Source organism: Triturus cristatus, chromosome 7 (genome assembly GCF_964204655.1).
Source record: "Triturus cristatus chromosome 7, aTriCri1.1, whole genome shotgun sequence".
NCBI lineage: Eukaryota > Metazoa > Chordata > Amphibia > Caudata > Salamandridae > Triturus > Triturus cristatus.
In genome coordinates, this window is record NC_140590.1 from 1,797,474,370 (window position 1) to 1,797,546,458 (window position 72,089).

Here is a 72,089-nt window from a genome sequence, read left to right on the forward strand (position 1 = left end):
GTTGAGGACTGTAGACTGCTGCTGAGTGTTTGAGACATGAACATAGAGCATAGTAAATTAAGGATGCAGTGACTCACTAATAGAGATGAAAGACATATAGAAACATTCAAAAGAATATAAGAGACTAAGGCAAATTGTGATTCTGAAGTATAATGTTAAATGAGAAAATTATTGACGGTGAAAGAGAATTAATACTAGACGTTATAATGGACTTTAGGTACACCAGTAGATGCATAACTCAATCAAGAAAGCAAGGAGGATGAGTTATGTAGTACTCGCAATAAAAGTACAGAGGCCATAGAAAGTAGTAGGATTGAATGTTCAATTACAGCAAGGAAATGGATGGGTATGATGAAGGTAAGACAATAAAAATGAGCTTGGGCAGTAAACGGATGATGTGTGCACGGTACTGGCCAGCATGTTGATAGCAATTCTGCAACTCATAACGGGAGAGAAAAAGTACATTGAAACAGTAGATACACTGTGAATATTCTATGTGTATTATATGTAAGAATCTTTCTCTTATGTATGGCTTTGTTTTAAAAATGTCTATGATGGGATAACACAGTGGAATAACAACAATGTACGCCACAGATATCTTTCTCTCTTTAATTGAATAAATAGATATTGTTTGTATGCAAATTGAGCAAAGTTTCCCAAATAATAAAATAACTTCAGTGATGTGGGAAGAAGGCTTTCTGCCTCCCAAATGATGATATTATTTTCAGGATAAAAAATGCTATGGAACATGACAAGAGCTAAAGCTCCTTTGTGAAGGTTGTCTGCTTATTGGCTTCAGACAATCATGATACTGACACATAATACTGTCTATCATTATACCCCATTCATAGATATTCCTGTATTGAACGGTAGATTGAATTACATGATATAAGAGCTATTTTGGTCCTAAAAAGAACCCCTTAAGAAGTGGGTTCGAAACGCGTCGACCTTGCGTTTTTTTGTGCCAAACAAACTTGTGTTTAATTTTGTTGCGTTCGTGCACTGTAAATTGGATGTAAATTCTAAAGGGTTGTTTTTTCAGTATAGTAATGCACTTGAAAGACTACTGTGTAAACTTTTTTGTAGTGTTTGGTTGTTACCCCTGGCTTTTCAAATTGATTTAATAGATGTATTTAGCCAGGTTGAGGTTGTGGTGTATGTCTGGTGTTCAGTGTGGGTTATATATGTTTTCGGATGGGGTTTGCCAGTAGTATGAAGTAATGTTGAAGAGAGTGTGGTCAGTTTGTATTTAATAATGGTCTCATTGGTTGTATTGAAAATGTCTTTCATTGTCACTTTTCTATAAAGTTTTGATGTATATTCAAAAAGTAATCGCTTTGAATTAAAAAGATAAAAGAATTTTGAAATAAATTTGAAATAAGTCAATCAAGGTTGTCATAGACTTCATTTCTATGTGCCAGTGAGTTAATGTTTGATGCAATATCAGTATTGGCAATTCTTTGTTGTCTTGTATTATTTTCAGGATGGCAGCCAAGATGATGATGGAAGATGTGATAATCAGAAGAAATTGCATTATTATTGATGTCGACCCAGGAAGTAGTTTAGTTTCTCAATCCCACTAGTACTGCTGCAAGAAAGAGAAATGTCTCACAGAAAGAAGTTGGCAATATCTGAGTACAAATGACTAAGGAGGAAAGGCAAGTTTATTAAGAAAAAAATATTTGTAGTGGTTAGATATGAATTAAAATAACCATTGCAGGAATTCTGCTCAGGAGTAGAACTATACTTGGAACCATAGAACATCAGTTTGTAGGGAAGGAGTCAGCATACCCCCTCAATATCGATGAGTGCTAGTCTGACTAGCTATCATGCCTCACTTGCCCTCCTAACCTTTCCAGAGAGACACGTGATTTGACACCTCGGAACACAACACTCCCAACCTCTCAGGCATTGCGGTCACAGGACACACCCTTTCACTCTTTCACTCGTACTTGTCGACAATAAGTTAAGAAAGAGACACAAAGGAAGTTTACAATGTTTATTTAAAAAATGTGGGGCTCTAAGATGCAATATTTGGGCCACTATTGGAAAACAAATACATAATATCATCAGCCTAGTTAATAAGCCGTATACCATGAAAAGCCCTGTTATGCTATCTGACAGATCTGCCTAACCCTTCCCGTACTACTGAAGCCAATTTGTTATATAGTATAGTAGTTTAGATCTCTGGGTTTAGTGGTGGACCCCATAACCTGACATAAATAGGTGGGTGTTCTACATTCCAGCCGATTCTGCACCCTTGTCTTAGGACTTTTTCATTGGTTTTGTGTTTTCAGAATTCCTGTCCTCATTTATATGACAAGATATGTGTATTCAAAAACAGCAGCTGCATTCCTTTATAATGTCTTGGTGCCAGTGTCTGACAAGGGAAAATTACAAGAGGCAATGCTGTTTTACTTTGCCTAGGCTGTTCAGACTAAATCCCAGGGAAAGAATAAAATACAAAAACATGTGCTGGTTCCTTATGAACTTATAATGTGGCATAAAGGCATGCATGGTATTTAGTAACATGCAAAACCAAAGTGGCCTACAATGTGCATAATTAGGCTCACATAGGGAAAACTACAATGGGCCATATGAGAAACACACTACATAACTGGCTGCCATAACCATAACATTCCCAGCAAAGTTAGCAAGTAAATCGGTAAAATTGCGACACAAGAAGTGAAAAGTCCACAAAAAGAAATCCTGATTTAAACTCTGATATTCAGAAATTTAGTCAATCATACATTTGAACAATCCGAAATTCTTCAAAAGTGAATATAGTTATAATAGTTTTTTCACTTCTGGATTTACATTTGGAACATGATTTTTGTCAAAAAGGTGAACCTGCCTCTGAAAAGTAAGCCATTTAATTCAAACCCATGTGCACAGTTAAAAAACAGCTGGCATGGGATTTATTGCTGGTATTACTAGAGTATGATTGTGAATCTAAAACAACAATAATCATTTCTTTGGAGAAGCCATTGCTCAGGGTTGATGCATCAACATAATGCCTGTGTTAAATAGTTAACATGGTTTTCTTCCAATTCGATAAGCATGAAAGACCAGCAGCCTGTCACGAGTAACATTGCACCAGTTAATACTTCTCGCCAGGGATCCACCATATGACTACTTTACAAAAGAATACAAAATAAAAAGAACTTTGATAAATGTATTGTGGCTCCACCAAAGAAAAGATTTTAGAAATAGTGCACCAGTTATAAAAATAATTCCAGCAATTACAAATATCATATGGTAACCATACAACTGAGACTACCACTCCTGCTTTCAATCAATGAAAAGCAGATTGATTCAAGAATTATAAATCTACTATTAAATCTGCAGTTTATCACAAATATTTTCATCCTAATACGTATCTGTTAAACCAAAATACATTTATCGTAGTTTTGTTTTATTGTTTTGTAATGTAGTCGTATGATTAAAAGATTCAAAGAGCCTGGGTACATCAAAAGAAAGGAGTGAAAGACAATTGGTTTGGACAGTCATTTGGGCAGAGACAGCTGGGTGTAAAGTCATTCAGGATTCAAATGCTTGGAAATAGAGGTGTGTCTTCAGTTGTTTTAAACATGTCTGCTTGCAGTACCATTGCACAGTTTCAGTGGTAGATGTGGTAAAAGGGAGGAGTCTTGATGGTGCAGAGACCTCCCCCATACCATTTTAATCTTGATGGAATAGTGAGAAAAGTTTCTGGGGCTGAACATATCATTTTTTCAGGTGATAGATTAATAAATTGAAAAGATAGCTTAGAGTGGGTAGTGCAAAGCTTCTGAGCAAGGGAGAGAATTTCAAAATCTCTTCTTTGTGTGATGGGCAGCAGTTATAGAGCTAGCATGAAATGGTCTGAGACTTTCAATCCATAAATGAATGAGGTCACAATGGTTTATGTCCTTCGCATCTTCCTCAAGATTTTGGGTGTGAACCCTCCACAGACTTCATTGCAGTAGTCAATGGGAGAAAGGGCTACTGTCATAGTGTGAGTCCCAGAAGGAGGTGGTCACAGGGTTACATCTGAGAGGAGATAGCTCAGGGTAGAATAGGACTCAAGTTTTCTAATGCCTTTGGAATGCCTGAGAGGATTCCCCAGAGAGAGAGAGGCTAGATCAGACAATAGTGTTAAAATTGCTCAGGGACAATGAGTAACATCTCAATTTTTGTTTAATTCATGCAGAGCCATCCATCTATGCCCTTGCTGCATGCAGAGTTGCACTTTAAGTCTGCAGTGAAGATTATTAGGAATCCATAAATCTTTACTTATGTTAGACAATATTGTGGAAATTAAGCAATAATATGGTTTGGGTCATGAAAGAGATAAAGAGAGCTAGTTATTGGGATGATTCTTGGAGCACCCCACAGGTCGCAGGAGTGATTTTAGATGTAAAGAAAAGCCCAAGATGTACTTGGTGTGTGCAGTGTGAAAGACTTTATTTAAGTCAATGGAGTACAACAATCCCTACTCTTAATGGGATCTGTAGTCAGCACAGAAGCGCATTGTAGTTGACCGTTTTCAATGTGGATTCCATGTCAAGAAATGAGGACTTAGCATTAATCCTTGTACCTGGCAGAGAAGAGTTTTTCCCTGATGTTCTTCAGGGTTGTTTGTTGTCTGAACTCTGATTGAGGGTTATTGAGGAGTTTGGTTCTTTCTTGTCAGGAAGTTGAGCAGTGCCGGGGGGCGTGGCTTGGCCTGCCAACATGGTGGACACTCTCTCCTACAGCTCTGCATTGATGGTCCCTGTAACCCTCAGATATTCTCCCCTGGGGCCCCCCATCATCCTTCACCTGGCGGCTCACTCGTAAGGGAAGACCGGGGAAACAACTGAAGCCCCGGGAGATCTGACCTGACAGAGAAGGTAGTGATAGTCATGGCTGAGGTGCAGCAGCCGTCCTCCGGCAAGTTGGTGCCTGCGGATCACAAGAGGTGGCCCGGTCCGGTGGCCATCGGGGGCAGGGATGGGAGAGACCATCGGTAGATGCCGACTGCCCTGAGCGATTCTTGCCTGCGGAGCTCCCGGCGGGGAGTCCTCATGAGCCCCACTTGGAGGAAGGCACAGAGTCTGCACATCAAAAAGGGGCCAGGGACATGTTGGCAGGCATCGAAGGGGGCCTGTATGGCCCCCTCCCCTATTACACTTGCATCATTGGTGCAGGGAGCCTCCACCGTAGATATCGGCTTGCCTACTCGGGCTACATCACAGCCGTGCGCAATCTTCACAGTATCCCCCAAAGAAGTAGCAGGCGAGCTTTGCATCAGCATCATCTTCATTCTGGAGGGCTACAGAGACTACACTGGTTAGAGAAGTCCCCGACTAGGCATATATACAGGTCAGCTGGTGGAGCATCTCCTGGCCCCCCTCCCTCTTTGGGAAAATTGGACTTTGTCAGCTCCTCTCAAGCCCTCGGGCAACAACAGTGACTCAATGCGATCAGTGAGCAGTAGCCATGGAGGAGGCCCTCTAATACTGCTGGAAAGAGGGAAGACAGCGTGCCTCTCAGGAGTCCTGTGTTAGGGGCCCCCACTCCCTACCCCTACTTTGCTCCCTTCCCTATTAACAACCCCCCCCCCGAACGAATACGTGCTAAAAAATGTAAGCATTCTTTAGAGAGGTGCGTAATGTGTATAGATTCTGTATGCCAAATACGATCCCTGATGGTTAGATTACTTTGCACATTATAAACTGAAACTTAGGGCATTATGGAAAATCAAGTGTTTTTTGGCCACCCCCCTCCCCCACCCCCCCCCCACAATAAGTGTAGTTCTCGAGTTCAAAATATTTTATTGAAATTTTATAATGAACAGCAACAACATAAACATACAAAAAAGAGTAATAATAAACTAAAATATCTAATACAATGCGTATAAAAACATTGTCGAATTCATTTCAATAGAAAAGAAAATAGTCATATTCATATAAACTTAAAAGGAGGGGGGGAAGGGAAACATCTAATACCAAATTATTGTGTAAGCAATAAATAGAGCTACTATGACATAGAAAATAATATAAAAATCGTAAACAGCATTACAATACATAAATATACCCCTAAGATGCAAAATAGATATCAACAGGAATCCAAAAAGAATGATATGAAATAGGATTATGATTAACCCCAGACAAAGATAATTGAGCACCTCTTCTTGTAAAGATAACCCAAGACCACCAAGCATGAACTGATAACTTAGAAACATCTTTCCAACAAAAGGTAATAGATTTTAACGCAGCAGAAATCAGAAAATCAAAAAGCCTACATTCAAGATTACTTAGAGATTGTGATAATGTAACTGATTTGCAAATTAACATTTTATAAGATAAGTCTTCCTGGATATTTAACAACTTCTTAATAACATCCCAAACTTCTTTCCAGAATTTTGCAATTAAAGGACAATCAAAATGCATATGTCGTAACGAACCAGGATGTAATTTACAATGCCAACAAGTGTCATCCTGAAGGAGTTTAGCCTGAAATAAACGTAATGGAGTCCATAAAGAATTAAATAAAATATAGGAATTGGTTTGATAAAGTGAGACAGGTAGCCAACCAGAAATATTTCTAATCCATATAATTTCCCATGAATCATTAGACAGTGTAAGTGAAAGTTCATTATTCCAGAAGGTTGCAATCATTGTTATGTTACTTCCTAGAGTGTTATATAATTTTTTATATAAAATGGAAACACCATTAGCTTTCAACAATATAGTTTGAATATACACGGATAGGTCAGCTGTAACACTAGTCGGAATAGCTTGCGGAAAGGAATCTAAAATTGAATTAATTAAATAACCATATTTAATAAGATCAGATTGAGTTAAACCAAACCTTGTTTGTAGATCCTCAAACGGTATAAAGGCATTATTGGAATAAATGTCTCCAAGATAAAAAATACCCGCTTTAATCCATGAAAACCAAAATCTAATGTTCCTATTTAATTTAATGATATTGCTATACCATAATGATAGTTCAACAGTGTTATACATGGGATATAGAAAAATGGAATCTAGATCATTAAAAACCATTTTAGTGGATTTGAGAATGATAGATTTATGAAAAAATGAGGCTTTGTTAGACATAGTTACCAAAGTTGGTAATGGGAAAGGCTTTACAATAGATTTTTCAATTTGGAGCCAAGAAGGTGGATTATGTAAAGGAGAATGAATAAACCAAATGGCACTTTGTTTTAAAATAAAAGCTTTGTGATAAAGAAAAAAATCTGGGATACCAAATCCAGCATTACATTTAGACGTTTTTAATTTTTTATAACTAATGCGAGGTGATTTGTTATTTCAAAGAAATTTGGAGAGAAGTTTATCAATATCTTTATAACATTTTAATGGGAACTGAGTAGGAATCATGGAAAGAGTATTTTGGAGCAATATTCATTTTAATAGATTCCAGTCTACCCCACCAGGAAAGATGTAGTGATGCCCATTTAGACGTTTTATCTTTAATATAATCTAAAACAAAATTACAGTTTAAAGTAATTGTAGATTTTATGGATGAGGAAAATAAAATACCAAGATATTTTAATTTCGTCTTTTGCCAAACAATTTCATTCATAGGTATCATATCAGGAGTACAATAAATGTTTAAAGGGAAAAATTCAGTTTTATTAGTGTTTAATTTGTAACAAGACACCATAGAATATTTTGATATAATCTCTAATAAAGAAGGAAATGAGGATAAGGGGTCATCAATAAACAAAAGTACATCATCAGCATACGCTAAAGTTTTAATAATAATCTCATTAATAATAATTCCTTTAATGGTATCACATTTTCTTATAGCTGTAAGGAAGGGTTCAATGCCAATTAAAAACAATAGCGGGGAAAGGGGACATCCTTGTCTAGTACCTCTAAACAGGGAAAATTGATTTGAAACTTGGCCATTAATAAAAAGACGAGCAGTCGGAGCACAATATAGAGCTGAAATCATACGAATAAAATTATCACCAAAGTTAAATGATGACAGAGCATGAAATAAAAACTGCCAATGCAATTTATCAAATGCTTTCTCAGCATCCAGAGCCATAATTCCTGCAGGAGTAGTTAACGTATGACCCTGTTCAATGACATGTAATAAAGTTCTTGTATTATTTACAGAGTGTCTATTTTTCATAAAACCAGATTGATCCGAATGTATAATAGAAACTAGTACAGGGGATAATCGTGTGGCTAATATTTTGGCATATAATTTACAATCCTGATTAATTAAAGAGATAGGGCGATAATTAGATACAAGGGTGGGGTCTTTATCAGGTTTGGGAAGAACGATAATTAAAGCTTCAGTAAAGGATCCTGAAGTAATTCCCGTAGAGCCAAATGTTGTAAAAAGTTGAAATAATAAGGGTAAAAGATGGGATTGAAACTCTTTATAAAACTCCGCCGGGATACCATCAGGACCCGGAGATTTGTTTATTTTAAGAGACTTTATAGCGACTAAAATTTCATCCTTAGTAATTGGAGAGTCAAGCCCCATTTTATCCGATGGAGAAATTTTAGGTAGACCACATGAAGATAAAAAAGAATCAACTAAAGAGTCATTGTGAAAATCAGGTTTATCATATAACTTGGAGTAAAAATCCCAAAATTCATTCACAATATCTTTATGAGATATAGCATTTTTACCATTGGATCCATGAATAGAAGTGATTTGAGTTTTATCTTTTTTGATACGCAAATAATTCGCTAACAATCTTCCAGATCTGTTTGCATTAAAACTAAATTTAGCTTTGGCCTTAGAAATCTGAACGCCAGCTCTTTTACTAAGAATTGTATTAAATTCATATCGAAGCTTTTGCAACTTACTTCTATATTGAGGGTCATTAGACGAAATAAAAAGACATTCATTTTCCGCTATTTGCTTTTCTAGCTTTTTAATACTGGCAGTAAAAATTTTATTTTCGTAAGCCATAATAGAAATAGTAACCCCTCTAATATAAGCTTTAAAAGCATCCCATCTATTAACCATTGAAGTAGTACCTTCAGGGTTAAATTGAAAAAAATCATGAATGGCAGAGAGGAGCTTTGGTTTATTAAGTTCATTGAGAGCTATACCAGAATTCATTCTCCATCTAGGCTGGTTAGTAAAGGTGGAATTTAAATTTAAAATACAAGAAACCATAGCATGGTCAGAGATGTCAATGTTGCCAATCTTAGGGTTACTAACACAGTTGATCAGCTGCTTCGAAACTAATATGTAATCGATCCTAGAATGAGAATTATGTGGGTTAGAAAAAAAAGTAAAACATTTTTCTGTAGGGAAGTGTAAACGCCAAATATCAACTCATTTTGTGGTTTGAAGAAATAATCTAAAAGCAAAATAAACCTTAGGGGGGTGGAATTTAGTACTAGATAATCTATCTAATAAAGGATCAGATATGACATTAAAATCACCTGCAACAATTAAAGGTACATTACCAATTTTTACAACCTCCGTTGAAAGAGTAGACCAAAAAACAGGGTCATCTGCAGTAGGGCCATAAACATTTAATAAAAATAAGATAGAATCATGAACTTTAACCTTAACAATTAAATATCTGCCATCCGTATCTGTAATTTTGCTCAAGACTTGGCAATGCGTTTTTTTCGCACATAATATAGCTACACCATTTTTCTTGCCATTAGCAGGAGAAGAAACAATATTGTCAACCCATTTTTTCTTCATATAGTTTAAAATTTTATCATGTATATGAGTTTCTTGTATAAAACAAAAATCAGCTTTGCAACTACCCAAATAATCCAAAATTTTTGTACGTTTCACAGGATGGCGTAAACCTTTAACATTCAATGACACTACTTTAATATTAGCCATGACAAAATAAAAAGGAGAGAAGGATTAGAAAGAAGAAGGTCAGAAAAAGACACAAATGTGAAGAAGAAAGTAGCTCCAGAACACACAAAAGGGAATGGAAGAAATAAAATATAGCAAAAAAGACAAACAAAATACATAAATATGAACATTGGGACGCACACACGCTTTACAAGCATGGCCAGAACCGCTGGAGCCCAAAATATTATGAGTTACATAACTCTGTCAAAGAAGATCATACATGAAAAAAAATCAAGTGGTAGGACCCTGAGTGTCCATAGTTTGCTGTATTTGTAGATCCAGAAATTGTCGCAGATCTTCAGGACGCTGAAAGGATTTTGAAAAATTATCTTTCCAAATGCGCATAGTTGAAGGGTCAAAAAGGCCGTATTGGTATCCAAGGCTTCTCAATCGTGGGCGAAGATCAGTAAATCCCTTACGTGTTGCAACAGTTTCCTTGGCAAAATCTTGATGAATAAAGATTTTGTGACCATTGACCAACAATGAAGGAATTTCTCTAGCTGCTTTTCTGATCATAACCAAATGATGATGACGGAGTACTTTAAATATCATTTGTCTAGGCTTGGTATGTTGAGGATTGCGACGTGAAGGAATTCTGTGAGCCTTATCAATTTCAAATTTTTCTGGAAATTTGACGTTTAAAAGACCAGGAATTAAGTTCTCTAAGTATAGTCGACAGTTAGAACCCTCAACCTCTTCTGGTAAATTAAAAATGCGAAGGTTGTATTGTCTATTGCGATTTTCCATGTCCAAAAGTTGTGAGCACAGAGGAGATATTTTCGCCACAAGTGGAGTAAAAGCGTCGACTTTAACTTTATTGTCCTGTATTTTAATTGAGTTGTCTGAGATTTTCATCGACATACTCGCCATTTCCTTTCGTACATTTTTTATTTCAGTCGCAATAGTTTCTGTATTCGCACGAAGAGCCTGAATTTCCTCCAAAATTAAAGAAAGCGAAGGTTCAGATGACTCCACCACTTTTGATTTTATTGGGGGCGGTGAAATCTGCTGTTTTCTTTTATTGTTGAGGGGATTTTTATTATCCATTTTTGAGAAAAATAATGAAATTTGAATAAAAATGAAGAAATTATGAGTAAAAAGAGCGAAAAGATGCAAAGCAATCCTCAAAAATACTGGTGCAGCAGCTAAACTGGACTAGGGGAGTGGCTAGGCCCAAGCCAGGCCCTTTCCTGAAGTATGCTCCGCCCCCCTGACAGACTAACCAGGCAGTACCTCAATGCAGAGCTCGGAGCAGGAACCAGGGAGCCAGAAACACGACTTCCCACGATCATAACGGCCCAAAAACTCTTCACAATGCTGGTAAGCCTATAGTTTTAGCAGCGACCTCCTTTTAAGCACAATTCTGACAGAGAATCGTCGTTTTAAATAAAAAAACGGGCGAAAACGCGGAGGAGCTCACCGGGTGGCGGCCATCTTGAATCGCGCGCTCGCGCGTCTCACAATAAGTGTAGTTCTGATAGGCAAAAATGGTCCCTGCTGCATAGCATATTTTATTACCATTGTAAATCGATTCAAAGGGTACTGGAATTGTAAAAAGGAGGATGTTCGAATATTAAAAGGGACAAAGAATTATGTTGTTTGTGCACAAGTTTAAAAATCGGTTGTGGAAAGGTTTTAATAAGCGCGCACCTGCACTTTATACATTAGGTTGAGTGTTTATATGGAGTCATGTCTGCTTTTAACCCTCATTTGCATAGTGAAACTATAATTGTTACCTCCCCTATTGTATTTTGTTCTGCTATTAAGATTACTATGATGTGATACATTCTAAAATAAAATCGTATTTTTTGTATATTTTCATGTGGATCTCATTGGAGCTCCGAATAATAAATAATAAATGAACTGAACTGAGATGTACTGCCATGCAGCATCAGGGCTCCAATATAAGGCCACAACCAAGCAGGTCGGACTGGCCGACAGGGCACTGAGGCAGCTCCCGATGGGCTTGCCTCACACATCAGTGTGTGGGCTGCTTTTTAGCAATTTGAGGGCTTGTTTCATGGCCTGGTGGGCTGGTGGTTTTTACTGTTGATTCCCTCATATTACCCCAAACAATGCCTTCAAACAAACACAAATGCATGCAGTCCCCCATACTGTACAATACACCTGCCATGGGTCTCTTTACAAGTTTAAAACAGCCCCGATTTGCAAAAGTGAGACACTTTTCTAGCTATCTCGTTTGCTAACTGGGCGGGGGCGGGGGGCTCTTTTGTTTGGGGGTCAGACATATTTCTTGTCCGAGTCCCACCCTGGCACCAGTGGGTTGCTTGTCTCCAGTTCTCCAGAGAGGGAGCCAGAGAGCTGAATTGTGTGCACACCAGAACGCCATTGCCTCGAGGCGAGTGCACTGCTGCCGCGGAGGGAAGCGGAAAGCCACCGCAGTGAGAAAGGGAAGGGAAAGCAGGCTGCCGGTCGGGCGGCCGGCCCTCGGCTTCACACCTGTCACTCGTCTCCATCTGCCGATTCAAACAGCTCACAGGCTGGTTGCTCCCTGCCCCCCCCTCCCCTGTGGTGCGCAGTGCAGACCAGAGCGCGGGAGCGCGACCGCAGGTGGCCGCCAGAACTCGCAGCCTTTACAGCAGCAGCCGCGGGCAAAATTCGGGAACGGCCCGGTCGCGGCGGGAGCCCTCGGCAGGCAGGCAGGCAGGCAGCCGGCCACGAGAGCTCTTGGTCAGCACAGGGGCCAGTCTGGAAAGCGGAGAGGATTGCAGCAAGGTCCCCAACAGCGGCAGGAGCATTCAAGAAGCCGCGGGAGCACTCAGCAGCAGGAACAGTAGTAGCGAGGGCTTCCCCTGAGGCGGTGGGAGTCGCAGGAGCCACTGAGACCAGCCTGTCCATCTGTGTATCTGCCGACGCGGGAGACAAGAGGTAAGAGGTGGAGGCAAGCGTGGCAGCCGTTAGAGGTCGCCGCTAAGTAAGAGCCAGAGGGTGCGGTCTGAGGGGTTGGTAGACTAGGTCTCCAGCTTGCAGCCCCCCTCGTGTGCACCGCTTGCTAACCCCCTCCATCCCCCTCCACCCCTCCGTGCCCTCAAAACAAAAAACACAGCTCAACCCAGGGGCCCACATCAGCACTAGTACTGGTATTCCCTCCCCCCCAGCACAATCAGGCACAAACAAGCCTAGCCCCAGCAAACGGCGCAAAAAGAGATGACGCTGAGGAAGACTAAATCCTGCACGGAGGATGAGGGGGAAGTGAACCCTGAGAGTCTAGCACAAAGAAGGGTAACCAGAAGCATAAGCACCCAAAAATCCCAGGATCTGGTCTCTGGCAATTCCCTCCCCCAAGGCCTTATCACTCAATTCTTTCAGGCCTCAAACTGCCCCTCACCTTTGGATGAAACGCCACAAGATCCCGTGACCAATGCCATACCGGGGATCCCAAAGATCCACCTGGACCTAAGGGACTCTCACTCCTGCGAGTCTGCTAACTTCGAATCACCTGGGAGCCTTGATGCTTGTTTTCAGCCTGAGGCCAGGACAAAGAGCCCGATTAGGGTCACTGCCGACATTCACGATAGGCCAAATCTGGGGGCAAACGTGGATTCAGATACTGGGAGGTCAAGCGAGGCTGTCGCATCCTCCTCCCCAAAGAGCACAGGCACAGGCAAGGGTCTGAATGCAATTGTGACACCTAGGGAAATACAGAGGCCAATCCCCCAAGGTACGGAGGTTCCAACAACTTCGTTCTTACTAAAATTGGAACAGACCATTGAACGAACACTTGAAACTACCCCTATTAATTTAGGAAGAGCTAAGGCCCCGAGAACTGCACAAACGGAGGGTTGGAGTCCGCTGAGTTTAACTCATCACCAAGACTCAACCGACCCAACTGATGAACCCACCTCTAAAGACCTTAACTTGTCAGCAATAAGAGAAGTCCAGGACACAATGGCCAGGGCTCTGCTATGGCAGTCCGCAAAGATGGAACTCCAAATCGAGCTTTTGCAGTCGATAGCCCAGCATTTGGTGTGCCAAGATGATAAGCTGGCAAAGCTGGAAGTCCAACTTAACGTCCAACAAGCTCATGCCGCCAGCACCAATTCCTGTGACGTCTTAATTGATAAATGGGCAAGTCTACCTGAAGTCTTAAAAGAGATGCTTGAATTAGCCAAGGGTCAGGGCGAGACAACCACGCAAGAACAAGCCGCACAAAAGCCACCACCACAGACGACAGAGCATGCCGAAACAGCAACCCTTAGCACAACGGGCAATAGCGCCTCAAAGGTTCCCCTAGTAGGGCCCCGCATTAACTTTACTTTGGCTAATAAAGGGAATGGTGACCCCGAGGTCTCGGATCTCGAGACCGTTAGTGATGACCTGTCTGTTACTACCTCTCAGGTGGAGAGGGTCGAAGGAGCATTAGCAAGTGCCAAAGCCCCGTTATCAAGGAGAGCCAAAAAAAGACTCAAAAAACAACTTAAGAAGTCCAAAGCTAGAAGCAGAAACACACCCTCGGTGGTATCAACCCTGGGCGACACTGAAACTAAACGTATCCCTAAACCACTCTTCCCCATTTTCATACCCAAGCAGGTGTCTAAAATGGGCAAGTCACGTGACGCACCTCTTGTTCGCGGTGAGGCCCAAAGTCAACAAATCCCTCTCATGGAGGGTCAAACCAATGAGCCTCTCCAACAAAGGCCTTCACAGGTGGCCGTCGCCGCTCCATTAAGTGCCCCCAGCCCTTCTGGTTGGGTTCTGAAACATGAGTCTGTAACAAATCCCAAACTACAACAGGGCGCACAGCCAGTACAGTCTAGAGTGGTAGGTCTACAAACTGAGGGGCAGGGGAATCAGCAACCAGGAGTCGCACTCAAAAATCACCTAAATTTAGCATCAGACCAGGGGGAGTGGCAAGGATGTCCGAGTGTGGAAGGCCAATCAAGCATGGGGCCCAATGGGCAGCAGCCAGAACCCACTCACAAAAACCCTTTAAATTTCAGTTACCAGAGGCTAAAGCTCCAGGGAGAAGGGGTGAGTTTGTGGTCCATCACACAAAAAAACAAACAATCCACCTTTGAGCTGCAGTTAACCCCAAGGTACACAGCAAAAGGCTCATTTGACATCTTGAACAGGTCCAACATTGTCCGCCTGTTTGGCCATATTGCCTCCCTGGCCCAAATCACCTCAGAAAATATTGAGTGGGTGATATTCAAGAGACTGGAGACAGACACTCATGACGATTCCACCATAATCGGACTTGTGAGTCAGCAAGTCCAACAGGCTGTCCTTAAGGAAGCAACATTGTTCGCTGAATGGGGCATTGATGTTGTTGCACCAAGTACACTGAAATATCCACACGTCCTTATGCCGCAACAGGAAACCTCAGAACCGTCATCCATTCTTAAAGGCATAAGGCACACCAGCCCAGAAATAGGGGCGAAATCAGGGCGGGCAAAAACCCCGCTAAAAATCAAAATCCAGCAAAATGACGGGCAACGGAGCGTGCAGCGGCATTTCCAGACATCGGATCACCTGGAGGCCACATGGAGACAGTGTCCCTAACCTAATAAACAGCCATGTAAACAACGCCTGCTCAAATCCACTCAGGGGCCTAGTCCGCGAGTTATCCATTATCTCATGGAATATTGCGGGGATGAGCAACATCTTTAGGGACATAACCACACCTGAATACCTCGCACAGGGGGACATACTGTGTATTCAGGAAACCTGGGCAAGGACAACGACCGCCATCGGTGGCTTTTACGAACATTTTAAACCAGCGACCAAAAGGACAATCTTTGGACGCCCGTCAGGGGGCCTCTCTATCTACGTAAGTCATGCGTGCAAAATTAACACAACTGAATTAAAGTTGGGGTCTCCTGATCTTCAAGCCATCCTAATCAGTGGGTTGTCATCGGGTCGAAAATCTCGCCCCTTTCTACTAATTAATTGCTATGTCAACCCAATTAAGTATCAATCTTCCCAGGCCATGGAATCACTTATTTCAATTTTGGAAGATCTTTTAATAAATTGGAAGGACCAAGACGTAATAATCGCGGGCGACTTCAATCACAGAGGCTTGGGTTTAATTTCGGAGACTCCATCAAGCAAGAAGTCAGTCCCACTGACTGAATTTCTCGCAAATTTTAAGCTGCACTCCACCCATAGAATACAAAAAAAGACCCAACCTGAATGGACCACCATTCCGACCTTTAGAAATGTCTCTACTATAGACTACATCTTTATCAATGAAGGGCTTGCCCACAATCTTTGCACCTTCACTGTGGACGACAGAGAGGAAAGCGATCATAGGCCCCTCCGCGCCACATTCAATCTGGCGCGGGTACAAGCAGAATTACATGCAGTTATTGGAACCACCACGGGGGAGGAACATCATAATGTGCTTAAAAGAATAAAATGGTCAACCAATCTCAGTCATAGCCTGCTAGAATATGTAGCTAGAAGGGAGGAAGAACCTAACCCAGTTCAAACTAAGAACATCATCCACCTCTGGGAAACTCTGACCTCCGACTTATTGGAATATCTGTATCCAAGAAGTCGCCAATCCCACTCTGATCCTCGCCGTGCAACATCGTGGTGCCTGTCACAGTGTAAGCGTGCTCTAAATAAGGCAATCAGGGCACAAAAGAAAGGCACTCATTTGTCAGGGAGATACTCCATTGCTGCTCTGCGAATAGACTATAAAAAGAAAGTCTGGGCCCACAAAAAACTGCAGACTGAACGGAATTGGTTGACTGTGTTCTCCTTAATTAAAGGTAATGACAATAGCAAGCTTTGGCGTTTCATTAACAGTCTGACCCCCAGAGGAGAGCAAAAGGAAAATAGTGTTGCAGGGAAAGCGTGGGAACAGTATGCCAAGGGGCTGTATACCTGCGAGTCAAATCAGGCCACTGCAGGAAGCCGTGCGTGGTCCAAGGTGGCGGCGGATATTATCGTACCCGAAAGAGCTACGTCAGAAGGCGTAAACTCGACCTGCACCGGATCATTCACAGAAATGGAGGTACTAAAGTGCATCAAGGCCATAAGAACTGACGGCGCTCCAGGCCCAAATGGGATTCCGGCCCAGGTTCTGAAAACCGCCTCAGCCTTTTTTGCATCCAGACTCACCCCTTTATTTAACCATTCTTTTGCCACGGCAATGTTGCCATCCTCTTGGAAAGGTTCTATTCTATTCCCCATCCATAAAAAGGGGGACCACACGAACCCGGCCAATTATAGGCTTATAGCTCTCCTCGACATAGAAGCAAAGATATACGCCCGCCTTCTTCTCAGGGATCTGGAGGATTGGGTGGACAAGAACGGCATTCTTCCGCCCACACAGACCGGCTTTAGGGCCCATAGCTCAACTCTTGACAACATCTTAGCCCTTTCCTACCTCGCGAAGAAGGCCAATACGAGGAACAAACCGCCCCTGTTCTGCTGTTTCATAGACTACTCCACAGCCTTTGACCGAGTGAACAGGGGCCGGCTCTGGGCAAAACTTGACTCGTGGGGGCTACCACAGGCTCTGCTAAAAGCTATAAAAGCGCTCTATGAGGGCACCTGGGTCAAGGTGAAGCTAAGCCCCACAATAACAACTGAAAGAATTGAAACCAACTCGGGCCTCAAGCAGGGGTGCGTCTTGGCCCCCATGCTTTTCAACTTGTATACTGCGGACATGGGGTCAGCTCTGAAAGATGCCAACTTAGCACCTCCAAAACTGGGGAGGCTCGTCTTGGGAACACTCCAGTATGCAGACGACACGGTGATCATGGACCACACTAGGGTGGGGCTCCAAAGAGCCTTAAGCAGTTTGGCCCTATACAATAAGTCAAATGACCTACGGATCAACGTGAGCAAGACCAAAATCGTCATTTTTGGCAAATACCCCCTCAAAAAAGAAGCTTCATGGTCTCTGGGGGAGCACCGTATCGTCACTGCCCCATCCTACAACTATCTGGGCACCTGGGTCTCCGAGAGTGCCTCTGCAGTCAAACATCTGAAGGAGCTTAAACCTAAAATTAACAAAACCATTCTGTCGCTAAGACGCTTATGCCACCGCTTGGACAGTCCCTCAGCAGAACCAATGTTGACAGTGCTCCGGGCAAAACTGATCCCTGCCATTGCATATGGGCATATAGCCTACCCTGGTGCATTTGACAAAGTGGTAAATGCGGCCCAAGCGAAAGCCTATAAGATGGTGCTACAGGCCCCTAGATACGCAAGGAACACCAGATTAAGGCTAGAAATAGGCCTTAAGCGACCTGAGCTGGAATTACTGGGGGACCTTTTAAAACTCTATATTAGAGTATTGAAAGCACCAGAACATTCGCTAAAGCACTCCCTAAAATCAATTTTTGATGAGGTGGGCTCCCCCTGGTACTCAAAGCTAGGACAAGCTATTGCAGCATTGAAAATCGAAAGAAGGAGTTTGCCCCTGCACGAAATTCCTTTCTCAGCCTGGGCCCAAGCAGTTAAGCGCCAAGTCCGGATCATCTCCTTTGGTCTTGACCTTGCATCTCTTCGGCAAAATCCACTAACTCAGGCCCTGGACAAATCATATATTCCAGGTAAACCCCAACCTTACCTGCAAGATCCAGTATCCACTTGCGCGAGAAAGAAAATCTTGTACTTTCGACTTTTGGCCCTCAGGATCATGGACTTCAACCCCAAATGGGCCCGTACGGATGGCACTCTGGCCTGTCGTCTATGCAATTACCGCAGAGAATACTGGCTACACTTGCTGTGCTGCTGCACAAAGCTGGCCAATGATCGCCATCGCTTGTTGCTTCCGATTTTACGGAATACGGACTATAGAACTTGCAGAGAGGCTTCGCACTGGTGCCTCTCAGTCTCCACGACCTGTTTGATAGCCAGAGTTGCGAAATTTATACACCAGGTAAAAATGGCACTCGACTCCCACTTAACGGCATTGTCTGCAAAGTAACTGGAAGCCCTCCGCCCCAGCTATCTAACCTGGGCTGGTTTAAAGACCCACGAAGAATCCATCTTTCGTCAACAGCCCTTGGTACATGTATCGACCCTACCGAACTTTCATGTGCCTCCCCTTATCAGTTGGGAAATACTGGTACAACCTATACATCACTCCTTTTAAAAGAACTCTGCTTTGGACAGCTAATCAGGACTAATATGCTCATATCTAACCCAAAGTGACTTTCACTTTTATGTGTGGATGGGACTTGTGAGGGGGTGAGTCGGGACGTTCATAAAGCTTCTTTTTTTTTTTTTTTTTTTATCTTATACTGTAAAGATTTTAAGTAATCATGCAGTTTATTATTAAAATTGTCAAATTGTCAGTGGGCCATAAGCTAGTGGGCACAGCCTGGTAATCCGGACAGGTAAGGTCGTGCTGGATCATGATAGAGGGGGGACGTTCTGCACCCCACTCCCTCGCTGCAGTATGCATGAGTAAATGATTGGTTCACAGCATTTCCTGTATTTGTTGGTTGATTAATGTAAATTGGTAAAAAAAAAACCGATGTTAGCAAAACCCGCAGGCACGTTTAATCCTGGTGTGCCCACCCAGCACTCGATACATGATCACCGCTCCCAGATGGGAATCGCCGGGCAGTGCCAGTCTAGGCACCGGGTCCTAACACAGCCAAAGGTCTGGATTTTCCACTTCAACAACTTTTTGTGCGGAGAGACAACGCCAGAGCTATTAGCGCACGGGGAACCTCGGGGCCCCGGGGCCAGCATCAGTTTGCATCCTTCTCACAGGAGATGGGGCCCCCAGGGTCTGTCCGCGCGCTGCCGTCTGCCTATATATTCACTCCCCTGCTCTGCCGCCAGCTCATGTTCACACACCCTGTGCCACTTCCAAGCTGTCTGGCGGGTGCCACCCCCCACCCCCCCACCCCCCTCTCACACCTTGTTTCCTGGCCTGATCTCAGCTCTGATGACCACTTTGACATCTACTCTTTCAGTAATAAACGTGCCCGAGTTTCTAGGCGCTGTGCGGTGCGCTTATAACCGAATCACATCTTTTCTTTTATTGACAGGTAAGTTGAGTCAGCGGGGGGAGCTGGGTCTGATTCTCAAACTCCTGTGTAATTTTCCATGAGAACGCCGAATGACAATACCTTTTTCGTTTCCCGACAGCTCTGTCTTCATATGCATCATTTCCATGTGTAACACAAACAGAAATACAACTCACATCAAGCAGAGTGAGGTGGCATTAGCGCCTAGAAAAAGCCGCTCTGCGCCCAGGCAGGGAGTGCGTTAATTGAGCCCCTGGATACCAGGCGTTTGACTGACTCTGGTGTGAATTATTTTACCAAGCGCGCACAAATAATGCTGCCTGAAGGGCATGAACATATTATATCTAAATAAAACGAGTTAAACACGTTACATGTCGATTCCACGCACTCAGATTTTCTGTAGATCAGCAGCTAGATTCGTGTCTACTTTTCAGTGGTGCATTAAGTGAGTTTAAACGAGTGGTTGAGAGAGTGAGCAAGTTAATGACTGAATGAGGAAATAAGTGGGTGAGTTAGTTGCTGAATGAGTAAGTGAATGTTTAAGTGAGTGAGGTTTTGAGTGCCCATTCGAGTGGGCATACCCCATTGAGGGCTGCCACACATCTGACCCACAATCACATCTTTCTATCTTCTTACTTATATTTAATGGCCTCTTGCGGCTTATTTGACATATCCCACATCACTCCATGTGTGCTCAGCAGGCAGGCTCTAGGGCGGTGTGACAGGTGCCACCGCACCGGGTGCTGACTGGGTGGGAGAGGGGTGGTTTCCTCAAATATATCATGGAATTAAACACACCTGCTGCAGCGTTCCTTGCCTCCAGTTTTTTTCTGGCTACAATAAAAATGTCAAGATTACTCTGGTGAATTATGGAGCTGCAGGAGAGAGATGCATTTTGTCCACTGGAAGTTCTGACTCATCACAAGGTAGCTCAGAAGGTTTATGCCGCAAAGCGCCTGTACTATGCAGATCACAATGTGCATAGAAGGTAAATAGTTCAGTGGGTGACTGTTTGTGTCAGAGAGATCCTTTTGTAACTTGCAGTTAAAAAGTTAGATCCTAATATAGAACAGTGACCTATGAACTGTCATCAGAGAGCTGCATGCAGAAATGCATGCGAGAGGGCGTGGTTATAGAGACTTGAGGGGCTCAGTTAAAGGGTGGTAGTGAGGGAATCCGTGGAGAAGGAGGTAACTGGGGGCGCCAACAAGCATTGGCGCACCGTGGTCACCAGCACTAAAGCCGGCCCTGGTGCTCATGTAGGGGGACTCACTCCCTGGTGGAATGCTTGAAAGGAAGCATCACTCACTGAAACGCAGGAAGACGTCTCCAAACCTGGCACTGACGAGAGGCTGGAGGAGAGATGGCACTGCTGTCAGAAGGACAGTCACGTGACATTATCTGCGCACCGATGGGGTGGGGGCAGTAAGGGAGGGGGACAGGCATGGTGGGGGATTCAGCATGGCTCCCCAAGATCATGACTTTATAGTAACAGTGTGACAATATCAAGCAGATGAGCTGTGCCTACATGTAATTCCACATTGCTTCTCCTGCGGGTCTGTGTCTCGAGTGTCCACGGCTGTCCTTCCAAGCCACAGGTGCCTTATAGGGAGGGCAGCATTTGTGGGCAGGAGTACAATGGTACTGACAGACTTCACAGACACAACTTCAACAAAGACACACGTTCTGCACAGATCTCCACCCTGCTCAAAACACAGTCCCAATCACAGACATTCATGAGCCCCGGAGGCGCTGCTGCTGTGGTACTGTCCTGGGTACTGGGACAGGCTCTTGCAAGCCCATCCCAAAACATCTAAAAGAGACAGGAATACGGCGGGCATGATAAGGGCATATCCATATACAACGAGCACCCGTTGAAGGACTCTGCCCTCTCTGCACTATCACTGAAAGGGGATCGGATGTTTTGGGCTGGATTGTAAAGAGCATCTTTCAGAGCAGCTCTCAGCAGGGTATGGGACAGAGTCTGGTGCTGTGAACCGACCCCACTGTGTTTATCTGACCAATCAAGTCTTCGGATTTTGTGGTGTGCTGTTTTGCCATCAAAAGAGTACTGAGAAGGACATTTGATGTTATGATGTATTTATGGCAACCCTATAATCCTGTGAAACGTGCTGAGCATTATAATGCAGAAGCCCTTAAAGAGTGGCCATATTACTCAAACACCAGCAAACATGCACAAGAGCAGGGGCTGCTGTAGGAACCACACGCGATGGGAGCAGTTACTGAATCAATCAGCGCAGAAGAACTCTCCACCTGCTCAGATTGAAAAGCAGCCACGCACCGGGGCTCAGAACCAGGGATTTGCTGCGGTTGAACTGCAGTGACCTTCATGGGCGGCCCCACAGGCACAGCAAATATCCATTCATCATAGTGTGTGCAAAGAGTCCAAGAACTGCTCTCAGAACCCTTTGCTGGGGTCCCACGAGGCGAACATGAACCCGAAATGCATCCATGGAATATAAGAAGATGGGATTCAAAAGCAGGTGACTGCCACCAGCCCCGCAGAGGTCAGAGACGAACCTGAAAGAGAACGCGGCAAACACTCCCTCATCCATTAGAGTGATGGTCAATGTAGGAGTCAGTCTGGAGCTCAGTCAGTGAGAAGAAATGCAAACACTGGTTACTAATGACTCTCGCCCGTCTCAGTGCCACCTCAGCAGAAAGGCGCCCCCAGTGGAGTGTGTGCGGCCGGGCACAGCTGCTCAGAGCGGCCTGCTGAGAACAAATACATTCGAACCGGCTGCCCCCCGAGAAGCTGATTCCAAAGGAATGTGTGGCCCCCGGATTCATGGTGACATCCCGTGGACCCTCAGAGCCCACGGTATGGTAACATAGGTCGTGGGGTATGACGTGGGGATGGGACTGTCCTTAGACTGATCAGACCTGCCAAGAATCCTAAAAGGATAAATGTTTTTTGGGGTCCCCACTTAGTTCCGAGAAGCCAAAGCGCACAAGGATACACTAACCTAGAATATACAATTTGTCAAGCATCTTTGTAGCAATAACTACCACATCAGCACAAGACCAGAAACCAGAAGAGGAGAAGCGCATGTAGCATCCTGCACTATAGTCTTTGCAGACCTGCAGGAATGGACACCCCTTTACTTCGCATGTTAATTGTGGATACACTTCGTCTTGTATTTAGCCAGGATGCCAGGACTACGCACACTCACAATCCGAGATTGCGGCTGAGGATCAGCGGACCCGTACACGGGCTGACAGCGGAAAGACATGTTATAAATACTGGAGGTCGTAGCCGGGCCCGGGAGAAGCTACATACAAGCCAAATGGTATCCACAATTGACATGTTACCCAACCGTATGCTTGAGAAATTTTTCAGAATTCAGCCCTGAGGAAGTCATAGGCTGACACACCCACTGACGAAACACGTGTTCACTTGCAGAGGAATTTGAATATAATTAAAAAAAAGTTGAAGAATATGCGAAAAATGGAATGACTCATAATTGTGTTTATATGATATTGCGTGTGCTAGGACACATGTCTTTGTTTTGTTTCTGTAATTGGGATGTAGGTGTGACTTTTAACACTGTACTAAAATATCCAGCTGCAGCAATTTTGTGTACTGTGTCTTGAAGCACCAAATTCCCTTAATCTCCCCTCAGCAGACAAAAACACGTATGCATCTGTTTCGTATCCTTGCAATGACACATGTAATGGAGTCCACTGATCAAGCCCAGAGTGAACAAATCCTAAAAGACCCACATTAATTTAGAACACATATAATGTTGCATGAATATGCTTTGCTAGTAGGGATACAGATTCCAACAAGACAAGTGTGCACTGCGCTCTACCCAGCTCCTTGGAGTCGCTGTCAGCCACTTACTAAGTTTTCAATTATTCAAAGGCACAATAGGTCCAGTATGAACTGTGCAAGAGTTTTGGCAATAAATGAAAACAATGTGATTTTGAGTGTTATAAAACAACTGCACGGCTTCTGGATAAGGACTAAGGGCCTTATTGTGACCTTGGTGGTCTTGGAGTAGGGCCGCCACACCGATGATCCGCTCCAAGACCGCCAAAGCCATGAGACACCTCCATCCAGATTATGAAATTTTTTATTTCCTTGCGGGCATTTCTTTGGCGGTCTCATGTTGGTGCATATGAAAAAGGAACCGCAAATGGGAGATTCAAAGGCAGTTCCTGCAGGGCATTAACTGTAAATTCCATACGTTGCAGGAACAGGGGTGCATGCATACAGGAGGGAACCACATGTGCCACACTGCATGCACCCCATGGCTCTGAGGCAACAGGGGACCCTGTAGGGACCCCTTGGGTTCCTCACTGCCACACTTTTCATTGCTCTTACTGCCATGAAAACTGTGGCAGTGAGGAAACTTGTAATATACTTGATGGTGCCCCAGGAGCACTGCCAGCATATTACCAGCTTCACACCGCCGCAATACCGCCAGGGATCGCGGATCCCTGGTGGAAGTAGTGGTTCTGTGGCGGTTCGGAAGCCATAGTTGGAACATGGTGGGTGGACCGTCAACAAGACTACGGCGGTCCAATGGACCACTGTAGTCATATAAAAAGGCACTTATACTCTTCAACCATTGACATGACTCCATGCATCAGCCTGGAATAGTTAAGATACTTGTGTAGTGTTGTGATCTGCTTTTTAAAAGCACCATAGATAACGGATGTGTTTGAGCACTTCTGAGATTCAAAGGTTGACTTTTTAGGTATGGCTGAACATCACAGGAGCCACCTGAACATATGTGATGAACAGACAAAGAGCTTCAAGAAGCTGGGTATTTGGACAAAAACAAGTGAATCCGTAATATTGAACAACATAAAAATCGAGTTTTTGATATCATGACACAGAACTTTCTTGATGGAGAAATATTTTTAACTAAAATATAACATTTTTTAAGGTAATATCATTTTCAAAAATCTCTGTGTGGTTAATATTGTTTACAAAAATATCTCTGTTGTCAATATTGTTTACAGTAATGTAGCTGAAAAAATATATTTCTGTATTTTAGTGTATACTTTAAATATATATGCTCTATATTGTTCATATAATTGTTGTTATTGTTTTTAAATACATTTTGTGATTTTTAGTTATATATAATTTTTCACAGAGTTTACTACTTTTTTAATGTGTGAGTGCAGCACTAGAGGAATGCTGGGGTTTGTGGTGCTGCTTTAGTCCAAACCTTTCCCTTTGGTGGTTCTGCTTTGTGATATTCTCCTTTTACATTGTTCACAGCCCTCCAGTGGGCCTCTGAAATACAAGATGCCCGGTTAATGTTCATTTCTTCCACTTGTCTTCTGTTCCGCTGTTGGGCTATGGACAGCTCCAAACCCCGCGGTCTCCCATTGGTCTTCTGTGGTGGGGCAGCCTTCCCGGCAGGACTGCCGCACAATCATTTCTGAGGTGTGCAAGAATGAAGACGCACTCAGCAGATGACGAATGCTCCTGAATTCATTCTTTTGGAGCAAGACCGGCATTTCCATTCTGATGTCATTCTGCCTTATGCATTTCTGAGCACCAGCTCCTTATTCACAGGTTTGAATGCAACTTCACAGCACAACTAAAACAGCACCCTCATCTGCATACTAATTACTTATATTTCCCTCCAGTGGGCCTCACAGGTGAGTGTAAAACTTGATGCATGCTGGGATTTCTGGTGCCGCTTTAGTCCAAACTTTTCCCTTCAGTGGGTTCTGCTTTCCTTCCTGTTGTCCACATGGCAGTAGAAATAGTATACCTATTTTTCACAGACTTTACAACTATTTTTCAATATTGTTTAAATATATATAATAATATTTGTATTTGTTAATCTTTTATGTTTTATGTATGTATGCATGCATGTGTATATATAAATATATAGTCACTGAAAAAACCATAGGTTTCAGGCACGTTATAGTTAGAACTTATCATTTAAAAAACCTTAGAAATTCACTGACATAACCATAGGTTTTAGGGAAAGTTATAGTTAGTTGGACATTTCACTCGTACAAAACCAGAGAAATTCCCCCGTTATCATTAGTTCAGCTAACTATAACTCGTGCCTCCGCAATGCACTGCTGATGACGTCTCATTTTACATCACTCATGATATGGTCAGTGAAATCACTGATGACATCACTGATGACATCTCAAGTGACATCACTGATGGCATCACTGATGACATCATCCAGTGACTGTGTGTTTCTGTAAATTTTAAATATGTTTAATATACATAGGGAAAGGCGTATTGAAGAATGAGTGTGTGTTTAAGTGTCTGAATGGATGATTTAGTAGGTGCGTGACTGACTCTATAAGTGAGTGATTAAACGTATCTTACTGAAATCATGGGTTTGTGACTAAACTGTGTGAATGTCTGTATCCGTCTGTCTGTTGGGGTGTAAGCGGCTTCATGGGTTTGTGAATAGCTACATGAGTGTCTGTATGGGTTATTGATTAGTTGTGTGAGTATCTGTATGGGTGCCAGAGTGTTTGTGTGGGTGGGGTGTGGGTGGCTCTGTGCATAGATGTGTGAGTGGGTGATTCACTGGGTGCATGGTTTCAAGAGTGCATCTGTGATGGACTGTATGGGTGGGTGAGTGTGTGTATAGGTGTGTTAGTGAGTGAATGTATAGCTCAGTGGTACATGTGTGAGTAACTACATATGTGAAAAGCAGTATATATGTGTGTTGGAGTATATAAATGGCTATAAGTGAGAGTGTGTGATTGTGAGAGTGGCTGTATGGATGAGTATGTGCTTGTATCAGTGATTGTATAAGTACGTAAGAATGTGCTAGTATTTGTATGAATAAGTGAGCTGGTGTGTGTATAGCTGTATAGGTGAGTAAATGGCAGTGTGATTATTTATTTGCATGCCTGACTAGGTGTGTGAGTACCTCTATGGATGAGTGGTGGTGTGTGAGTGTCTATATAGGTGTATGAGTGCATATGATAGTCCTTTACTGAGTGACCATTAGTATGAGTGACTGTACGGGTGAGTGAGTGGATGTGTGTGTAAACCTAAGGATCAGTGAGTGGGTATGTAGTTATTGGTGTTGGAGTGTGTATGGTTTTGAGAATGGCAGTCTGTAATTTAGAGTGGGTGTATCAAAGGTTATATTAGGGTGTGAGAAGATGCATCAAATTATCACATGGATGATGTCATCAGTGATGTAATCAGTGACGTCATTTGAGATGTCATCAGTGATGTCACTGACCATGTCATAAATGATGTAATATATGACGTCATCAGCCGTGCATTGCGGGGCGCGATTTATAGTTAGCTGAACTAACTATAATGGGGGAATTTCTCTGGTTTTGTACGAGTGAAATTTCCAACTAACTATAACTTTCCCTGAAGCCTATTTTTTTGTCAGTGAATTTCTAAGGCTTTTTAAATGCTGATTTCTAACTATAATGTATCTGAAACCTATGGTTTTTCAGTGAATTTCAAAGGTATTTTAAATGGTAATTTAGAGTGTGTAGTCTGCTCAGGTACACGTGCCACCTGCTTGGGTCTGTGTGAAACACACCGGGTGTGTGTGAACCTCTCTGGCCTGTATGGGTGTCCTCCCGGGGAGTGTGCATGTATCCTATAAGTCTGGTATGGGATCCGCCGACCTGTGTCTATCCGTAGGGCCTGCTAGTGACTGAGTGCAAAGTGCTAGGGGATGTCCATATGCCTGTGTCCACTCAGAGCAGTTTTCCGGGATGTGTGGAACCTACCAGTGTGTGTGCAACTTCACCTGATGCAGATTCAAACTACCGGTGTGTGTGCAACTTCACCTGGTGCAGATTAAAACCACTGGAGTGTGTGCAACTTCACCTGGTGTAGATTCAACCTATCAGTGAGTGTGTAACTTCACCTGGTGCAGATTCAACCCATCGGTGAGTGTGCACATTTCTGGGGCCTGTATGCAACCTGCAGGGCTCTGCATGTGACCTGCTGGCAACGGTGTGGATCTCACGAGAGTCCGCGTGCCATCTCCAGAGGCCTGTGTGCAAATCCTGAGCTCTGTGTGTGAGCTGCAGAGCAGTGCAAGCCCGAGGAGGCAGGTCATTGTTTTTTTATTATTATCAGTAGTATTTTTATTGTTTTCGTGGTCATGCTGGCAGGCCGTGCAGTCCCCTGCTCAGTCCTGGCCATGCCCCGTCTACAGAGCCCGTCCTCCCCCCAGATCACAAGGCCTCGGGCCTGGCAGTAAAAGGGTTTGTATGGCACCTTGGCTCTAGCCGCCGTCGCCGTAGGTTACTTCTGGGAGCTCAGTCATAAATAAAGAGACGCATTTATATTAATAAAATGCCAGCAGCAATAGAAGGAATGTTAGTAATTATAATAATGATTTTAATGAACGTTTGACCTGCGAAGACCACAGCATGAATGCATGCGGGAATTAAATAAATAAAATCCTCCCGCTGCCCCTTACACGGCGGGATTTTTAATGTCCAGAGCAGCGGGCTGCGGCCTCATCCTTAAATGACATCTAACGTTCTTGCCACAAATTCGAGCCCAGAGGGCAGGGTTCTGTTTCTTGCTTTGTTTTATAAAACATTGTTTTACTCTCGAACACTACCAGTTAATAGTGCTTTGCACACAGCTGTAGCATCTCAAGGCGCTGAATAGCTATGGTCTCCGACAGACTCAGATAAATGTTTAATTTAACTTAAAATAAAACTTACCTGACCGCCTCTGCTCTGCGTTGGCAATGGTGCCTTTTGAGTTCAACAGCACGGGAGTGGCAACCCCTCAGCCATCCTGACGCTGCAGCAGCGCCAGGATTGACTGAGGGCACAGCTTACTCTTCGCCCGCCGCCTGCCCATTAGGAGACCGAGGGGCTCCTAATGGTCATGCGCAAGTCAGTGAAAACACAAGTGTGCATGACTAAGCACGGCGAAAAATTCGCGCACCGTCCCCCTCATGCACACTTGTGCTGCAGTGTTGCCTCTCCCTGCCTGGTCTGACAATGCATGTCAGTCAACATGACACCGGACCGCCCACGTCATGCTGACTGACATGCATTGTCAGTTCTCCCTTGGCATCTCTGAACTTAAGTAAACTAAGTTCAGAGATGCCGAGGGAGCTGCGGGCGTGGGCGTGGGCGGGGAGGCAACGCCCCAACGCCCCAATGGACGCACCGCACCTGCATGCACATTTAAACCAGAATTCGTAGTTCAAACAATATGCATGTATTTCAGAATTTCAGACAGCATGAATTCATATTTCAGATGTATGTGTGCACATAAACATTCATTTATATTTCAGACAGCGTTCACATAAAAACACACGTTATTATTCAAACAGTATCTACAAATATAAACCTAGGGGTATATTATCAAGACAGGCGATAAAATTATCGCCGCTGTAGCGGCAAAAAACTGCAGCTAAAACGGCAATAATGGGCTTGATAATATACTCTATGGAATTCCAATTGAAGCTCAGGTCAGATGTCCTTCACATATAACATGGGCTTCAATTGGAATTCTATAGAGCATATTATCAAGCCCATTATCGCCGTTTTAGCAGAAGTTTTCTGCCGCTAAAGCGGCGATAATTTTATCGCCTGTCTTGATAATATGCCCCTTGGGGGCATATCAGCAACAACCGGAGATAATTATCGCTAAGCGCACTTAGCGCTAGGATAATTATCGCCGGCTAGCGTGGATTTTTATCGCTGAGATAGCGTGCTATTAGCAACACTTATCTCAATAGCGATAAAAATCCTCGCGCTAACTGCCTAACGTGAGATTATCGCTGGAAACCCAGCGATAATCTCACGCAATGTGGCGTTATCTTGTTGATAGGGCCCCACAAACTTATCCATGATATCCACCTTCCATAGGATATCATGACTAGGTCAGTCCTGAAGCAGGCGTAAGGAAAGTAGCGATAACAGGGGTTATCGCTACTTTTCCTGACTCTATGCTTCATAGCGTGGGGCTTGATGATAGGAGAAATGTTGCATTTCTCCTGTCATGTCAGGTCAGGAACGCCCACTTTGCATCTCATTAGAGATGCAAAGCTGGGCGTTAGGAATTCCTGCGCTAACGCAAGTTTTCACGCTTTAGCGTGAGCTTTCTAATTAGGCGATAAAATGCGGCGATAATTCTATTGCCTCGCCTTGCTGATATGCCCCCTAGTTTCTTATTTCATAGAATATGTGCACATTTAAATATTTATTCGTATTACAGACATGTGTACTTAAAAACCTGAAATCATATTTTCGCAGTGTCTGCACTTATAATCAGTTCATATATCAGACACCACATGCACGTTACACAAATCCACATTTATTGCACATGTAAACATAAGTTGGTATTTCAGCCAATAATATTGCCGTGAGACCCACATTCATCATGGCCCCGTGTTTTAGTCTGATAAACAGGGCGACAAAATCTTGAATTACTGTTTTAATTTAAATTTTTTATTTAATCAAACATGTTTTTTCAGCATATACGTACGAACACACACAAACATACTCTGACATATGTGCCACGTTGGCGGGCGTATCAATGGACCTATGCCCAACAGATGCACTGTTTTTCACGTTTGTGAGTAATATGTGCAATAGTGTTAGTCGGTGCACTATCACGTGCATTCACTGTCCGTGACCAGAGTGCCACCGGTCCTCTCCCCGACCTAAGAGGCTAACAGAAGTTGATATTTAATTCTAATCATAAAATATGTAGAACTTTAAATATGCACAAACGTATATAGAGATAACAACGCGATACATTATCCAGAAATAAGTGTAACCACACAGTCACGCAACTACACTGACACACCACAAGCGCACACTCAGGCAGGCACAAGAAGATATTTTATACTCCAGTATTTTTATTATCTACACAATGTATGTTTTTGTGCACTGTGTGGGATCATTTGCATGTAGGTTAACCAAATATATGTTAGTGCCTATCGGCTATAATGAGATAGAACTTAGTGCATTCTTAAGCGAAGGAACTAAACTGCATACAGACGAGAACAAGAAATAATCAGAGACACATAAATACATAAAGAGAGCCCCAGGCGTACGCACACAAAAAGCGTACAAAAACCGGCACATGCAGGTACGAATGCGCTAGTTGCACCAGTCGTGCATTTTATTTGTGATAAACTTATTTAGAGACATGGGTCTATCCTGGGGCAGACATTTGGAGGGTTAGTAAGTCAATTTATATATCCCAGTTCTAGCCAAACACAGCCACAACTCACATGGTGCCACAATCCCACACAAAAACAGACGCAGAGACTCACCACACACGCATAACTCATGAAGATGCCACACGCCAACACACGCGCAAACAGTTGTTGCCTTATTGTGCCCACAGTGCTCACTCTTCTCAGCATAAACTGGCAAAACACACACACCAACATAAACAGACTCCTGTGACTGAGGCACACATTTAAACAGATACACAGACTCATTGGGGCACACGCAGCTGTCTAACGATGCCCCAAGCACAAATCATCTCTAGATTCAATGTGGCACACACACTCACTTGCACACAGAGCCTGGCATACGTGTAAGGAGGCACACAGACTCATACAGGAAAACATACACATAAACACCGCAGTCTTAAGGTGCCGATTTGTTTCAAAGCTGCACAAACGTACACAGACAAACACATGGTCAAACAGACTGAGGCTTGTGTAAACAGGGACACCTCTTATATAGACACTCACACACACACAAAGGAGCATTACAGTGCTCCCGGCACACAGCCCCATTAGTTCCAAAGCTGTAAACTCACACACACACACACACACACACACACACACTCTAGTCCTACCATGCTCCTAGCACATAGCCTCCCAAAAGCTGCACACACACACACACACCCTGAGACAGCCATGTGTGTCCATTGGTCTATATAAATGCGCGCACACACACACACACACACACACACAAACACAGCAGTACACTGAGACACACATGTGAACAGCCACACAGGGCAGTTTAGAGGCCTGCACTCACAGGCATACACACGCATACACACACACACACATAAATTAGTCTTACAGTGCTCCTAGAAGACCTAATTCAAAGGCTGTGCACTGACACACACACTGATGCACACATGTGAACAAACATTAAGGCCCATAGAGACACATACAGACAGACATGCAGAGACACAATCGAACACTGGTCTAACAGTGCCCCGAACCCACTGCTTTCTTAGAAAGGCTGTCTGATGCGGCTCCTGAAATACCACAAAGTACTGCAATAAAACTGCACACAAATATAAAAGTGTCCCATTTGCCAGTGGTTGGTACAAAAGGCAAAGGCAAAATATATGGTAATCCGGTCCATAAAAGGCCTGCAAAGAATAATGTGGATCATTTGTTTGATATAGGAAGTGAATCTGGTGACCGCACATCTTCGGTGCAGAGTGACACAAAATCTCAATGTGGTGTTGAACATACAGAAATTCAGTGTAGCACATTTCCTGCAGATTCTGTTCATCGCGTGCATGCTAATACAGAAGGCCATTTGTTGAAAACCGATACAATGGGTCCTGTCAAAAAGGTAACTTTTATGAAAAAGGATAAAAATAACCCAGCAAACAATTTGGACACTCGGCTTGAAGTAGGAAGGAAGGCAACTGATGGTACATCTCCATTGCAACACAATGTCGACTCTTTCTCTGATGTGCCTACAGATACTGTTGATGGCCTGCACAATAGTGCAGAAGAGGCCATCTTGGTCAATACTGGTTCAAAAGGAGCTATCAAACAAATGACACTAGTCAAAAAAGCCAGGAACAGGTTGCAGAAAGGTGGTTCAGATGATGTACTTGAAATGAAAAGCAGGATCGGCTTTGAATTGTCCCGTAATGAAAAGGAGTCCTCCAAGTCTTCCTGCAGCATTGAAGCTCGAAATAACATAACTAATGCTGATGTACTGCCACACCATGCAGAAAACATTTATAGACCCATCCAGGAGAGCAGTATTTTAAAGGATGGCAAAAAAGAGGTCTTGAAGAACACTTCAGTAAAAAATGCACACAAAAGGCCTGCAAATAATTCAGATCATGTGCTTGAAAATAAAAGTGCAACTGTTGAAAACACTTCTAAGTTGCCGGGCGATTTGAGGTCCCACTGCAACCCTCAACCTTCAGAAAACAAGTGTCACTCTTTATCTGCAGTACAAGCAGATGCTGGAGAACAATTGAGCACAAAGACTGGAATTACCTGCATGTCAAATTTGAGTGAACAACGGACAGGACCGTCTGTCCCTATAAACAAAAATGCTCGGAAAAGGCCGACCAAGAATAATACGAAGTATGGTTCCACTGAAGATGTCTCTTTGTCACAGGGGGTGCCTCAATCTCAATGCAGTATTAAATTTTTAGAGAACTTGAGTGCTTTTCCTCATCCGCCTACAGTGGACCAACTACCTACAATATCTGAGGCTCAAATGATTGAGGCCAAGGGGGTGGTTAAAAAGGTAGCTGTAATGAAAAACCCTCGTAAAAGGCCAGAGAAGAATTTAGACCCTATCCGTGACAAAGTAAGTGGATCATGTGGAGCTGCAACATTGGGCAAGGACGGCATTAAGCATCATTTTGGAGGTATAATGCCTGAAAGTACACCTGATGCTTTTCAGCGTCTGCCTCCACATCATGTAGTACACTTTAACACTAACACAGATGAAGGGAATTTGATGAAAATGGGAAATAAAGGGCAAGGTAAGCAAGCACCTGCAGTAAACAAGGCTCGTAAAATGCCAGCTAAAAACCATTTTGATCAAGTGCTTGAACTAGAGAGTGGCAAAGGTGAAAATACATCTTCCGTGGTAGAGGATTCCATGTCTCCGGGCAGAGATGGGCTTCCGAAAGGCTTGTACAAACCAATCTCTAATGTACCTGCTGAGCACACACAGGTGAAGAAAAAAGAGGGCTGTTTGTTCAAACCTGCTGAAAAAAGGGCAGTGAAGAAGATGACTCTATCACAAAAGCCTAGAACGGGCCTGGAGAAAGATTCTGAACGTGTGCTTCAAATGAAAAGTGAAAGAGTTGATGATGCGTGTTACTTGGTCCAAAATGATTCTGTGTTCCGCTATAGTGTAGAACTACCAGAGAATCTGTGTTCAGATTTCCCTGCTACCCCACAACCCACTTCTGATGCCATGGCTATAAGCACAGATGGTGGGCGCTTGTGCTTATTTGCAGCTGGTAAAAAAGAGATGGCCAAAAAGAAGCCACTAGTCAAGAAGACCAGCATCGGGCCAGAAGAGACTCTTTCAAGTCACCCTCATGAAATTGAAATTGAATTGGGTGAAGATGCATCGTCTTCAGTGTTGGGTGATTCAGAGTCCCTCTGTGGCATTGATCTGGCAGAAGGCTCCTGTAGTGCCTTTCCTGATGTATCATCAGATACTTTGGACAATGTGAACATGAGCACAGAGGAGGCCTGCTTTTTGAAGGCAAGTCAAAAAGGGTCTGTAGGAAAGATGACTTTGATACAAAATGCTGAAACCGGTGTTGAAGACAGTGAGCTTGACCGTTTATTTGCAATGGAAAGTGGAGGACATACTGATGCTTTGGTACAGGATGATTCACACTCCAGTTTTGAAATTGAAGAAGTTCTGGGTACTGATTTTTCCAGTGTGCTGCCCCACACAGCAGATAGCACAGGCATCGGCATGGAAGAAGGCATTTTGTTAGAGGCCAGCACAAAAGAGGTCATGAAAAAGGGGTCCCAAATAAAGTCCAGTCCAAGGCAGCGAGAGATTAATTTAGACCAAGAGCACAAACTAAAAAGTGGAACTGATGAGGACCTTGGTGCATTGTTACACGAGGATTCAGAGTCACACTTCAATGTGGGCGTACAAGGTAGCCCTGGGTTATCACATACTGTTGAAGACGTAGACCTTAGCACAGAGGCGGATCTTCTGGGCTTGTTTCAGCAAAGTAGAAATGTTGAACAGGGTCTGGTGGTCACAAAGCAAGAAACTGGTCCTGGAGACAGTACTTCGGAGCCATTGCTGAAGCGAAGAGGAAGAAAGAAAAAAGAACCGGAATTGGAAGCCCTTCCAAATGGGGAAATCCGTGTGAAGAAGAAACCAAGGTTCAGTGCAAAAGATCGAGAAGGAGTTGGGAAGCCACGGAAAAGGGGTAGGAGGTCCGAGTCTGGGCTTTCAAACGATGGGACTCACGATGGCGAGACAAATTTAGACTTCGGAGAAATCTTTGATGCTGTCTTGGCAGAGGCCTCCAAATGGGAACGCAGGAGGGATACTGAAGGTCTCAAACACTTGGAGTTTGGGGAGGTCCTCTCTGATACAGGAAGGCTGACAGCCCCACCATTATCTGATAATGAACTCTACAGCTCTGCCGACGAAACTGAGGAAGTATACTTTGGCTATCCACATGCATACGAACAGAATAAATTCACAGCCTTGAAAAAGCAGAAAGATTTAATACCACAAGCGCAAGTGGAGAAAAGAAAAACCAGCCCATATTTTGCCAAACAGTTTACAGAAGGGGAACGACAGTCCAGAGACGACCTGACGGGTGGTGGTGGTGAAGACACATTATCTGGGTATGAAGATGCCAGCGATGAATATTTGGAGCATCTTTTGACTGACACTGATGGAGACAGTGAAGACTTGGACTTTGGGCAGTCTTCAGCGCATTCTTACAATGGCGCTGGCCCCAGCGGACTTCATTTAACTCCCTCTCCAGGGAGCACATTGGCAGGCCTAGAAGTAAATTGCAAGACTGTAGAAGGTGCAATTTTAAAGACTGAGCAAAAACAGCTGTCAGTAGTGAAGAATATCAATGAACATTTGAGGAGAATGGAGCGGCATTTAGCCAACCTTGTGAAATTTAACCGCCTGTACATACGTCGCTCACTGGGCTTAACTGGTGAGTTGGTCAGGGAAAATGCCTCCCAGAGCCTCAGTCTGCAGCGCATCGCAGAGACTTTAGAAAGCGCGATCCCATTTCCCACAGCCAGCGGTGTACGGATAACTGCTGACGTGGCTCCCTCATCAGGGTCTTCCTCCGTATCCAGCGACTCCAGTGACGAGGAATGGGCCAAACGTCCTTCCAAGACACCAAAGAAGGCCAAACGCAGTCGTGAGGATGGCATGGTGAAGAAAGGGAAGAAAAAATGAATGTTTTTTTTGGTTGCCAGGGAGCAAACAAAAATATGAACTGCTCAATGTTCTGCGGACATGTTCCTTGTGTTCATTTTTATTGTTCTATCATGTATGCCACCAGTTGGGAATTAATAACTTGCGGATTCCCAACTCTTAATAAATCTTATGATTGACATAAGGTCTGATGTTTTATAATGGATCCCAATTAAATAGTTGATTGGTGATAATTCCTGTTGGATTTTAGGGATTTTACCTAATTTATTTCTCTACGTCTCTGTTGATTGCAGTTGCAATTGTTTTTCCTGGTAAAACGTGTGAGCAAGAGTAACATTAAATTGAAACTAGCACTGCTTTCTTAGTTTGAAAACTGCACACACACAGATGCACACTGCAGCATAAATGTGTAACCGGAAACAAAGCTCAAGACAGACTTGCAAACACACCAACACGCACAGTATTTACTAATGTTCTAAAGCACGCCTATGTTAGCTCGGGTTCATAGCTGCACACACATGGCACGCGATACATTAATACACTGATGGCTGGCTGTTCGTCCGGCAGGCTATGGCCTGCGTGTCCGGGCCTATGCTTTGAATTATAGTGGTCCCTGGCCAGTGAACAGCGCTGGGGCCTCTCAGGCTGGCGGGGCAGGGACAGGACCGTGAGGCATCGGCCGCAAGGAGAGTGAGGGGGCTGAGTATCTGCTGGGGCTCAGAGCAGTAAACCTGGCCCGTCACCCCCGGTCCTGCCCTGGCAGACTCGGGCGCAGGCATTTATACCCACAGTCACACACATATTAAGGGTGCATGTACTGACCTAGCTTAGACCAGCATAGATAGGGAATATAAGAGCAGGATGGACTTCTCGGGTTAATACTTTGCCTCTGTGTGTCCTTGTGCGATCGCTGAGGTGATTCCCTCCATCAGAGCTCTCGAGGTCTCGCGGGCGCAGCGCGTGTGCACTGAGGAGCCTGTTACACTGAATGAGCGCACGTTTTATACCTGTAACACACAGAAAATACAGTGCACTGAATCCGGCTATTAATTTAATACACCCGAGCATCAAGGGCGCCTCTAAAGGAGAGAGAGCGCTCCATGTATATACTCATGTTAAATAGTTCTATCATTTTACCATGCCCCTGGGACGTGGCCCACCCGGGGGCTAAATAATAACGAAGCGTGAGAGCCTGAGCAGGCCTAGGGGGTCACGGTGTTTCTACCCAGCCCCCTTTTCTTTTTTTTCACCTTTCTTTCCCTTTTTTCTTGTGCCTCGGTTACCGAGGCACAAGATGGCTGCCACCACTTCCTGGTTTGGAGTGTTGACAGTCAATTAGAATTAAGCTTGTGGTCGGGAGGGTCCACGGATCCTCCATGCCTCTATATATCGAAACTTTAATTTTTTGATTTTCTCAGCAACTACTGAACGGATTTACACCATTTAAAAAAAGGTCTCTTTCAGAACCAAGGGCTACCTTTTTGCCAAATTTTGTGTAATTCCGTTCAGCAGTTTGAGCTGTAGCCGTGTCTAAAGTTTCCTATGGGAAATTGATTTTCCGACCTCTATTTTTAGAATTCCTCAGGAACTACTGAATGGATTTACACCATTTAACAAAAAGCTCTCTTTCTGAACCAAAGGTTACCTTTTTGCCAAATTTGGTGTAATTCCGTTCAGCAGTTCGAGCTGTAGCCTTGTCTAAAGTTTCCTTTGGAAAATAACATGGAGAAAACATGTTTTGGGACCCCCCTTTTTTCTCGGCCCCCACTTGCTGAATCACCCGAAACGTTCAAGACAGGACCTGACTGGAGTGCCCCACGAGTTTTTAAAATTTCGCGAAGATGCGTCATCTGGCGCCAAAGTTATTGGGAAAACAAATAATGCTTTTCCTATCGAAACTAGGTCCTAACTATTACTATCTACTGGCGACCACCAGTAGATAATATATGATTTTTATAGTAATAACACAAAACATGTAATATAAAGTGAAGTATATATTTATAATAATAGTGTTATGTTAAATATATTGAAATGTACATATAAACATGCGCCCACATATATATTTATTTGTGTATGTTTGTGTAAGCATATCTAGCATTAAATGTTACTTAAATCTATGTAGTTTACATTATAGTAATGTTATATATTAAAATATATATATATATTTTTTCAATATCTTTGTACATACTTTCATAAGTATAGGAAAGCAATTTTTCTAATCAATGTTTTTGACACAATATTTATGTGTCAGGATATTATGTCACTGATCCCAGCTAAAAGAGAGGCTTTGTCTCTGCCCACATGTTAGTCACCCTGAGTGCAATATTTGATAGGGCAGAAGGCGTGTGCTGCCATTGAGAACCAGCGCTTGCATACTCCTGTTTGCTCTTGAGGGGAGTTCAGTCACCTAAAAAACATATTGATTCGTCGGTTTTCAAAAGGAAGTTTCCTTTATTATGTGTTAATAGCATTGGCTAATCATATTCTAAAACTTAATGACGTGCTCACTGTGTGATTTAACTACATTGTGGACCATGTTTCTATTAATAGGCTAGTCCTGTTGGTGAATAGAGGTTTTTTTAATCAGTATGTCCCCTCATTCAGAAACAGCTGCATAAAGCACATTAATGCAGCAAGGCGTCTCTTCCCGACATGCCTCATGCTGATCCTTTCTGACGTATCAATGCACTGTTACAGTATGTTCTTCCCACCTGCAGGGGCTCACACATGTGCAGCTCCCCAAAGCCATGTGAGCCAGAATTAGTTATTGTGATTGCCTGGACCACATGGCTCACTTCTGATGATAAACTGGGAAAAACTACAGGTAGGTTAAAAGAGCAACAGGCTTGGCCACTTTTTAAATGCAAGCACCCATATCAAATTACGATTAGACAATGCTGTTATTTCATTGCAAAATCTCTGCTCCTGTCTTTTCTGCAGAGACAGTGTGTACTCTACTCTTAAACTTCTCCCTCTACACCCAGCAAATTCTGCTCACTAGTGCAGGCTAAAGCTCTATGTAACTGGTGGGGTGTGATAATGCCACCAGAGAGTAGTCAAATGTGCTAAAATACCACGGAACCCTAAAGAGCATTCATGAAATATTCCAGTTCTTTCATGGTGCACCAGGGTAGCCTGGCTTTTCCTAGGAGTAGATCACATTTCTTACAAATTTTATGTCAGAATTTACTTCCACTATACGAAGGTCAGCATTTTTTCATGGGTTAGCCCCTTATGCCAAGGAGAACATAAAATATGACAGACATTTGCCTTGCATACTTAACCCAAAGTTATGGGTACCTCTAAAGATTTCTTCCAGTTTACATAGGTCAGCATTTTGTCATTGACCCACTTATAAAATTTGGACAAGATCGCTTATGCCAAGTATTACCTAAAATGTTAATTCCAGTATATTGCTATGGATCCACACTATATTCTAAGAATAATGTGCCAGGTGTGGTGGCACATGATCTGTGTCCCTGCCGCTGGGTATGGCTGGGCTAGCGGGGTTCTCAGTTTGATGGTTTGAGTACAAACAGCTAATGATGGTGTCTTAATAGAAGCATGTCACTGCCTGCGGTTTGCCATAAGTGACACCTCACATCCATATGGTATTAGTGATTTAAAGGAAAGAATAACATCCCGTATGCCAGATCAGCATCACACTTGTAATCTTAACAGACATATGCTAACACACAAACACATACTCACACACACATTCTCTCACACACTAAGTTTCACTAAGTATCATCAGCACTCTCCCCTTTTGCACTGGCCTATTCTTCCAGATGTAAGTAAGTAGATATCTTGTACTATGGGAAAGAGCAGGTATTCTGTGGATGCCTTTGTAGAAATATATGTTTATTCATAAGAGTTGTGGCATTCTTATATTTGCAGCATAAGAGGTGTGTTTTCTGGGTGATGGTGAAAAGTGTGAGTGAATGCAGCGTGAGTGGTGTTAGTGTAGGGTGAAAAATATACTGGCATTAGTATAGGGTGAGCTGCATGAATGCAATGTGAGAGGAGGACCCATTTGAGTGTCAGGTAAGAGGAGTACATGCAGAGTGAGAGGAGAGAGTGCCAGCTGGTGTGAACTTTCTAAATGTAGAGTGAGTGTTGTGCCTTTGCGCCAAGGGAAGGAGAGCAGAGGGAGTGAAGGGTGAGCAGTGAAAGTGACCGGTGAGGGCATGGTGAGAGAAGTTAGTGCAGGGTGAGTGGTGTGTCCCTGTGACTTCATGCAGACTGACTTTTGTGCCTGTGTGCAGGCTTTGTGAGTGCAGGCTGAGAGGTGAGTGCAGGGTGTGAGAAGGGAGTGCAGGGTGAGTAGTTGGACTTCAGTGTCAGTAGTGTGTCTGTCTGCAAGGTGTGAGTACCGGGGTTGTGGCGTGCCCATGTGAGTGAAGGGTGATCTGTGTGAGTGACAGGAGTGCTTTTGTGAGGGCACTGTGAGCGATGTGCCAGTGAGAAAGTAGGGTGAGAGGAGTGACTACAAGGCCAGTGATGTGAGCATATGAATTTGGATGTGGGTGGAAATGCAAATTATGGGAGCAATGAATGCATGGTGAGTGATGTGCTTGTTTAAGTTTAGATTGCAGGGTGAGCTTGGAAAGAGATATGTGAAGTGTGACATGAGTGCATGGGTGAGTAGTGTGCTCATGGGACTGCATTGTGAGTGCAGAGTGAGCGCATTGTGAGTGGTGTGCATGTAATGTGACTTGCTGTGAGTGCTGGGAGAGCAGTGTGCTCATGTGACACAGGGTAAGTGACAAAGAATGGCATGAGTTTATGGCAAGTGGAGCGGGTGCAGTGTAGTCGCTGTGAGTGCAGGGTGAGTGCTGTGCTTGCGTGAGCACAGGGTGAGAGGAAGATGAACAGTGTGAGTGCCGGGAAACAATATGAGTGCATGGTGAGCAGTGTGAGTACAGGGTGATTGATGTGCGAGCAGAGTGAGCATAAAAGTGAAGTGTGAATGGTTAGAATAAACAGTTAGTTGGCTGAATGCAGGAGGTATCTCAGACACTTAGAGCAACTCAGCATGTTGTTGACCGATGGCGTGTAAGGTTTCAAAATCAATAAAACTATTGCTATTATGGCATCAATCTGGATTGCAGGGAAATTTATATGAGTGACACACTGTAAAGGCCTTCATCTATTTGTGCAATGTTGTGATATGAAACCAAATATAAACATGATGCAAGTCAATAGTGCTAGTTGGAAAAACAAATTTCAAAATATAAAACTATAAAACTATTTGTTTGTTTGATAGAAGCTGTGAGAACGTCACATTGGTTTATAGTGCTTGGATACAAGGTTCTAAAGAAAAAAAATATTACTAAATATAAGTATTTTAAGTGTGACCAGATAGCGTAGATTGCAATGCAGGCATCTTCATTCAAGATAAAGTGACTCAGTGCTAATTATGTCTGTTATAAGCCTTGTGCTCCACATTCAAATGGTTGTGCTTCTGTGCCTCCATTTTGTATTCAGCACAATATATCCTCAGTGGGCAGAATGTTGTAATACCCTAAGCTGTTACCTTTTGGACTGTACTGGTTGTTTAGACAAAAAGTATCTCCCGTGTTATAGATCCTTGCCTGCTGCTCTCCTGGATGAGAGAGGCTAAAGGCCTTTAGCAATTGGGATAGCCCTGAGCAGTGCACTATAATGATATCTGAAGGGGTTACTTTGCTCTATTAAAAATAATAATGGCAAACAGAAGATCCATTAATGAAAGCTGAATGAGTATATAGTAATGTTACAAAATCCATTCAAATAAAGCTACTGTATAGCACTGAGGTTGTGCACACTATAGGGAAATTACAAAAGTACATGTATTTTTAAGAGTTACAGAAAGTCACTATATATTAGAACATTCAAATGTTGGCAGCCCAGACATCCTATAATTGCAGTTTTGAATGTGTAGTACTGTGTTAGTATTAAACATGAACTGCTGCTCCATGGGGTAGCATTACAGCCAGCTGTCACATGCTATACCAGTACCTAAATGACCTGAATCTAGGTTAAGGTCCAAGTCACGGGGAAGACCATTGAAGTTCAGCTAATACATGGCATAGAAATACCAGACACTATTTGAAAACTGAGAAAAGCATACATTCCTTTTTGAATTGTAGAATGGCACTGAAAATGAGAACATTCAAAGAGTGCTAGCTCCATTGAAGACAATGAGGTGCCTAGGAGTTTAGAATGCCTTGTACATGTTTTGCAGCAAGACTGGAATATATTCCCTTTTGTTCCTCCCTTTTTATTTTAGAATATTCTATTTTCAGTTGGTCGAATGTTGCAATAGGTTTTGTAGAGGTTGCAGTTTGGGTTGTGGCAGTTGTGTTAGACCCTCTACCTTATTATTATATTTTTATATACAACATGGGCATATGATTTTGGTTTAGAGTCTTTTGCAACCAGTACAGGTAATGAGGCAGTATATAGGGTTATATTAGGGACTTAGGAGTCACTTTTCCAGCCTATAGTGACCATTTCAAATGTGAACCAAAGATAAAGTCCTAAGTTGAAGGCGTTGACCTATTAAATGGGATGTTGTCATTCATACTTGGTGTATTGTATAATAGTGGAGTATTTGTGCAGACAGCAGCTGAGGATGAAAAATTCCAATTAAAAAACTAGATTTCTGTGCTATCTGGAAGGTTTTCTAATTATGATGGTTGCAAGGCAGGTGTGACTTCTAATGCATTTATTGTGTATGTGCTTGTCAGTTCTTTCTGAATGTATATTGATCTAGATTTGTAAGAGTGGATAAGACTGATAAATATTGAGGTGTGTGAAATGACTTTTTTCCATGTAAAAGACTAGGGGCCATATTCACAAGGAGCTATCGCTGAATGAACGGCACTTTATCGCAGCCAAAGTCGTGATAAATTTACCTCCCCATTCAAAAGCTGGTGCTAACAGCCCACAGCACCAGTTTACCCGTGATAGCAGCCGCAAAAAACATCGCCACAGAGGACCCCCGCAACTATCGCTAATGAGATGCAGAGTGGGCGGTCCGGTGCCAAAAGCCGCGACAACACCACACCTCAACATTCTCAACAACCAGACAGATCGAGGATAAAAACACAAAACAGGCGATAAGGCACGTTAGCACCAGGAAATCTACATCTGCTCTGACCTGGTGTTAAGTTGGACGGCAGCCAGCACCACAAAAGGGAGCACAGCCCAGGACCATATCGGAAGTGCAACAGATGTCTAGGAGCCACACATCATGCGGCCCGGACAGCCAAGAGGGCCATAACACCCACCGACACCACCCCAGGACCCCACCCCACACCCGGAACACCCCTGCCTCAGACAACCACAGAGGCAGCGCCGACAAAGTCAGCAGACCCCCAGGAAATGCACCAGCCTCACAGACCCAACATCCGATAATGTCACCGTCCACTACAGATTGAAAGGGACAACCATCCTACGCATCCTGACCATCATCCCCTAACAGGCCTACGGCACCAACATAGAGCACAACCAACATCCTACCCCACAGCAAGCTGCTGGTTTGGCTGCACCTGTTGGCCCCTGGCACCCCTCAAACAACACCCACCAGAGTCGGAGGAGTCTCACAGCCAGCCACATCCAAGTCCCCCACACCTGTCCCTGACATCACCATCACCCTGGTACCCCAGTCCCCATATGTCCAACACAATGCGCAGTATCCGCTGGAGACCAAGCAAGGACCATACACCATAGCAGGATGCACGCACGTGTTGGGGGCAATCCAAAGCACACATGTCCCATTTGTGCCTCCTGGTGACACAGCACACAATCACCGCAACAGGAAGCACACGTCTCACATCAATGTGCAGGCAACATCAGAACACTGTGGATCCTCCAACAATGTTGCCTCCAAAAACGCAGCCAGTGTGCATGATTCCTTCACCCTCCGACAGTCTATCATCAACCAGTCTACCCGGGATGGCAACAATGGAATTGCACAGCCCCTTGGCAAGTTTCAAATGGACACCCTACTCACCTCAACTCCACAACCATGCAACTCACAACTCGTCACAAAATCACTACGAACATGCACAACAACATGCCCACCCACCAGACACGACAGAACAACTAACAATGCTAACCTGGGCAAGTCCTGTACATGTCTCATCAACGGCATGGCACATCAGCCACACAACATCCGAATGTGGGGAGAGGTGGCAACCAGGCATGTGTGAAGAATGCAGTTGAACCATGATTGGGAAAGTACACAATGCCAAGAGTGGCAGAGATGTGCTGAATAGACCGCAGTATGCAGAACACAACCATATCCATGGTGACACACACCTCTGGTGTATGGAGTCTAGTGGAAAGTGGACGCAACCATTTCACCCCAGCTAGTGGGGGACCTTGCGGAAATGTTGCCTGTTACCCCCCAAGCATGACCAGAGTGGGATGGCACGGCGTACACCATGCCAGCGGGGCGGGGTCCTCTTCCGGAAAGCACAATGTCTCTGCCAGGGCGGCACCTCTCACCCCGCCATGAGGCCGACGCCATCCTCGTGAGTGGAGTTGCCTGCGATGCTGTGCACCTGCCATACCCCGGCACACTGGACCACGTACCCGTCAGGCCTGCCCCAGCACAGCCAGGCCACACTGATCACCTGCTGACACCGGCGTGTGTCAAGGAGGGCCCACCACATGCCGGCACAAGCTCCAAGCACGAGGGCTGCGACCTTGGCTTCCTCCTCAGTCCATCAAGGCCTCCACGACACAGGCCCGCTTCATTCCTTTCACGTTAATGTACTCTACTGCCGCCTTCGGATTACTCTTCGGCCCAGTTGGTCACATGTGCGAAAATGTGTCCAGATTCAAGAATGGCAGTGACCCCAATTCTGGGCCAGCGGCCACAGCACCAGACCCACCCCGGTCAGTGGGGCATAGTTCCATATGGGCTATTTGCGACACGTGGTGCCACTAACCCTGTTCAACACCAGCCTGTGACACATGGTGCCACTAACCCTGTTCAACGCCAGCCTGCAACACGTGGTGCAACTAACCCTGTTCAACGCCAGCCTGCGACACATGGATGAGGGACGAGGACTTCCCTGTGGACCAGTAGGTCCCACATCCAGCATCTTGGCGCAAATCACGAATGGCAGAGTCCACACCAGTGGTCGCACAGAGAGGAGTAAGAGGAAGATGTGGTTCAGTCCGGACGAAAGCCAGGTCACATGCACGGAGGTGAGTGAACGCGTGGTGCCACTGAACCTGAACTATGCAGGCCGGTGGGGCCATCCAACCTATGCCGGCAACACTCGGTGAATGGCCCATGCTCACCGCTGCCTCTGGCCTACACTGCGGTCCACTAGGTCACAGACTCTTGATTTTGCAATGGCTGAGTTCAAATCAGCGTACTGGCATCATCGCAGACAGCATCCTCTCTCAGCCCCGGTGCCACTAAGTCTGTTCCCCGACAATCATGGACACTCTCTGGTCGAACTTTGGTGGTGTCTGAGTCGATGGCCTGGGGGGCAGTTTTCATCCTCATGTAGTTGATACCTAATTGGTGGTGGCAACGAGGCTGTGGCATTCCACTCCTCCATTTGCTGCTTCCAGATAAAATCAAACCTTTCGGCGTCATGCCCTAGAGGACACCTTCCACTGTCCCCCGATACCCTCCACAACATAAACCTTGGGCATTGATGGTGACCTGCTCAGGTCGCATGGCCCATCTGACTCCACCACAAGTCACCATCCTGTGGTAGGGTGCCTGTGCCGGCCGCTGTGCATCCGAGGCCACTAACTCTGTGCTGGTCAGGTCCAGGACCCCTTCTTCTGAGTTATTGGATGGCCCCTGAAGTGTTGGCCATGGGGTCATCAATGCCATGTGTTTGTGGCCCTGCGCTGTCCACAGCCTCCGGCCTCAAAGGCGGGCCACCAGGGCCCACACATAGATTTGGGTCCTGACCAGCCCGGACGTCGCATCACCGCAGGAGGCACACACCACCACCACAGGGACCACCTCCAACCGCCATCTGCCTGAGTTGATACGGTGGTCCTGACAGTCCTACGGAGTTGCTCAGACCTGTCGTGGATGCCATCATCGGCCTGATACCCTGCTCAGCACTCCAGGTGCCAGTGACTCAGTGCACCGCAATCATTTGTCCGTTAGTGATTGTGTCTTGTGCTGTGGAGATTTTGCACAGCCATGTCACCTCATGCAGTGTGGAAGACCTGGGAATATTATGGGGAAGGTGTGTCAAGTGTGTGTACGGGAGATGGCACAGACAATAGGAGGGCAGGAGGCAACATCCCCAAGGCAGGAATGCAGACTAGATGTGGTGGTCGAGCCGCACACCCAGAACCATTACTGGGTATTGCGTTGTCGACTGCGGACGCAACAGTCACCTCAAGCAGTGTGGGAGACCTGGGACATTGATGAGGCAGTTGATGCAGGTGTAACACACCCCACTGCATCTGCATCAGGACTAACCCGAAGGGACACAATCCTAGCAATTCCATCACATGAGCGCGCTCATCTCTAGTGCCCCTACCTCACGAACCTCCTGACTGAATATTGGGTAACCTCTGTCCTTATTCCGGCTCCCACCATGTTGCTGTGCAGTTGACTCTATTATGCATGTGTTTTCTGTTTCCGTTGCACTGGTGTCCAATGTACAAGTTGTTGCAAGCACCAATCATTCCGTGTGTACTGGCTTACACTCACCCCACACACATCCAGCACAGGCGTCGCTGTACATGTGGCCCTACCAATAAAGGGGCCGGCCGCATTTGCCCATAGCCAGTTTGACATGATATCTACATGTGTCCCTGTGATCTTGTTGTATGCATGAGGGCCCTAGGACATTATACTGTGTTGTGTACATCAGATGCAGACATGTCACTGCAGGCAGCGGGTTGGAGCTTGGAAATGTAGCTTTGTCGTTGCCCACTCAATTCGTAAGGGGAGTGGCCAGGGCCGTCGCACGCAGAGGCAACATTGGTGATTGACTGCTATTTGAGCGCCCCTGCCCATGGTTCTGTACTGTGAATGTGGATCTGCATGTGTCTCTATGGCAGTGTGGGTCTCCTTAGTGGGGTGTTGGTGACCCCTGAAGGGTGACAGACACCTACGTATGTGTCCTGGTTCGCAGGCCATGGTCTCAGCCCCCACCCACCCATGGTGGCCCACCTCCTTTTGGTGTGCAAACACATGGCATCGGGGTGTGATGTGTGGGTGGGTGAAGTGTCATGAGCCAGCTCTGTTTGCGAGTGCTTCCTGCTGTGTGGTCTGTTGCAGGCTCGATGTTCTCCTCTGAGTAGCTTTGCTGTCTGGGTCCTGGTAGGGGATTGCATGGGATATTCATATGCTGTTGTAGGGCGTCAGTGTCGACGATGAGGTGGTCCTCTCGGGTATCTCTGAAGTGTTATATTCTGTGCTCTGCTGAATGTGTTGTGTGCCCTTCTGTGATGTGATGGGGAGGTGTGTATTGACTTTGTGTTGACATTTATGTTGGCGCATTGTGCAGGTTTGCATGCAGACTGTATGGCAATGTACATTGTGACTGTTTGGGGGTGCAGGATTCTTCTGCGGGACAGTGTACATTTGGTCTATGTGACGGATGTGAGGTCGTACACGTACATTTCCATTTCACAGTTTCCGGGTCCTTCAGATGTAGTAGGCATGTTTCTGTGCATGTGCGGAGCCAGTTGTGTCCTCTGTTCTGCAGTGTCGGCTATGCGCATTGTTTCTCATTGTCATCAAAGTGGGTGTGCTGTTCGTGCTATGTGTGTGTGCTGCAGTGTGCCAAGGGGATCTGGGCCATGAACCTGGGTGATTGTGGGTGTGCAGTGTGGTACACCTCGTTGTGCATGTATGCCATTCTGCCCACTCACCCCGTCCCCCGGTACACCTCTGTGACGCTGGTCATGTTTTCCTGCGGTCTGCACCCCGTATTCCTCTCTCTTCTCCTTGGCCTTCCCCGGCCCCATTGTTCCTTGCTGGTAGTCTGTGGGGGTTGTGGGGTTTGGGTTGGCCCCTGTGCTGTGTCAGGGTGCATCCATGTTGCTACGCACTTTGGATTGTTTTTGGTGTATTTTTTCTGTGGTTTTTATGGTTCATAGCTCTGCCAGATGCGTGGGATTTGCAGGCCTGTGGCTGGTTTGCGCTACTTTTTGTACCGCGGTTGGCCTCATTGCATTTTTTTTGTGTTCGCGTATCGCATTTATGTGGCGTGGCGTTGATTTTGACGCGGACATTTGGCGCATTATCTGGAGACTATCGCATGGTACCGCCTTGTTGTGAATCCCACGTTGTCACAGGGTTATTTACCCGCGATGGGCTGCGAGATTGAAAGTTGCGTTACGCTACTCTTGCGGTAGTTATCACACGTTCTTGTGAATATACCCCTAGTTGGATTTGTGTCCCCTTTCTTTTGAATTGCATGCCAACTTTAAGAGATATGGCATAAAAGAGTTTAAGCTCTTCGAAGCCTGTTTCATCGGTTGCATCACACCATCAGCTTTTCTCATTTTTTTTCCAAAGACAGCGAATCACCCTAATTTTGAAACAAATGGGTCTATATTACTGTTAAAGATATACTCATTTAAGAAAATAAAAAACTAATATATATTACAAAGACATTTCATAACATTCTTTCTTTTCCATTGTGTCATCTTTGTTCTGCAAGTCTCCAACATCACAAGAAATGCCTTCAAAGGAACAAAAGAAAAGAAGGAAGACTCAACACAGCAACTATGAACAAATTGCTCAACCTAAAAGAGATCAACGCGCTGAGAGTATTGTACACAGAATCTGAAATTTTGTTAAAAGTAGTTGAGCTTTTATTAATGTTATCTCAGAAAGGCCAAATAACCGATAAAGGTGTTAGTTGCAGTCAGCAACGTACAATATCAAAAGTAGTTCAAGATTTTTTAAGTAACTCCCGATCCAATATGCATTATACACGTAAAAGAGAGACCTGAGGTGGTGACAGAATATAAGCCAAATTAATATTATGCTGTCTGGGTGGTAAAGGAATATCAAGGCTATATACGCCCCTGCTCCTTAATGTTCCTTACTCATGACATAGTCAAGACAGATAAAGACGAGTGGCAGGTGGCCAAGATGGCAGCAGGGACATGAGTCTCCAACCAGTAGCTCGGGAGCTACTGGTAGCTCACCAGCACCCTCAAAGTAACTCTCAGAGGTGAAGTCAAACCAAGCCGATCACAGAGATTCTGTGTATACTAAAGAAGGCAGCACTACTCATTTCATTATCCGTAAGAGTTACAGACAGCCAAACCAATGGCAGCGCCTCTTGATAACACTCAAACACACACTGTGTTGGCCTATCAATAAATCAATGAGGGATATAGAGCACACTACTTACCCGTGAGGGTCTCAAGGTGCCTGGGGGGAAGTTGGGCAGCTCTAGTCAATTGAAAAGCCAGGTCTTGAGGCTCCTCCTGAATGCTTGCAGGTTGGGGCTTCGTCTGATGCTGAGGGGGAATTTGTTCCAGGTCTTGGCCGCGATGTAGGAGAAGGATCTGCCTCCTGTTTTGGCTCTGTGTATGTGGGGGACTTCAGCCAAGGCCTTGTCATTACATACTTGCTGCCATCATTGACAGATTAAGAGCATGACTGGCCTGCTTTTAGACATTCCTGACAGACTGGCAACCGCCTCTCCCATAATAATGGCCATAACTGATATATGTTGGGCATCCAGCTGTGGCACAGTGGTAGCCCTGGTTTAATGGTGGGCATTATTAGCATAAAAGAGGCATTCTTAGTGTTATGCTATGCAAGCATGGCCTATGATTCCAACACTTTGGGTATTTGAAGCAGAATTTGTCCTTGAGAGGCAATTTTACATGGCGGTACTCAATGAAAATGAAAAGCTGATGTTTAGGGACTGTGTATTTTCTAACAATGAAAACTGCTTTGATTTTTAAAGGAAAAAATTATGCTTTTTCTGAAAAAAAAATGTCTTCTGGAAAATTGAGTTTGATTGCTCAAAGTGGGAAGTGGTTTTGATAGAAAAATATTTGTATTTTCAAAAACTAATCTGCTAATGAAGACAAAATATTGCAAATCTAAAACACTTTTATATTTGTTAGCTGAATGATAGTTCAATTTGAGTTGGGGAGACTTACTGCTGTGGTAATACCCTTTGTGGCACACAGCAAGTGATGATTTGACTGTTTCTTCATTACAAGCATTTAATATTGATAAACGTTTTCCTAGCATTCTGCTGATAACTTCACCTAGAATGTTTGGGTGGTTACTACTGATATTCGTGCTTGGGGTGGTCATTGTGTAATGTTGTGGAGAAGTGTGGCTCAATGGTTAGAGCGGCAGACCTTGATGCAGAGCACTGGTCCGGGACCAGGGTTCGATTCCTGTTGTGGCAGGGTCTCGGGCTATAAATTCCGCGGACCGCATATTCTCGCCTCAGTGCCTATTCTAATCATGGGTCCGAACGCTGCAACTCTGGGCTATAGCTTGCTTAATCTCCACAACGGCCCCAACAGCGCTGGGATGCCTGGCCTCACCATGGGGGTGCCCAGGAGTGGATACCTCACATGGAAAGCCAGGAAGGGTTCCTTCAGCGGTATGAGTACAGCGCTGAGATACCCGTTGTGGTGATCGGCGCTATATAAATACCTATACATTTACATACATTTAATACAGATCAGCAATTTACAGTGATAAAATATGCTAGTAGCTCGGCAGGACTTTCCTTGAGCAGAATTAGCTCTAAGTACAAAAATGGTTGGAGACCTCTGAGCTATACCATATAACATATGAATGATTCAATTAAATAATTCCCATTGCATTTACCACAGTCCCTAGTAACTTTTGAAAATGGGGCATTCCCCAAACACTGTTTGCAGACAATGTTGCAAGTTGGGAAGGACATCATTTTCCCATGTAATCTCTGCATATCCTGTCATTTCTGGCTATTGCCAAAGAACACACAACACCCTAGTGGACTTCATATGCATACCTAATGTCATGCACCCCAGAGCGGCACATTTAGGGGTTACAGAGGGCTGGGCGAACTGTCAATATCAGAGGTCACCGGCGGGCATAGGCTTTTTCGTGGCTAAACAAACCATCACTGAATGTTGGAGATTCTCCTAGCCTAAACACTTGGCTGTTTGGTTTCATGGCATGTACCATTGTAGAAATAAGGAGAGCGAAATTTACAAATGGAGGGCATGTGCAGGAAACCCCAGAGAATATGGGGCCTCTAGAAATGCTTACACCTGAAAATGATGTACTAGGACGGTTCTCCTAAATAACATGTAACCTACTGCATGGTTGTGATTGGATGTATTTCTGAGGTAATGCCCCTACCCTGTAACTGTTTCCTTTGTTTTAGAGTACACATTGTTTTGCAAGCAGATTGTTAAAAAAACAGGTTGGTCCTAAGAAAGAATATTTTGAAAAAGAAACATGAGAATTCCTGTGTAAGCAACGAGAAATTAAAAAATGCAAAGAACATTGTGAAAAGCTATTTTACAATGTGCTAGAAAACAACATTATGAATTTCGTGAAGCAGGTAAAAGATGAGAGTGGCAAAATATAGGCAGAAACATTTTACAGAGACACTTGTATACAAGGCAGATGCTCTAAAGAGGAAGTTATTCATTCTTATTCTCAATCAAGTGAGAATGGTAAAAATGTTAATGACTTCTCTGAAAAAGAAGTCCCACCAAAAGCATAATATTAAGAAATCAATCTTTTGTGCAATGTTTGAGGGAGACTGGAAGCATACATCTAGAGCAGAAGTGCTTTTTTTAATGATGAGTGCTTCTTTCAACAGAACACTTTAAAGTTTGCAGTTGGCTGAAATGCATAATTATATAACCTGAGTAGAAAAAAGGAGAAATTAGTGCTTAGAAACATAAAAGATTAAATTAGGGAGTAAGTCCCACAACGACGCTACCCTGCAGATGTTTACAAGCAACAGTGCTGCAATCTGCCAAACATAAGACAAGACTCACTGGACCAACTTACATTTTTCTTAAACAAGTATAGCAAAGGAATTTATAAACATACAATATTCAAGAGCTGTCTGTCCATCACACAAAAATTGTAATTAGTTAGAGAGGTGTACATTGGCAAAAGTCCAGCTCTTTATTTAGAAGCCATACGTAATGCTATTCTACATGGGAATCATGCATATGGGGCTTGTATTACAGATAGCATTCAAATGACATACTTTGGATCTGAAAGAGTGGATGAAATAGAAGTGGAAGTGGAGCTCAGTGAAAAAGGAATGACTTGAGAGAGCAAGTTAGATTGTTTTAGAAAGGAAATTGCTGAAATTAATTAAACATCCGTAGAAACTCCTGGTGAAGTATGTTTGTTGTCTTTATAAAAAAACAACATAGCGAAAATAAAAAAGTAGATATGTTGCAAAAACTGAGGACTGGGATCCCTATACAGCAGTTCGAACTTGCCCAGTTCTCAATAATTGAGGAACGGTTTGATCTATGTATCAGCCAGGCTGTGTGCAAGTATTCTGTTAGCAAACTGGATGAGAATAGAGTGCCATTGAGATGCATTTACAATAAGTTTGAAATCGCTCAACTTGCTGATGAGATTCAGCAGCTAACACCTAAAAGAGTAATTTCATCCAGTACAAATTCAGCCAAAACTGCAAACCTATCTCCAACAGAGTTACTAAAAGGCCTGAAAGATAAAGTAGTATATCTTTCAGACTTGAAGGAAAACATACAAACTCTTGGTATAAACTAAAAAATGGAATAGCCACTTGTGGGTTTAGTGAAGAGTGTGTCAACAAAAGACTAAAGAAATGGCAAGAACTATTTAGCTTAGATAAGGTACAGAAAGCCTTACTATCCTTGAAAGTAGAAAACAAAATTGTCAAGTCTCTAGTTATAGAGAAAAGTCTTCAAGTCTGTGGAATGTCATCTGTTTGAGAGCGTAGATTCTGCTAGACCATTCAGGAGCCTGACAGTATTTACCACATGCATTCTAGAGATGGGTTAGGTGATGCTTTAGAATTACATCAAATGAGGCAAGCAAGCACAGGGGGAGCAAATAGTATGAGAAAAGAGTTTAGAAACCATTCATTTTCTGCTTATCTTTCATACAGGAGAAGGAGGTTGTTATGATCATTGTTGAGTGGAGATTCTTGCTTCTGAGTTTAGACTATATTCTAAAGATCCGTATTTCAGATGGAACATTGAATATATGTTCCTTCTTTTCTTTGAAAATAAACTGGTTGTTGTGTGCTATGCTGTAGCCAGTGTTCTCAAAGGAGACCAATTCCTTAATATTAGTCCCAGAGCATTTCTGGAGAAAGTTTTTGGTAAAGATAAAATTCTTGACTGCAACCTCATGAATCTCATGGCATGTCAATGTGGAATGAACGAGTACTGGTTCCGCCGGCATGCTAAGTTAAAGTACATGTTGCGTAACTTGGGTGCACCTACCAGGTGTGTGACACTCAACTCTGCAGGGAATGCTTGGCATGTGCTGCTTGACTTCCTCAAGCATTCTAACTCAAATATTGCTGGTATCAATTTCAAGATATCTGGATAACTGTACCCCATCAATCTAAAAAATGTCTGTAGACACTTCAATCATAGTTTTCAAGCCATACATTGCTTTATCTGCAACAAAAACATCATCAACACGGTGAAGGTTTTGACTTATTTTGTAGAAAAGACTTTAAAGATTGAGGCAATCCACTTATGTTAATTTTATTGTGGATAAAAAGAGTGCAAATTTGGACAAAATACTGATGAGCCAGTTGCATCATTCATTGAGCAGTATGTTACTTGTGAAATTCCAAATGAACCTCAGAAAAGAAACATGAGGAAGCACATTTTACAATTCCAGCCCGACAAATATGGAAAACACTCTTGTCATAGACACAGAGCCAAAGGTAAATACTAACCAAAGATTTCTCTACACCTGTTTATTCTAAAGGAAGAACAGTTTCATGTTTACGGTCTGACATACTGTCATTGACACATCTCCCAAAAACACATACATCATTAAGAGAAGTGAGTCTTCCAAATTTAATAATGACAACTACAACCTTGTCATTTTGTCTATGTGGAATGCAAACATAGGCTTTAATATCGTAACATAGAATTCCAGTGCTGCTGTACATCACGTCATAGCTAACAAAGTCTGAGAAAGAGTATGTTGAAAGATGTATGGGAAGACATTTCAGCAGATATATTTTTAATTTAAAGTGTTGTAGAGTTTCAGTTTAATGATGCTTTCATGCAGAGAGATCTGTTCTTCTGAAATATGTGTTTGCATGAGCTCTTCCTTGTACAGCAAAAGAAAAACCTTAGGCTGACCTAGTACAAGCTAGGCCTGGGAGTAATTAGACCAGAGTATTTGGAGTAATTTCAGTAATTCTGTGCTATTCTTTGATGCTGAATTACTGATAATAATGAGATTACACCAGGACGCCTACTTGGGAATGATTTGGGGTAAAAAATCATATTGTGAGACCATATTTAGTGAGCACAAGCAGCTGCTTGCACTGCTCTTTATGCTCTGTTGCACTTAGTGTTTTTTTCTTAGAACAAAATACATCCTCATGTCTCTTTGGAGGTGAGGGTCCATTTTGCTCTCAGAAGCTAGTGGTAAATGCCAAGAGTAAATTGTACATATTTAGCTAGAGCAAGCGGCTGGGCGCTATTCATATACTGTTGCTATAACTCAATTTCTTAGTTCATCATGTTCATTTTGGATAGAAGAGGGCATTTTTGCTATTTTGCAATTGCAATTTGCTAGTTTGCAATTGCAACTGGCCTGATTCTGAGAATCAGGCAGTTTACAACCACAAATTTGCCTTTTGGGATGAACAAATCCTAATTTGCAATTCAGTAGATATGTTGAGGGCATCAGTTCCTACTGCCAAATTGAAATGGTATGTATGAATGTTTTGCGACCAAAATGTTGTCACAAAAAACTAATTGGGCAGTGGGACCCCTTCCTCTTTGAGAATGGTTGCCAAAATATTTTTTAGAGGCAAGCAGTGGTCTCACGGACCACTGCCTATACTTAAAAACTGAAACTTCATTGTTGAATCTTTTTCTTTTTAAATGCATACCATTATCCTTCCGTGAAAAGAGGCTACATTTTAAAAACAAAGGCTTTATATAAAAGCAATCACAGACATGGGGGTGTGCTGACTTGCATGCATATTGCATGACTCTTGGCAACACTGTGATGGCAGTGAATCATTGTGGGTCACAAATTGCAACCTGCCTCATTATTCTTCATGAGGTAGGCCTAGTTGCGACCCCCTACAATAGCTAATACAACTCAAAAGAGTTTCATACATTAGGAATGGTGATTTCCTAATTGCAATTCACAAAAAATTGCAATTAGGTCATCGCTATTCTTAATTTTGAACATGCAGCCCTAAGACTGCTAAGCACATGCTTTCAATACAGTGAATTAATATATTGAATGTCCAGTGTTTCCTAATTACTTAGGAATGTTAAATACTAAATTTCTACCAGGGGAAATATTAGCAGCTGAAACTGCAAAGGTCATTTCTCAAGGCAGCCCGAATAAAGGCACAGGTATATATGATCTGTTTATGTAGACTATTGTAAAAAAGGTGGCAGCCATAGCAATGAACAAAGTGGAAAATGCTATGGATCAAGTGAAAACTGAATGAATAGCAGTTACATGTTTTCAAAGAAATACCATCTTTGCTAGTTCATGGAATTCTATATGACAAATCTGAATGAGCCTGCCCCGCATTCAAGCCAACAGTTCTCTACATTAGTAGACATGCATGTACTGGGAAATGTTTTCTCATAAGAGTAATTGCAACACATGTACAAAACAAGAAATTGGAATCTTTCTTGGATTGGAAATAAACTTGGACAAATGTTTAGTCATTTTGTTAATTCTGTAGTTCCCTTCGATGCAATATACCCAAAATTATGCAATTATGCATGTTACCCAAGTAAACACTGTCAGAACAACAATTTCATTTCATTTAAAGAATGTGATCAAGAGAAAAGTAAGCAAAAGAAAATGGAACAATCAACCTTTGAAAACCAACCTACCGATGTGTGTGTTCATGTTTTTTTCATTAAATTGTGATCTCTTTTAACAGCAAAATTATTTTCTTGCAAAAACTCCACAATACATAGCAGATACTTGATTTTGTTGAAATAGAGGAAATTCATAATTGCATCTTAAAACATCAGAGATGCACAATCGTATTGTTGTAAATGGCACTGCCACTAATGTCATTTAATGTTTTGAAAAAAGACATAAACTTATGTCAAATATCACTAGAAATTCACTGATACAACCAAAGGGTGAAGAGAAGCTATAGTTAGGGGACAATGTCAGTCATAACTTATTTGTCACCATGCATTGTGTATAACCTCTCATATTACTTCACTCATGACGTGTTCAATTACATTTGAATACCAATAGTTTGGCTAATGTTTTAAGTGATGTCATTAGAGAGGTCATCAATGATGTCATTAAACATCTCATAAGTAACATAATATGTGAGGTCCTAAGCAGGGCATGATAGAGTCGCAAGTTACAATTATCTTGCTGAACTGTAACTGGTGAATTCCATTGTTATGGATATATAAAGAATAGGTAGAGTTATAAATAGTACATTTACAATTATTAATATGCAGTAAGCATTTCGGTATTGTGCCATTGACGTTTTAGTAGCTAGTTATTCCCTTCTCGATATTTCAAACTACTGCTATAGCAAGACCAGGTACTGCTAGATTTAATCACTCACCAATCCCGGAAACCCTTTGGCAAGAGTTTCAGACCTTAAATGACTCACTTTGAACCTCTATAAAAAAAATCTTGAGAGTTTGTGAAATAGTCTGTGTCGTCTATCTTTATTCTCAACTAAAAACTTCCAAGAAAAAAAAGAACAATTTACACAGACATGAGTATATTGTTTAGCTGTGAGATTTCTCTGGCGATTCTTTAGATACAATTATAGATAGACAAAAATGATTAAAGGTAGTTATAATATCAAATTCCCTATGATCTCTACTTAAAGTTTTTGGAAGCCAAGTGTGGATGTTCATCTTGTGGGAAATACTGCCAAATACATATACATGCCCCTCCACTCACAATAGGTAAACCCTTCAGGGATTGATTCATTCACTGAGAGACAAGGATAGAGATTCTGCTTTCTAATGAAGTAGGTGGAGACTTCAAAGAAGATTTTTGTCACACCAGATTTATATCTGTTTGACTCCAAAATCTCTAAATCAATTGGCTGTAACAAAGTAGTGAAGAACATTGCTTCAAATTAGGACATCCCATCTTGCTTCACTTGGCAATCTATCAGAAACCATATTGAGTTTGCTCTCGCATGCAGTATCTACTACAACAATACCTTCAAAATTGGAGACATGTTACTTATTTGCAATTCTCTTTAAGCACATTGACCTTCTGAAAATGTTGTCTTCTAGGATTGAAGATTAGAGAGCTGGAATAGCAACAGGACCAGTGATTGGATGTCAGGATGCAAATGTCACACCCCAGCTCCCTTTTTTTGTGACTGTCTAGAAAGAATGCACAAAGCTGAGCTGTCACCCAACCCAGACATGTATTTGGAGATGGGCAGAGGATAGAATCCTTCCTTCTAAAGAGCTTCATGATAATATCTCAACCATTTTTGGACAGAAAGTGGCTAATATACAGAAGTTCCTAACCGACTCATCCATTGTTGAGCAACAGGGGCTAGTAGTATCACACTCTTCATTTTTTCTTTGGAAGTTTAGTACTGACACTGGTGCTGGCTATCATCATCTTGGTTCTAAATGAGACTTTTAACACCTGATTATCAACTGCCATGGTTTACAAAAACGGGCAACAGTATTAAAACTGTTGAAAAAATCCTCAGCAGATCTGCCGTACCCAGCATAATTAAGGCCTATTACTGTACTACCAGTTGCCTCAAAAATTCTTGAAAAGCTAGTCAAGACTCAGCTGTCTGGGCACACAGAGCATTGTGGTTTGCTGCACCCATGTCAATCCGGCTTTGGGCCGTGGCATTGCACTGAAACTGCAATGTTAAAGGTGAATGAATTTATCAAGGCCTTTCTTGATCATTGTTAAACTGCTTCTTTGACTCTTCTTGATCTGTCAGTGCCATTTGATCTGTTTTCCCATCATACATCCATCCAGCAACTGGCAGAGATGGAGGGGTGTTTGGATGAGCTCTGCAATAGATTCAATCATTCCTCTTGGATAGAGAGAAATATGTATGCTTTGAACCTTTGATATTGCCACCAAAAGCACTTAATATTGTGAGCCGCATGGATCTTCACTAAGTCCTATGTTTGGTAATGTGCATTTGGCCCTGTTAGCATCTATTACTAAATTCTACTGAATACAAGGAATTTTGAATGCCAATGATACCCAGCTTATCCTTTTCCTAGGCAAGAAGGCAGAAGTAGTTCATCTTGCCATTAAGAGCTCCCTGGTCCATTTCGTTGAGTCAACCAGGAAGAGCTGCTTGAAATGCAACTCAGTCTAAACAGAGGTGCTATTGTTTGTACAGGCTACTTAGGTTTGGTCCAATGATTGGTGGCCAGAAGAACTAAGTCTGGCACACAAACCTATTATAATAATTATAAATCTGGGGGTAAATTTGACAACAAATTGTCTTTCACCCCCCAGATTCTATCTGGGGCAGGAATGCATTCTCGATGATCTGGGTTCTAAGGAAGTCCTTGGAAACAAAGAAAACAACTGTGCATCAGAAATATTCTTGTGGATCTACTATAAGTATGCCTTGTATTTAGGGCTCCAAACTACTTGGTTAATTTACTACAGATACTGCACAATAAGGCTTTCTGGTTAATCTTGCTGATTTCACTTAGTCAACATGTAGCTCATCACTTCAAAAAGTTACACTGGGTGCTAGTAAAGAAAAGCTTCTCTTCAAAGGATTGTTAATAGCCCACTGAGCCTTTAACAAGACCACCACCAAATATCTTGGCAACAGGCTTAGCCATAACCAACCTGTAAGATGTTTAGATGCTCTTTTATTTTCAACACCATGTGTCAGACGGCCACTTATTGTGGCTGTTTGTTTACTTGTTCAGCCTCCAAGGCAAGGAATGAGCTTCATCTTTCATTGAATCAAATGGCCAACAGATCGCAGCTTAAGACATGGCTATTTAATGATTATGGTCTAACTGGATTAGTGCCTTGCAGCCTGTTTCTGAAGCAGGAAGGTCCTGTGTGGCAGCTGAGCACTACATACGTTTGATATGATTTGATTGATTTAATTGTGAGCACAGAAATGCCTTTCATCTGCATTTATACCGAACTTTTATTAGCTACAAATACATTTCTATTTCATGAGAATATAGTATCCATCAAGTTTCAATGTGGCTGCCTCTGTGTTTATAATTGAGTTTGTGTCCTGCAAGCTTAACAGATCAGGACAGAAGCATTGATGCAAAGCTGAGAGCCTTTTTTATGCACTTGCAGTGTGTAAAGTGAAATCATTTTCCTAATGGGCTGTATCAGGATGGACTTTGCAGCTCCTTGCTTAGATGAGTACATGCATTTTATGCACCTTCAGTTTGTAAATGCATTTCATCTCAGGAGCCTATCATGATTGTTAATGCTGTTCAGCACAGAGCTGAGCACCTGTTTAATTCTGCCCGCAAGGGGTAAAGTTAATTCATTTCACGCAACAACACTTGGCGGCAGTGCATTATTTTCGGCCACTAAGCCATGGTAAGAATGAGTAAGGTGTGCCCTTTTCTACTTTTGAGCTGTGCTGTCTAAAATAATGCATGCAGAGAAATATTGAGGTAAATTAATTGACTTTGCGCTCTACAGGCTAATAAAACAGATGATTGGCCATGCTCCAGCAGAGCTCATTACGATATGAACCATTCTTTACTTATTTATATCATTACAACACAGGCCAAATTTATCAATGAGTTGCGTCACCTTAGGGAAACAAGAGCGACACAAATCATAAGTTACGTTTCTCAAGCCTTGCAATCCCCCCTGGCGTGGCACTAAGTGGCTTGTTAAATTCAGAGTTTTGCAACTGAGCTTAAGTCGCTGCACTGCATTTCCCTGCCCCAGGGAGACATTCCACTGGTGGCGCGATGGTGTTCCCACGCAACAACCATGGATTTTGATGCATTCCCAGATTTACCAATACTGGTAGCTCTAGGAATGCATCAAAACACTATGAAACCCAGGGGAGGCGTAACTAGGAGAAATATAGTTATTTCTCCTAGTTTTTCCTCTTTCTGAGTGTGCTGCATTCTGCAGCACACATAGAAAGAGGAAAATGCATCAAGGGATTGCTTTTGTGCAGGAAGCTGTCCCTTCCTACACAAAAGTAATCCTGCTTACATCGCATGCACCCTTACACCATGAAGCTAGGCACTACTCAGTGTGCTGGAAAAAGACAGGAATGCACAGTATTGTGATAAAAATGTACATTTTATTCATAGATAGTTGTCTGGAAAATGTATTAGGTTAATATTGTTATGGACCATGACAAAGTAAATTCCTTTTTGAAGTAAATTTGTTTCACATTTTGTAGATGTGTGGATTTCCCAAGATGTTTCTCTGACTCAACAAAATGCACAACATGGGGGCCATGGCCAAGATGGCGTCTCGATAAGACTTCCAGCAGTGGAAAGGGCACCGGAGTCTGCCTGGGCAGTTGAGAAAGAGCAGCGGCACATTCTAGGAGACTGCAGAGAGTCAGGTTCCTGGGAGAGAGGCATTATCGGGTCTGCAACAGAGCAGCCTGAGACGCGCCGGAAACCTGGGAGAGGCAGTGGCGGTGAGCCTTGAAGAAAGGGCGCTTGGCAAGCTTCCTGGTTGTCCCCCGGAGCTGTGCAAAGGAGCCGCCACCGTTAAGCAATGTCTTCTGGGTGGCGCCATTGACTGCGAGTGCAATAATCCGCATCAGTGGCCACAAAGGGCGAGTCTGGGCTGCGTGAACTACGCAAGGCTCGGTTGGCCTAGTCGGGCCTTTGCCTCAGCAGCACTCTACCAATGAAGCCGACGCCTGCTCCAAGTGCGCAAAGAGCCTGTGCTATTGCCTAGCCTACAAATACCTTTCCCTCACGGCTACAGGAATGATGATGCTCTTGGGGGAACAGCTAACAGCCTTCTGCGACCCAGGGAGGCATTTGCAAAGACCACAGGCCCTGCTGGAGGAGATCTAGCAGGGGACCCCAGCCTCCCAGGCTTTGACAGGCCTTCAAGTTAGCCACTCACTGGACGCCTCTGTTGTTGCCCACACTGGCTGCATGCATAGTCTGCGCAGCCCCCTCACCCATAAGACTCTCCCCTCGAGATCACGGAGAGACAGAAGGACACTACAGGAGGACATCTCACAGCTTTTTTTTTTTTTTTTTTTTTGCAATCTCACAGCTTTTTAAGTCCTTTGGAGGGAGCACACAACGGCCATGGACCCCTGCTGGAGGAGAGGATTGATAAGAGGCTCCATTGACCCAGATGGTACTGGGGAATTGGGGGCATCAACGCACTTGGTAGCATGAGCGTTCTCAACAAGGGAAGTGTACAGGAGCACTCCTGTCTTCAGCTTTAAGTCCATCTTCCGTACCATCATGTCGGATCGGTGGGCTTTCAGCCAGATCATGGACCCAAATGAGAGGTGAGAGTGTGGGCGGCGCAGGGGCATGATAATGGAGTGACAGAGAGGTCTTGAAGCAGAGCCCCTGGTGGAAAGCTGAATAAGAGAGGCGAGTTGGGCGAGTCCATCGTGATAGAGGTGCATGGCCAGGCAGAGATATTATCGAAATAGCGTTCACTAACAGCACCTTACCGCTACTGGGGCCACACTGCATTGTCCCGCTGGGTCTCTTGCTTCAGGTCTGCACACATACAGAGAGACACTACAGTGACAGCGAAATGGCGACCTCAAAAGGCAAGAAAGATAGATCAGTGAAATGTTGCTTAAGCCGGTGGCGCAGCAAGCGGAGGGTCCGCCTGCAGAGAAGCACTCGGATGAGGCAGAGGGCGGTAAAGGCCCGGAGGGCTCGCTCAGCCTATCCTTCATTGAGTCGCTGTTCTTTTCGCTCCTTGAGGATCTGTCCACCATGAAATGCGAGTTATCAGTGGACACGAGGGAAATCCAACATGATGTGGACTAGCTAGGGGAACGGATCAACACCTTAGAGGAGCATGAAGCAGGTTGAGACGAAGCACTCGAGCACCTCCAGCAGGAAGTCCTCAAACTGCAAGAACAGAACCTGGACCTCCAGGCCCACACAGAGGACCTGGAGAAAAGCTCTCGGCAGAATAATATTTACCTCCGAGCCATGGCCCAGGGCAAGGGGGACGGCAACATCGAGGCACTACTGGTAGGCCTCTTCTGCTTCATTCTGGGAGAATCCTCCGAGTTCACCATCGAATTGGACCGCACCTATAGAGGTGGCCCTAGGAGAGCGGCCCCGGCTCCCCCAGCAGATATCCTGATGTGTGTTCACGATTTTCAGTTAAAGGCTCAGATGCTCCGAGAGGCTCGGCGTTGCATGGACTTCACCTATGAAGGCTCAAAGCCTATGTTTTCCAAGACTTGGCAGCCTCCACCCTACTCAAGCACAAAACGTTCCACCTGATCACGTCTTACCTCAGAGATGCTGGTATTAAATACTCTTGGGGACACCCCTTTAGAAGGATTTTACATTTCAAGGTGTAACTGAGACAAATTCGATCCCTCTCCGTTGCTTATGAACTCCTGGACATTGGAGATCCTACACTAGACAAGCAGCTCTAGAACAATCACACGCGCAGATGCTACAGTGGTCACGGGTGGACCACTTCAAGCTCTCTAGTCCATCAAAACGCCCTGACCCAGACACTATGGCCAGAGAACATCAGGCAGTCCTGGTGTCTCTTACAGGGGCGTTGTCGGAGTAAAAGGGATCAGTCCATGCAGCGCTCTGACATTTGCTGCTATTACTCTTGCTTACCGCTGGATACATTTCAGGCATTTGTATAGGCTTTAACTGGGGAAAGTGGGGAGCCACAGGCCAGAGGTACCCTTAATCACTTCTCCAGGGAGCAGTACGCTCCAGACATTGTCTGTTTGCCACTCTTCATTATTAATGTTTTAGCTAAGTTGGGGTTTGCCTTATGTATGTTTCCTCCCCTCTTTCTCGCACATTTCTCGGGCTCCTTGCATGCCTGAAATCTTCACCTAACTAGGCCCCTAGAGATGTTATCTCAGATGGCCCCACTTAACAGATCCACAATCTGTTCCGCAGCAACTACTTCACATTTTGTCCTTGTCATCCTCCTGGATGAGTATTACAATTTTGACCCTCAATGTGAAAGGGCTTAACAACCTTATTAAACGCAGAGCCGTCCTGTTTTATTTGGAGAATTCTAAAGCTCACATCTGCTGTTACAAGAGGCTCACCTATTGCGCAGCGATACACATAGACTGTGCTCTAAGGCCTTCCCACAGTAATACTTTTCTTTACTTCCCTCTAAGAGAGCGGAGGTCACTATCCTTATAACCTGCACTTTCCTGGGGGTAGTGGGGGCACAGGTGTTAGAGATTGTGGGAAGGCCCTTGGCGCTTTCTTTGACTCTAGGGCTACACACACTCATGCTGGCCACTATCTATGTTCCCAATGAGGGTCAGGAGGCATTTCTACACGAAGCAGTGGTGGACTTGACGTCCTCCTCAGACATGCAAATACTGATGGGGGCTGACCTGGATATTGTGTTTGACGGCCAATGGGATCTCTCGGCTTAGAGTCAGGGACAGACCGGTGCTCTTTCTGACAGTGCTCGGCAGTTGTTTCACGACCTGGGGTTAATTTATATGTGGCACCATCTCCACCCCCATTCAACAGACTCTACTTTCTATTCTCACTCCCGCTGAACCTATGCCCGCTTAGATTATTTCATGGGGTCTCGATCCCTCCTTCCTTTCCTGCAGGACTCAGTTATTGAGCTACAGGCACTATCTGATTACACAGCACTGACCTCAACTCTAATATTTCCCCCCACTTCTTGGCAATCATATTCTTAGAGGCTTAGAGATGCACTCCTTCACTGCCCCAAAGTTATTGCTTGCCTTCCTAAGATGCCAGAGGACTATCAAATTGAGAATGACACCCAAGAAACCTCAATATTATCCCTGTGGGAAACACTCAAATTACTGGCTTGGGGTGACTTAATAGCTACATCCTCTGCAGACAATAGGATACGTAGGGAAAAAAAGGTAGGAGATCTCCAAGCAGATTTGACAATTAGAAGGGATCCACAAAAGAACAGGTGCTCCTAGGGTATGGAGGCAACTAAAGATAGCACAAGATCAATTAGCCAGCCTGGACCTGGATCGAGCTGAATATGCAGCTCTCAGTTTAAAATATATAAATTACACAGGAGAAGACATGTGTGGCTGCTTGTTAGCGCACAAACTGTGCGGGCAGTGCCAGGCAGCAGCGGCCCTAATAATTTGCGACGCTGGGGGCTCTGAACTTTCTCGAGAGGTAGATATATCTCATGCCTTCAGGGATTTCTATGCAGACCTCAATTCGGTGCAGCAAATACCAGAACAGAATTCCTCTGCATACTTCGAGGGCATAACACATTCCCGTTTGACACCAGATCAGGCCACCTCTTTGGATAGCCTGATTCGGATTGAAGAGGTAATTTCAGCCATCCCCAGGCTTAAGTCTTCCGGCCCAGAAGGGTTTACAGCCATTTTTTATAAAGTTTTCTTCTTGATTTTGGCCCCAATACTGACTCGACTCTTCAATGTGATCGGTGACGCCTCAGATATGCCTCCTATGATGCTCATGGCATTGGTGGTAGTCTTGCCTAATCCCGGCAAGGATGGCAAGTATTGTGCCTCATAAAGGCCTATCTCTCTGTTGAATATAGATAGTAAGATCTTTACTGGGATACTGGCGGCCAGGTTGGGCCTGTTAATGCCAGGTCTGATAGAGCTAGAGGAGGCTGCTCCACATCCTGGACAAGGCACATTGCCAACCAGTGAAACAAGTTGTGCTATCTGTCGAAGCCAAAAAGGCATTCAACAGGGTACACTGGCCCTTTTTAGAGACCACTCTGGAGCAGTTTGAGGTAGGAAGTCGATTTCGCAGGTGGGTGCTCAGCAGATATTGACCCCTTGACCACTGTCCGAGTGAATGGCTTTATGTCTAATCCCTTTCTGATTGCCAGAGGCACGCAACAAGGCTGCCTGCTCTCCCCACTATTGTTTGCCCTCTATAGGGAGCCGCTGGCCCAGAGCATCTGAGAGGACCTGTGGATTAGAGGGGTTCTTTTTGGAGGAGAGCGACACCCCATCAGCCTGTATGTGGATGATATCATCGCTGCGCTGGAGTCCCCAGAGTAGTCTGTCCCGGCTTTTCTCTCTAAACTGGTGGAGTTCTCCGCTGCTTCTGGCTTACGAGTAAACATGGCCAAGTCACAGTCCCTGATTTTCTCTTTGCAGCCGTCAACTATAGCCACCCTTGTCCAGGCATGCCCTACCAACTGGGACCAAAAAACGATCTCTACCTAGGTATAACGCTGGCAGTTTCAACCGCAGAGACAGTCTCCCTAAATTACACTTGTTTATTAGCGAAGATAAGGCGGGCCTACAGTGAAGGCATCGGTTTGGCCTCTTGTGGCTGGGCCGAGTGGCAGCGCTTAAAATGAATATACTCCCTAAAATTCTATACCTCTTTCAGACCTTACCTGTAGAGACACCTCTGGGCATGCTGAAGCAGCTCCAGGTGGAATTCTCTACTTTTGTTTGGGCAGAGAAAAAAACGCGGATGAGCAAGAACATGAACTTTAGATCTCCAGGAGAGGGGGGGTTGGGAATACCCAACTGAAACCACTACTACAAGGCTACACAGATCCGCTGCTTGTTGGAGTGGGCTCAACCGGTGTCCGAGAAGCACTGGCTTTTTATGGAGTGAGCACAAGGCGGCCAGCCTCTGGGGAAAATTCTCTTTCTCTGCAGAGCCTCTGGACCTTCTGGACTTTATGGCTCCCAATAGTGCGAGCCACCCTAGGATGCCACGGCCACACGTAATGGCCTCACTACTTTTTCATCACCTCTTACCCCTATCACTAACAACCCTGACTTCACCCTGGGCCTCGACCAGGCAGCTTTCGGTCATTGGGACAAGAGAAGGCCGCAGATCTATAGTGCACTTTTTTAATGAAAAGGGCCCCATGTCTTTGAAGATTTTCGATCTGACTTCGCCATACCCGAAAGTGAGCGGTATCACTATCAGCAGATACGGCATTGGGTGATGCAACCCCATGTACGCCAGGAAGCTGAGAGATGGCTTACCCCCTATGAGTGATGGTTGCTCTCTAAGCAATTCACCAAACGACTTATCACAGAACTTTATCACATTTTGTGGCCCCCCGGAACAAGAAACCAAATCTGCAGGCCAGAAATGGTGGGAGGCAGAGCTGGGGCGGACACTGACCCAGAAAGAAGTGATATTCATTACAGGGCCAACGCTCAGTACGCAATATCTCCAGTGTAGAATCTGTAACCAAGATAGTGACGTACTGGTACCTAACCCCCTCAGGCTACACAGGCTACATAGGAGTGATCGCTGTTGTTCCCCGAGCTGTTGGAGGGGATGTGGAGCGATGGGCACCCTATTGCACTTACTATGGGAATACCCCATTCTTAAGGCCTACTGGACTCAAGTTTTGGATGAAATAGACCACCCCTTTGATACTACTATCTTACAATTCCCGGCATATTTAATTTTAGGTATCTCCGACAGACTTACATTTCCCTCAAATCACGCAAAGGGAGGCAAATGGGTATAGCCCTAGGGGCGGCACTACAGAAAATATTGTCATTCTGGGGCTCAGATAAGGCACCTTTGATTCAGGGGTTGCTATACAGGTTATGGTATGTGCTGGGTATGGAGTGTATCTCTTCCTCTATCCAGGGTGAGGGGCCTCTTTCACAAAATTGTGTGTGCCTCTTTAATGCCATGCTATTTTATGAATTTTGCGAGCTTACCTGCCCTAGGTATATGCGCCTGCTGTGCCTCTCTGCACTACCACAAGATCCCACCCAGCCGCAGGGCCACTGGTTTGCTCTTTGTCATGCTTAGCTACCTTCTTGGTGGCAATAAAGTTGGAGGGGAGGAGGGAAGGATGGGACAGGGGTTGTGATGTTTTTTCTTGACTGTTCTTGATGCACTGTGTAGCGTTATGACTGCTTATGGCCCACAAATTGGGCATTATTGCTTGATGCATCTTGTTTTGTCTTTCTTGTCTTTCAAACCAATAAACAGATTTAAACCTAAAATGCAGAACATGTTCTTGATTTTGTGAACATATTTCATATTGTGCTAAACACCGTATCTTTTTTTCCTTCCTATGCATGTTTGTGCACAGTTATTACCATTGTTTCTAGTTAATCTTTGAAAGATAATTTATTCTGTCTAAACAGTAATAGGCTTATTTTACTATGACATCACTAACTAAACCTATGCTAACTTGTTTACCTAATGCTTACTGCCACAGTTTTGCCACATATATGAAGGAAAATGCATCTAAATAGATGTAAACGCAACACTGGTTGAGGATAAAATAGATTGTCAAGCTTCTGTAGATTGTGAGCTGTGATCTGCAGTTCATGCACATAGCTGCACAGCTCAAATACTGCCTATCATCATTGTACTATAAATGTATGAAAGTAATTTGAATTCATGATGGAAAAACAGATGATGAAACAATGCAAATGCACTATTTATTGACACACACTTGAGGCACGTTTGTGGCAACCTCCTGTGCCTTCTACCAGCTGTTACATTGACAGTGCTTCTGTTTGTTTGCAGTTGTCTTCACCATCAAGCTTCCCTGCATCATTGGAAAAATGAAAGAAGAAAACCAGAGCTTAATGAAGGACTTCCTCATTGTAGGATTTTCGGATTTTCCCCATCTCCAAGTTCCTCTTTTTGCTGCATTTTTACTGATTTACCTCTTAACTCTGATTGGAAATATTCTAATCATTGCAACAGTTTACTCCAATTCACATCTGCACACACCCATGTATTTCTTCCTCACAAGTTTGTCCTTCAATGATATCTGTTACACCTCAGTCATTTTTCCACAGTTGCTGGCTCACTTCTTTCAGGAGGGCACACATGTTTCTTTTACTGAGTGCCTTGTTCAAGTGTACTTTTTCATGGTCATGGTGGTTGTAGAATATCTCCTCATCTTAGCAATGGCGTATGATCGGTATGTGGCCATATGTAATCCCTTACATTACATGACAATCATGAACACATCTGTGTGCATCCAGCTGGCTGTTGGAACCTGGTTATTCAGTTTCTTGACACCATTAGCACACACAGTGTTATTCTCTCATCTCTCTTTCTGTACAACCCACACAATAAACCACTTTTTCTGTGACCTCACAGCCTTATTGAAGATTTCCTGCAGCAATACACACCCAATTGAGACACTTACCTATATTATGGGCCCAATATGGGCTCTAACGTCCCTTTCGTTAATCATAATTTCTTATATCAACATCACTTTATCCATCATGAAAATAAAATCGAAGGAGGGGAGGCAGAAGACCTTCTCTACATGTGTGTCACATCTCACTGTAGTTGTTTTATTCTATGGTTCTCTTTTTGGCACCTATGTGCGTCCAACATCAACATATTCCATGAGAGACAATAAGATTTCCTCATTGTCATATATTGCTGTCACCCCCCTGTGTAACCCGATTATCTACAGCCTGAAAAACACAACATTTAAAAATGCTTTAAAGAAGACAATGAATGCAAGACAATTTACATGTAGAACTACACGTTCACTGTTTTAGGCTCATATTGAATGAAAATCAATTAAAACAATTTGCATACACGATTTGACAAAATGGGATAGATTAATACTTGGTGAACTAATCTCAAGCATTTTACAATTACACTATATTTTGATTTTGGAAGGATTACTACTGAGCATTTTAGTCTATCAAACAATTGCATAATTTTACATTTTATCAATCTTAAAGGCGCTAACACATGAGTAAATAGCTAATTGCCAGTGAAAGAAAATAAACAATACAAACAAGTATATGTCAAGAACAGTTATTAGTTGATATAAAAATAGAATACAGATACCATTAGGCTTTTGAATGTAAAGGACTTTGCAGCATAATATCTTGAATCTGTGAAAATGTTCAGACTAAACATTAAGACAATAATTGTCATAAGGTTTTACATGTTAAAACTCGTTACACTAAAAGTAAAGATAGTGGTTCAGATTTACTAACACTTGGCACTAGGATGGCATCACACGAAGTGTTGTATTGGGATTTACTTTTACCTGCAGAACAGTTGTTGCAGTTGAAATAAGCCCTACAATAATGCAAAGTAGCGCTACTTGCATCCAGGGGGTATACAATGGGTGGCACATGGAAGTTTAGATGCAAACACCCATGGATCTTGATGTCAATCTGTATCTTCTAACTTTGGTAGACAGGGATCTGCATAAAAAATGATGTCTCCTGGAGGCAGGTGTAGCACTGGAAAAAGATTTACTTTCTCCAAATGTTTTGAACTTTGTACTGAGCAGCACACATACAAACTTGAAAAAGCATTAAAGTATGTTTTGAAATAGTCCAGTGCAAAATCTATGCTACACATCACACACTTACCCTTGACTATGGAGCAACAGTGTGCATGTTGCATAAGGCAAGCAAAAGGGTGCCAGTACAAGAGGAGAGAGTAATAGTTCCACATAATAGTTGATATTGCGCTGCCCTGCACCCTACCTTTGTTGCTGCACAGTCATTTTGTTTTCCATGCTACAATGATTTGCTTCTTTGTAAATGTGCGTTATGTGTCTCGGAGATAAATACAATAGAAAAGGCAGTACGCCCAATGGGTAGATCAAACAGCTATATATATATATATATTCCCTACTGGCAGTTGCCAGTAGGTAGTTATAGTTAGGACCTATTTTCCATAGGAAATCCGCAACATTCTATTGGGAAAAACGTTGGTGCCAATTGACGAATCTTCGTGAAATTTTCAAAACTTTTGGCCAGCTCCGGTCCGCTCCTATCCTGAAAATTTAACAGTGATTCGTCAAGCGGGGGCAGAAAAAAAAAGGGGGGTCCCAAAACACGTTTTTCCCATGCATTTTCCCATAGGACCTGTTGACGCAGCTACAGCCCGAACTGCTGAACGGGATTACACCAAATTTGCCAAAAAGGTAGTCCTCAGTTCAGACTCGTGCCTTTTGCTTAAATGGTGTAAATCCGTTCAGTAGTTCCTGAGAAAATTAGAGTTAAAAAAATAGATATATCTGGGCGGAGCCTAACCACACATCACATCGTGAGATCTGATTGGCTGTCAGTAGTTCATTCAAGAAGTGTTGGCAGCCATCTTGGGACCAATATACATGATAGCACCTCATTAAAAAGCATTGTAGTTAATAGAAGGTTTTAAGACTTTAGTTACATTATAAATCATTTGTTGATGGTACCATACTCATTTTAGGAATTGTGGTGTGTTCTAAGGTGATTTTACCATGTGAAAAAGCCTTCCGCTGTGATATCATGAATCATGTTTGTGAGAAAACTATTTTCTCATGCTTTTCCCACAGAGGTTTGGAAGGTGATCTATAAGCTAAACTGAGAGCATTTTTTCTGTAAATTCACATTATCTTTCTCAGTCATGTGAGAATGAAGTTTGACAATCTCAGTAAAACATGTACATCCAACAAGGGCAGAGATTGTCAGTTGATTCCTTTGTGTTCTACTGCAGCTTCCCAGAGTGTTCTAAAGAACAACTAGAGTGCTAACAGTCCTACTTATGACAAACGTATTGCACACCTGAAGCCATCTTGATTGGAATAAAGTGGTAACTCTTAAAACATTTAATTTAAAAAGTAACAAAATGAGGGGGTTCATTTTGCCATAGTAAGTATGATTAGTGCTGCAGAAAGAAAAATTAGGGCACATTTTGAGTGACTTCTCAAATCCTCTTCTATTTCATAAATTCTGAAATGCAGACTGAAACATGCACTTTCAATACCAACAGACTTCCCTGGTGAGCAGTAGCTTTAATACAGTGATCTAATAAACAACTAGAGTGCTAACATTCTGAATTTATGGCAAATGTGTGACACATCTGAATGACTTCTTGATGGAATCAAAGTAAAAATTGAAAGTATTTCCTACTGAGGAGACTGTAGTAAAGGAGGAAATTAGGAAACTTCATAACAAATAAGTCTCCCAAATTGGCCACCAGAGACAAAAGAGCCCAAATGTAGCCCAAATATCACCCAGATGTAGCCCAAGTATAGCCCAATGACAGAATGTCCCAGAGTGTTCTAACGAACCACTAGAGCGCTAACAGTCTTACTTATGACAAAAGTATGGCACACCTGAAGCCATCTTGATTGTAATAAAGTGGTAAAACTTAAAACATTTAATTTACAAAGGAACAAAATGAGGGGGTTCATTTTGCCGTAGAAATTATGATTAGTGCTGCAGAAAGAAAAATTAGGGCACATTTTGAGTGACTTCTCAAATCCTCTTCTATTTCATTAAAAAATTCTGATATGCAGACTGAAACATGCACTTTTAATACCAGCAGCAGACTTCCGTGGTGAGCAGTAGCTTTACTACAGTGATCTAATGAGCAACTTGAGTGCTAACTTTCAGAATTTATGGCAAATGTGTGACATATCTGAATACATTCTTGATGGAATCAAAGTAAAAAATGAAAGCATTTTCTACTGAGGAGACTGCAGTAAATGAGGAAATTAGGAAACTTCATAACAAATAAATCTCCCAAGATGGCCACCAGAGACAAAAGAGCCCAAATGCAGCACACATATCACCCAGATGTAGCCCACATGTAGCCCAATGACAGAAGTGTGCAAAACACTTATTTTTTGTGTATTTGCAGTTTTATATAGTGCAGACTTGTCAGGTATTGGAGTACTTTACATGAGCATTGGTTACATCACACAAGATCAAATTCATTTTGGTTGTAGACGTGGGGAGATTAAGTGATTTGACCAGAATCACAGAATGTTGAGCTGAAGCAGAAACTCCAACCTGGTTCCCCAGTTGCAAAGTCTGCAGCTCTGGAAATAACACCACATCCTCTCCCCTAGGTGCAACAATTAATCAAGTGGTCAACTGGATAAAAAAAAAACAT

The 72,089-nt window shown here is 43.5% G+C and overlaps 2 protein-coding genes across 2 annotated transcripts; both read left to right on the forward strand.

Moving 5' to 3' along the window:
* Positions 1-32,093: 32,093 nt before the first annotated feature.
* Positions 32,094-36,087, forward strand: LOC146813187 (uncharacterized). The gene has a single exon (XM_085620081.1). It carries the CDS (start codon positions 32,313-32,315, stop codon positions 35,922-35,924), a length of 3,612 nt encoding a protein of 1,203 aa, XP_085476207.1. The 5' UTR covers positions 32,094-32,312; the 3' UTR covers positions 35,925-36,087.
* Positions 36,088-67,777: 31,690 nt separating this feature from the next.
* On the forward strand, positions 67,778-68,737 carry LOC146813188 (olfactory receptor 8D1-like). The gene has a single exon (XM_085615295.1). It carries the CDS (start codon positions 67,778-67,780, stop codon positions 68,735-68,737), a length of 960 nt encoding a protein of 319 aa, XP_085471421.1.
* Positions 68,738-72,089: the final 3,352 nt, after the last annotated feature.

Excerpts from the sequence above, each read along its gene's own strand:
- LOC146813188 (XM_085615295.1), top strand. The coding sequence starts at position 67,778 with ATGAAAGAAGAAAACCAGAGCTTAATGAAGGACTTCCTCATTGTAGGA.
- LOC146813187 (XM_085620081.1), top strand. The coding sequence starts at position 32,313 with ATGGGTCCTGTCAAAAAGGTAACTTTTATGAAAAAGGATAAAAATAAC.